The sequence below is a fragment of the Nicotiana tabacum genome, chromosome 18 (assembly GCF_000715075.1).
Source record: "Nicotiana tabacum cultivar K326 chromosome 18, ASM71507v2, whole genome shotgun sequence".
In the NCBI taxonomy this organism is placed as follows: Eukaryota; Viridiplantae; Streptophyta; class Magnoliopsida; order Solanales; family Solanaceae; genus Nicotiana; species Nicotiana tabacum.
The window spans coordinates 108,993,997-109,057,325 of record NC_134097.1 but is presented as its reverse complement, the minus strand read 5'-3'; the positions used below and the strand labels follow the sequence as shown (position 1 = coordinate 109,057,325).

General features: G+C 38.7%; 4 protein-coding genes across 5 annotated transcripts; 1 reads left to right on the top strand and 3 right to left on the bottom strand.

The window, feature by feature from the left end:
- The first annotated feature begins 12,922 nt into the window (after positions 1–12,922).
- Positions 12,923–14,100, top strand: LOC142172628 (uncharacterized). The gene is made up of 2 exons (XM_075236292.1): positions 12,923–13,555; positions 13,828–14,100. Exons 1-2 carry the CDS (start codon positions 12,923–12,925, stop codon positions 14,098–14,100), a joined length of 906 nt encoding a protein of 301 aa, XP_075092393.1.
- A 1,242-nt stretch (positions 14,101–15,342) lies between these two features.
- On the bottom strand, positions 15,343–18,262 carry LOC142172819 (putative ubiquitin-like-specific protease 1B). 2 transcript variants are annotated; one of them, XM_075236500.1, is made up of 6 exons: positions 18,043–18,262; positions 17,777–17,959; positions 17,568–17,711; positions 16,416–17,483; positions 15,793–16,304; positions 15,343–15,710 (listed from the first exon to the last, which is right to left on the bottom strand). In XM_075236500.1, exons 1-4 carry the CDS (start codon positions 18,251–18,253, stop codon positions 17,257–17,259), a joined length of 765 nt encoding a protein of 254 aa, XP_075092601.1. In that variant the 5' UTR covers positions 18,254–18,262; the 3' UTR covers positions 15,343–15,710; positions 15,793–16,304; positions 16,416–17,256. The 2 variants fall into 2 exon arrangements, with proteins under 2 accessions (XP_075092601.1, XP_075092600.1); XM_075236499.1 differs by lacking the exons at positions 17,568–17,711; positions 17,777–17,959; positions 18,043–18,262 and having other exon boundaries at positions 16,416–17,226.
- A 655-nt stretch (positions 18,263–18,917) lies between these two features.
- LOC142172627 (uncharacterized) lies at positions 18,918–20,196 on the bottom strand. Its single transcript, XM_075236291.1, has 3 exons — positions 19,321–20,196; positions 19,088–19,237; positions 18,918–18,995 (listed from the first exon to the last, which is right to left on the bottom strand). The coding sequence occupies exons 1-3, from the start codon at positions 20,194–20,196 to the stop codon at positions 18,918–18,920; spliced, it is 1,104 nt and encodes a 367-aa protein (XP_075092392.1).
- A 1,279-nt stretch (positions 20,197–21,475) lies between these two features.
- On the bottom strand, positions 21,476–30,393 carry LOC107778766 (uncharacterized). Its single transcript, XM_016599068.2, has 3 exons — positions 30,069–30,393; positions 23,819–24,146; positions 21,476–21,954 (listed from the first exon to the last, which is right to left on the bottom strand). Exons 1-3 carry the CDS (start codon positions 30,217–30,219, stop codon positions 21,750–21,752), a joined length of 684 nt encoding a protein of 227 aa, XP_016454554.1. The 5' UTR covers positions 30,220–30,393; the 3' UTR covers positions 21,476–21,749.
- Between the last annotated feature and the right edge of the window lie 32,936 nt (positions 30,394–63,329).

The window sequence follows — 63,329 nt, the reverse complement described above, 5'->3', positions numbered from 1 at the left end:
GGATTTGACGGTGGAAGCAGAGATTCATTTGGCGACATAGTATTGGAACTAACTATAGGGCCAGTTGAATTCACCATGGAATTTCAAGTGTTGGACATGACTGTTTCTTACAACTTGTTGTTGGGTCGACCATGGATCCATGCTGCTAAAGCAGTCCCGTCAACACTACATCAGGCTGTCAAGTTTGAATGGGATCATCAAGAAGTAGTCGTGTATGGAGAAGAAAGTTTAAATGCTCACAACAGCACCATTGTACCGGTCGAGAGAACAGAAATTGACCAAGGACCATGGGTATACCAAGTGTCCGACACGGTGTCGGTAGAGAAAATTCCAGAGGGGAAACACCTTTCGAATCCAAAGATATCCTCTGCATCAGTCATGGTAGCTTATGAAATGCTGAAGAATGGCTTTATACCCGGCAAAGGTCTGGGCTTATCTCTGCAAGGAATTGTACAACCAGTATCTCTCCCCGAGAACTGGGGAACATTCGGTTTAGGGTTCACACCTACCGCCAATGACGTGATAAGGGCCAGGAAGTTGAAACACCAAGCATGGTTTCTTCCAAAACCAGTACCACAGCTGTCGAAGTCTTTTGTCAAGACCGGTGCTAAAAATCGCCCGATAACAACAATTCCTAAATCCCAGGTCAATCCTGAGGAAGAATTAATTGAAAGGTTCGAGAAATTGTTTAGTGATGTGAATATGTTGGAAGGCGGAGAAGGGTGTAGCAACGCAGAAGTTCAATTCGTTGGACCAGAAACAAAGCTCAATAATTGGAAAGCCACTCCTCTCCCAATTCGAAAGGAGTCTTGGTAGTTTATTTTGATTTTCTTTCAGTTTGTTTGGGTTATTTCAAGGTTGTAATCCCAAAGTTTATCTTACAGTTTGTTTGAAGTGTTCTAACCTTGTTATCTTTCATCATCCAATAAAAAGCAGTTTCCTTTTTATTATCGTTCCTGATAGTTTTCTTTTCTTTTTCTTCTTTCCTATACAGTTCCTTTTACGCTGGCTCTAGTGATATGGCATGCATGAGGAATCCTCAGCCCAGTCTTAAAAATCAATCTGGTTCCGAAATAATAATTCAAGAAATATATTGTGATTATGAATCAGAATATGATGAAGATGAGGTTTTTGAAGAGATTAGTAAAGAGTTAATTCACTTTGAGGAAAAAATCAAACCTAACTTGAGTGATACCGAGGACATCAATATAGGGGACACGAGTAATATCCGAGAAACTAAAATAAGTGTCCATCTGGAGCCAAAGATCCGAGAGGAGTTAATTAAAGCACTCATAGAATTCAAAGATGTTTTTGCATGGTCGTATGACGACATGCCGGGCTTGAGCACTGATTTAGTGGTCCACAAATTGCCCACCGATCCAACAGTGCCTCCTGTCAAGCAGAGGTTGAGAAAATTCAAGCCTGAGATGAGTATGAGAATTAAGGAAGAAATCACCAAACAATTGGAAGCAAAGGTCATTCGAGTCACTCGATATCCTGTTTGGTTGGCTAATATCGTTCCTGTACCAAAGAAAGACGGCAAAATTAGAGTATGCGTCGACTATCACAATCTCAACAAAGCAAGTCCAAAGGATAATTTCCCATTACCCAATATCCATATTTTGATCGACAATTGTGCCAAGCATGATATAGGGTCTTTCGTGGATTGTTATGCCGGATATCATCAAATTCTAATGGATGAAGAAGATGCAGAAAAGACGGCATTCATCACACCATGGGGAACTTATTGCTACCGGGTAATGCCATTCGGTTTAAAAAACGCCGGAGCAACCTATATGAGAGCAATGACCACAGTGTTTCATGATATGATACACAAGGAGATTGAGGTATACGTGGACGATGTGATCATAAAATCAAAGCATCAGGCCGACCACGTTGAGAATTTGAGGAAGTTCTTCTTAAGACTTCGCAGGTACAACCTCAAGCTTAACCCTGCCAAGTGCGCATTTGGAGTTCCATCCGGAAAGTTGCTGGGATTCATAGTCAGTCGACGAGGCATTGAGCTAGATCCGTCAAAGATCAAATCCATCCAAGAACTGCCACCCCCAAGAAACAAAACTGAAGTAATGAGTTTGTTGGGAAGGTTAAATTATATCAGCAGGTTTATTGCTCAGCTCACAACAACCTGCGAGCCAATTTTCAAATTGTTAAAAAAGGATGCTGCAGTCAAATGGACCGATGAGTGTCAGGAAGCGTTCGATAAAATAAAAGGGTACTTATCAAACCCACCCGTGTTGGTCCCCCCAGAGCCAGGAAGACCTTTGATTCTTTACTTGACGGTTTTGGAAAATTCATTTGGTTGTGTATTGGGGCAGCATGACCTCACTGGCAGAAAAGAACAGGCCATCTACTACCTTAGCAAGAAGTTCACAGCTTATGAGGTTAAGTATACTCATCTGGAAAAGACATGTTGCGCCCTAACATGGGTAGCTCAAAAATTGAAACACTATTTTTCATCCTACACTACTTACCTCATTTCTCGTTTGGATCCCTTGAAATACATTTTTCAAAAGCCTATGCCAACGGGAAGACTTGCAAAGTGGCAGATATTGCTCATGGAATTCGACATCATCTATGTGACTAGAACTGCAATGAAGGCTCAAGCACTAGCCGATCATTTAGCCGAAAACCCGGTCGATGAGGAATATGAGCCGTTGAAGACTTATTTTCCTGATGAAGAAACAATGCATATCGACGAGGTGGAACAAATCGAAAAACCTGGCTGGAAACTTTTCTTTGATGGAGCCGCCAACATGAAAGGAGTCGGAATAGGAGCTGTAATCATTTCTGAAATAGGGCATCACGATCCTGTTACGGCTCAATTGCGATTTTATTGCACCAATAATATGGCTGAATATGAAGCTTGCATTTTGGGGTTAAGGCTAGCTGCAGACATGGGTATCCAAGAAATCTTAGTCATGGGAGATTCGGATCTTTTGGTACATCAAATTCAAGGAGAATGGGAAACCCGAGACTTGAAGCTCATACCATACCGACAATGTCTACATGATCTTTGTCAGCGGTTTCAATCAGTGGAATTCCGACATATTCCAAGAATCCATAATGAGGTAGCCGATGCATTGGCTACCCTGGCATCAATGTTGCACCATCCGGACAAAGCTTATGTAGATCCGATACATATTCAAGTCCACGATCAACACGCTTATTGCAATATGGTTGAAGAAGAATTTGATGGTGAACCATGGTTCCACGACATCAAGGAGTATATCAGAATGGGAATATATCCCGCACAAGCCATAAGAGATCAAAAGAGGACCATTAGGCGATTAGCAAATGGATTCTTCTTGAGCGGAGGAGTTTTGTATAAAAGAACACCAGATCTTGGATTGTTAAGATGCATAGATGCCAGACAAGCTACAGCTGTCATGTCTGAAGTACATTCAGGAGTTTGCGGACCCCACATGAGTGGATATGTGTTGGCAAAGAAAATCCTCCGAGCTGGTTACTATTGGCTTACCATGGAGAGAGATTGTATCAGTTTTGTACGCAAGTGTCATCAATGCCAAATACACGGAGATTTGATTCATTCTCCACCATCCGAGTTGCACACAATGTCGACACCATGGCCTTTCGTTGCTTGGGGCATGGATGTGATTGGTCCAATTGAGCCGGCAGCATCCAATGGACACAGATTCATTCTGGTAGCTATTGATTATTTTACCAAATGGGTTGAGGCCAAGACATTCAAATCAGTAACCAAGAAAGTTGTGGTCGATTTTGTCCACTCAAATATCATATGTCGATTCGGAATCCCGAAGGTGATCATCACAGATAACGGTGCTAATCTCAACAGCAACTTAATGAAAGAAGTATGTCAACAGTTTAAGATTACACATCGTAACTCTACCCCATATCGGCCCAAGGCGAATGGAGCAGTAGAAGAAGCCAACAAAAACATAAAGAAGATACTTCGGAAAATGGTAGAAGGTTCAAAACAATGGCATGAAAAATTACCATTTGCATTATTGGGATACCGCACTACTGTTCGCACTTCAGTAGCAGCAACTCCTTATTTGTTGGTATACGGCACTGAAGCAGTAATTCCTGCAGAAATTGAGATTCCTTCCCTTCGGATCATCGCCGAAGCAAAGATTGATGATGATGAATGGGTCAAAACCCGTCTAGAACAGTTAAACTTGATTGACGAAAAACGATTGACCGCAGTATGCCATGGTCAATTATATCAAAGAAGAATAGAAAGAGCATACAACAAAAAGGTGCGTCCCCGGAAGTTTGAAGTAGGTCAGCATGTGCTGAAGCGTATTCTTCCACATCAGGTTGAAGCAAGAGGCAAATTTGCTCCGAATTGGCAAGGACCATTCATTGTGACCAGAGTATTATCGAATGGTGCACTATGTTTAACAGATATTGAAGGCAAATGCATAGATATGGCGATCAATTCTGACGCGGTAAAGAGATATTATGCATAACTTTTTGAATGTTTGTATTTAGCACTATTTCGAAGATTGAAATGACAAAGGCAATTTATTCTGCTATCCAAACACTATACCATTTGCTTCCCCTTTGAGCCATACTTGTTTCTTTCCTACCCTCTCTTGGAATCAATAAAAAAAAATGATCAAAATCTTCACTATTATGTAGTGAACTACGTTTGACCTGATTCCTCAAAGAAGGATACGTAGGCGCCTCACGGCTCGGTCATAGGGTGCACAACATGCACAATGTGCACGGAAAAGAAATATTAAGAGACCCCAATCAAGAAACTGGGGCAGGAATTGTATTGGAAATAAGAAAAGATTCCAAGAGTTGTAATTTTAAACCCATACCAAAGCTATTTAGCTTTTAATACCTTTTCCATTCCTAACCTTAATACCAAAAAGACCTTTCGATCAATCTTAGAAAAATGCTGAGGCAAGCAAATGAAGTGGTTCATAACACTCTGGTACAAACAAGGAAAGAAAGTAAAATGAGAGAGTCTTATAGGTGAAAACCCACACGGGCACCATAAGGCGACGGAGGTTGAGAGAAAAGTAAAATGAGAGAGTCTTATAGGTAAAAACCCACACAGGCACCATAAGGCGAAAAGGAAGTGAAGAAGTAAAAAACGAGGAAAATTTATCGGTGAAAACTCCTTGAGACAATTGAGAGGAGATGGATTAAAAGACTGGGTTGATTAATCCGAAATGCATACCCTGATCATTGGTGCCAGTAATTCCAATCAGATAAGTCCTTTATTCCTTTTCCAACAGTCATCCAAAAAATTGGATTTTTCTTTTCATTCTATAATTGTCGAAATCAGCGTATTTCGTTACTAATAATCTTACTTTCTCCAAGCTTTGAGATAAGTTTTATTCCAAACAAATAAGAAGGAATTTCAAGGTATACTACCAAGATTCAAGATTACAAAATACAGCCACGAAAGGTGGGAGATAAAATACGGGTGTAAGAAAGATGAAATCAAAAGTGGATCAGCAAAGTCAGAAGAGGCACATGATTACAGTTGAAAGGTTTTGAAGGAAAACACACAGAGGGGAATCCTATAGTCAAGGATCAATTACAAAGACAAAACAGTCTTTTCAATCATTCCAAGGCAATAAAGAGAGACGAAGAGAAACATCACCATCTGCAAGAATACCACAGCCAACCACCCTGCTTTAAACTAACGAAGTTTTCTTTGATTTAAAACAGGGGCAAAAACAATATTTGTGTCAGGAAATACCTGGTAAAGAAAAAGAAGAAGTCAGGCGTCCACCTGGAAAATGAGGATGAGAAAAAGAAGAAGTCAGGCGTCCACCTGGAGAATGAGGATGAGAATTAAAAGAAGTCAGGCATCCACCTGGAGAATGAGGATGAGAATTAACGAAGTCAGGCGTCCACCTGGAGAATGAGGATGAGAAAAGAAGAAATCAGGCGTCCACCTGGAGAATGAGGATGAGAATTAAAGAAGTCAGGCGTCCACCTGGAGAATGAGGATGAGAAAAGAAGAAGTCAGGCGTCCACCTGGAGAATGAGGATGAGAATTAAAGAAGTCAGGCGTCCACCTGGAGAATGAGGATGAGAATTAAAAGAAGTCAGGCGTCCACCTGGAGAATGAGGATGAGAATTAAAGAAGTCAGGCGTCCACCTGGAGAATGAGGATGAAAGAATTAAAGAAGTCAGGCGTCCACCTGGAAAATGAGGATGAAGAAAGAAAAGAAGCAGTCGAGGCACCCACCTGAAGAACGAGGAAATGCAATTGAAGTGTTGAAATCAAAAGCCCGCTCATATGAAAAAGGAGCACACTTAGAATCAATAAAACAGAGGAGTCCAACAAGATCCCCAACAAGAAACAACAAGAGTTCCAAAAGGAATACGGAATAAGACCAATGCCCAAGAGTCACCAAGATATCAAGACAACAAGAAACGCGAGAGCATGATCTAGATAAGATTTTATAATTCATGTACCATAGTCTAGTTTAATTTTGTATTTCCTTTACAGTAAGGTGTAATAAGGAGGTCAGCAAGCAGTAAAAACAGCACGAAGCAGCAGTAACATCACAGTCCCACGGTAGTCCCAGCTACCAAAACTTCCCGAACTACATTGACCTGATTCCTGTTTAGCCCAGGATATGTAGGAAACCTTTGAAGCAAAGGTTCGGTCAAATCTTTTTCAAAAATAAAAAAATAAAAAAAAATGCTTCACACTGAGTACTCGAATGGGCAAAAATCGCTCGCTTTATCTTTGCACGAAAACCCTTCGTGTCTTCGGGCAAAGAGGGGCAGCTGTAAGCACGTGATTTTTGCCCTATATGAGAATTACTCCCCAAAAAATTCAAAAAATAAAATAATTTTTCTTGGTGTGCAATTTTTGTGATATTTTGTGTAACTATTTGTATGTTTGTCTATACATGTTTATTTGTTAAATTAATAAAAAAATACAAAAATAGGCATCTTTTGCATTTTTAGCATTTAATGTCCAAATGAACAATTTTATGCTTAATTATTACTTAATTGTGCGTTAATTGTTATTGGAAGTTAATTTGCGCTTTTATAACTTAATTTAGTTCTTAATAATAATTTAAGTACTTTTATAATTTAGTTTTAGAAAAATAAAAGAAGAAAAGAGAACAAAAATACAAAGAAAAATCGGATTGGGCCACTTCTTCAATTTCAAACCACAGGCCCAAATAATTGCCCAACTTTCCCCATGACCCGGTCCGTTTCAAACCAGGTCGACCCGGTCCGCTCCATTAACCCAACACCCCATCTTCATTTTTGTCCAACACAAAACAAAACCAAAAAAATAAAAAATAAAAGGTGAATTATCACTATTAATAGTTTTATTTTTTGTTTTTTTTATATATAAAAAAATCCGAAAATATTTTATTTTATTTTTTTATTTTTATTATTTTTTTAAAAAAAACATATATAATAATTTCGGGAATGATTTTTTTTTTAAAAAAAGTAAAAGAATGTAGAAAATTTAAAAAAAATAAAAAGTTTTAAAAAAAAATTTAAAAGTAAAAGAAGGTTGGAATTAAAAAATAAATATAAAGGTATCTGAAAATTTAAAAAAATTTAAAGTAATTGAAAGTAGCATTTTTAAAAGAAAAAGAAAAGATAGTGGTTTGTTTTTTAAAGAAAAGTTAAATAAAGTGAGATTCTCTTTTAAAAAAAAAATAAAAAGTGGGATTTTAAATAAGATAAAGTAATTAAAGTTGGAATTTTAAAAATAAAAGTAAATAAAGGTGGGATTTCTTTTTCTAAAAAAATAAAAGCAATTTGTAAGTGGGATTTCTTTTAATTAAAATAATAATAAAATAATAAAAAAATAAATCTGAAAATTTCGAAAATTTTGCTATAAATAGAAGAGAAAATTTAGGATGAAGGGTGGAAAAAAGAGAGGAAAAACTAGATAGAGAGAAGAAAAAAAGAGGGGGCGGAGTGAGAAGTATACACCCGATATACATTCTGGATACACTGAATATACAGGGACAGAATTCATTTTGGAGAGTTTTGAAGTTGAAAAGAATAGTTACTGTTTCATTGCCTCGCTTAAGATCTGAAATAGTCAGAACCTTCCTGCCTTTTACTTCTTCTCTATACTTGGAGTCGTTTATAGTCTCCTGGGTTTACTACTATTCCTACTGTTACTGGTCTATTCCTGTGTTGCTGGACTGTCGTTGTTGTGCTACATTGTTACTACTGTTGCTGCTTCTCAGCTTCATCTTCTCTTGTTTTCCAATACCAGGTACATGTCTTTTAAATTTTAAGTTGGAAAGAGATTCAACATGACTCATCAATGAAGTTTGAATTGAAATTCTGTTTTCTATTTGTCCAAGTTCATCAATTTAAATTTCATTTTTGTTTTATGTTAGTTAATTAGTAGTGAATTCAATTTGATAGCTATGAGCTAATTGTCTTACTTTGAAAGTTCGTATAAAGATTTGTAATAATATTAGCTCATTATCTCATTAGTTTAATCATATTAAATTGTCAAAGTAGGGAATATGGCATGAATGTTGGTCATTATTTAATTTTGTTGTTAGTTAAGTAAGAAGTGATGTAGAAGTGCCAAGAAAATTACAGTAGTGATATTTATTGTTAAATAAGGTTAAGATGGTGTTGTTGGTATATTTTTATAAGATAATAAATGTGTGTATAAACGTTGGCGAAAGGTGATATGATGTAGCTTGTTACAATGTTAAAATGTTATGAATGTTTACGATATACAGTTAAGTTGCATGTAAGGTAATTTTATTGAATTAACTTGTATAATAATTCCTTTCTTATAAACTCGATACCTATCTACCTTCATAAGACAAATTGATCAAATAATTAGGCTTATTAGATTAAAAGCGAGTATATGAGAATGAAACGAGATGTATAAGTACCAATTGCAACACTTGATATCAATGGTAATTAGAAATAGAATTTGCATTAAGTAAATCATGAAATTTTTTTTGGAAAATATTTCCTTCCTTTATGAATCATTCATTTTCAGTTTTATATGCAATTTATTCTTTGATATATATATATATATATATATATATATGTCATATTTGTTTTTATTCTTTGATATATATATATGTCATATTTGTTTTTTGTTAAATAATATTAATCATATTTTTATTCTGTCCTTTGAAATTGAATAGTTGGAATGAATATAACTTATATTCGGAAAATATAATCAACGGTCAACATTTAATAAATTGTAAATTCTTTTCAAAGAATTTAAGGGCACCTTAAATGGGAATTTATCATGATTTTCACATAAAAATGTATAGATATAATAAACAATTTGTGGAAAATCCCTAATATCATTACGAATATTTTGCACAATTAGGGATACGTTCGCGTACCCTGATTATATTTTTAAAAGCAAAAATTCGGATTATGCGTACGCGCAATTTCGAACGAATATTTAATAAAAGAATTTTTCCAAAAGGCGTTAAATCAATTTCATAAAAACCCGAGATGTACGGTTCATTATTCAAGAAAAACAAATATTCTTGATCCAACACAATTTCGAAAAATGATTGCTTAATAAATATATTATAAAAAGTTATTGTGTACACGTACGCGTGACACAAGTCCGCAATTTTTTTTAACACGAATATACGTACGCGTAATTCGATTCAAAGAAGGGTCATCAATAAGCGGTAGTAAAAACATGTAACATCAATGTATTTAATAAAATCAAGGTAATTAAGCCAATAATAAAAACAGTTAAGCGACCGTGCTAGAACCACGGAATCCGGAAATGCCTAACACCTTCTTCCGGATTAACAGAATTCCTTACTCAGGATTTCTGGTTCGCAGAATAATAAACAGAGTCATATTCTCCTCGATTCAGGGATTATAATTGGTGACTTGGGACGCCTTAAAATTCCCAGGTGGCGACTCTAAAACAAATAAACAAATCCCGTTTCGACTGTCCTTCAATTGGAGAAAACTCCCCACGCGCCCTGCGGGCGCGGCGAAAAGGAGGTGCGACAATGAGGTCCTTAAGTTATAGTCTCATGTTAAAAACTTAAGGACTATTTGTCCTTAACTTTGAATTTTAAGTTCAAACGTTAAGGACATGAGGTCCTTAAGTTATAGTCCCATATTAAAAACGTAATGACTGTCTGTCCTTAACTTTGAATTTCAAGTTCAAAAGTTAAGGACATGAGGTCCTTAAGTTATAGTCCCATGTTAAAAACTTAAGGACTGTCTATCCTTTACTTTGAATTTCAAGTTCAAAAGTTAATGATATGAGGTCCTTAAGTTATAGTCCCATGTTAAAAACTTGAGGACTGTTTGTCATTAACTACAGGAGTCCTTAAGTTATAGTCCCATGTTAAAAACTTGAGGACTGTTTGTCCTTAACTTTAAATTTTAAGTTCAAACGTTAAGGACATGAGGTCCTTAAGTTATAGTCCCATGTTAAAAACTTGAGGACTGTCTGTCCTTAACTTTGAATTTTAAGTTCAAACGTTAAGGACATAGGTCCTTAAGTTATAGTCCCATGTTAAAAACTTGAGGACTGTTTGTCATTAACTACAGGAGTCCTTAAGTTTGAAATACAAGTTAAAAACTTAAGGACATGAGGTCCTTAAGTTATAGTCCCATGTTCAAAACTTAAGGACTGTCGGTCCTTAACTTTGAATTTCAAGTTCAAAAGTTAAGGACATTTGGTCATTAACTTTGAATTTGAAGTTCACTTACACTTAGTCATGAACAAATATTAACAAACTCAATGGACAAATCAACAGTTGAGAGAAACAACGAAATAAATAACAAAATGCCTTGACATAACTTTTGAAGTTGTAATTTTGCATAGCTGTTACAAAAAATCACGCTATGCCAACAAAACAAAATATAAGTGCTTTTTCAGCAATTTACAGAATATTTCAGAACTAACCTAAACTGGCATAATTCAGATGTCACCTTTACAGCAATTTTATACAAAAATAACACCACAATTTCTTTACAACTCCTTTGGACAGAATGTTTCATTTTCACTACCATAATCATCACCAACATTTTCTGGTGGAGTATCATAACCAGAATTTCTTTTCCATTCACCATGTGCCCAAAGATTTGCAGCAAGTTCTTTTCGAAAGTCTTTTATGTCTTCGGGTTGGAATTGCTGCACGTCCTTTCCAATCATCAGCAACTCGGCAAATTTGATCAGGAATGCACCACAATCAATCCTAAGAGAAATGTAAAATATGCAGTGAATTAAACAATAAATCTTAAGTACATATAAATAATATAACAAATAATAACACGTACGATCCAGTTTGGTGTGGTGATCTTTGCCACTGTATATCAAATTTGTTGAAGACATTCCCAAAAGACTTGTGATTTTTGTCAAACTGTGAGAACTTTAGCAAATGGGGGATCATGCGTGCATACATTTGCATGTAGTTCATTCCTGCTTCATATGGCTCACTGTATATGGAATCATATACATCAATCTTTTTTTAATTCAAGTCCAATACTCCCAACAAAAAGTGTGTCACAACTTCATCATCTTCTGAAGGAAGCCGACATGGAAAAAAGATTTTGTCAACCTCAGTCCATGCAATTCCACATCTACGGCTGTCCCCCCACACATATGGTGTCAGAAATAACTGATTATCACCAGCACACCAAAACTCATCACTAGCATCTTCACTGAAATCTTTATACACAAGTGCCATATAATTATCAAAAAGAACATCAGTAGTTGTGCATCGAAAAGGATGATCACGAGGGTGGTAGCATTCCTTCTTTCTCAGATAATAGAGAGCAATGTCAATATGCTTCATAAAAAGGCAAAAAATAAAACAAATCAATAACAAATCAGTCATAAAATAATGAAAAAATGATAAATTAATAATAGAAAAAATAAATGCCTTGTGAATTATCTAACCTTATCATCAAGAACAAATTTGCTATCTGAAAGCTCAAGGAAAAACATTTTGCTACTGATTTTTTGATGATACAATTTGTTTGGTTTTTTCCTCAAACTATTATCATCAGCATATAAATCAATTTGTCCCCTGAAAATTTTGAAAATGTCAAGTTAGAATTTTGAAAACTTTAATCTATAACTTAAGTACCAAGTGTCCTTAGCTTTTGAATTTGATACTCAAACTTTAGGACTGCATGTCCTTAGCTTATGAATTTTGAATTCAAACTTAAGGACAAGAAGTCCTTAAGTTTTAAACTTGAATCTATAAGTTAAGAACAGTTAGTCCTAAAATTAGTCTTACAATCACAGAAGTTAAGGATGTAGTGAAACACATTAAGAGACTTACTCTTTTTTGCGACCTCTCCTTTTCTCCTTGCCCAACCACATAATGAATTTCTTCACTAATTTTTCATCTTCTTTGGCATAATGAAAAATACACCTACGAGTATAGGTTGATTTTATCCAACCTGAACTCTTCAGAGTATTTTGATTGTATGCCTTGGAACTTACTTCTTTTCCTTCCTTATCAAAAGGAGATTTCAACTGCCAGCTTAACTTCTTGTTCCTTTTACCTCGACCAAGTTCTTCTTCAATATTTCCTTCACCCTCCATAGTCAAAGTCGCATCAATGTCCATTAGCTTACTTGGAGGAGTAGGAGTAAGAAGAGAAAATGATGGACCATCATAACCAATACTGTCTCTCTTTCTTTTCCTTGTATATTGGTTAAGATTGTCATCATTGGTGTCCTCTTTGTTTTCCTCTGCTGGCGACACTATATATATATACGTATTCATATTAGTTTTCTGCAACAGGTCAAATGAAGAGACAAAATTTCAATTGTACATATAATAATTAGGGCACAATCAGTACATGTCTTCTCCACAGTACCTTCTTGTGTTTTTTCAAGAGACAACTTAGCTAAAATATTGAATCATTGTAGACCAGTGATTGCTATTGATGCGACTTTTTTGAAGTCAAAATATCGTGGTGTTTTAATGATTTCAGTTTCAAAAGATGCAAATAACCAAATTTTCCCATTAGCCTTTGGAATAGCAGAATCTGAAAACAACAATTCCTATGAGTGGTACTTTAGTCAGCTTCGCAATGCAATTGGGAGCCGTGAGAATTTGATTTTTTTATCAGACAGGCATCAAGCTATTGCAAATGGAATTGTAAAGGTATATCCTGAAAGCCATCATGGGATTTGCATCTATCATTTGGAGCAGAACCTAAAGCGAAGAAAGGTGAAAAATGAGGTCATAAAACTTTTCCAAAGTGCTGCAGGAGTATACAAGCGTAAAGAATTTGACATATACATGTCAGATATTGCAAATGTAGATAAGAAAACTTATTACTACTTGATGGAAGAACCACCGGAAAGATGGGCACATTCTTGTAGTCCACAACGAAGATATGACATGCTCACAACAAACATAGTTGAGTCGATGAATTCAGTCCTATTAGAAGCAAGGGAGCTGCCTATACTAAGAATGATGGATTTCATTCAAGTGAAGCTACAACATTGGTTTTATGAAAGAAGAAATAAAGCAGAAGGAACATTTTATGATGTTTCTTGTTGGGTAGAGGAGGAATTGAAGAACAGAATAGATTTAGCATTTACTTTGAACGTAAGTATTATGTTTTATGTTTATAGTATGATTTTGACATTTTTTTACATAATGTACTCACTTATAATTTTTCAACATTGAAGGTCTTCCCTGTTGATTCATGGCGTTCTAGAGTTGAAGAAGAAGGAATAACTTTCTTGGTGGACTTAAACAAAAGAACATGTGATTGTTTTAAATTTCAACTTGATGAATTACCATGCATACATGCAATTGCGGCTATCGAAAAGAGAAACATCAAGAAGTCTGACTTTTGTTCGCACTGGTACTTAAAGGAATCTTGGCTGAAAACATATGAAAGACAAATACATCCTGTAGGACATACTGATTCATGGATTGTACCAGAGAGTGTTAAGTCACAAATTGTTAAACCTCCAGATTTCAAAGTGCCACCAGGTAGAAGGCAAAAGAAAAGGCATATTCCTGCTACCGAGCCATCAAAAATAACATTCAAATGTGGTCGTTGCAGAAGAATTGGTCATAATAGAACAGTTTGTATATATTCTCCGGCACTCCATCCATTTTCAAGAAAACATAGAGAAGAGTAGAAATATACACTTATGTTTATCGACTCTTTTACGTTTTTGCTATAGATTGTATTCATTATTATTCTAATTTGAGCGGATGCCTAGATTTTCAATATTTATATCTTGTTACGTTCTTTTAATTTATTTTGAGTTCAACAATTAAAAGTTATTAACAGGAGTCAGTAAGTTCAACTTGCAATTTTGAAAATGTAATGACTGTCTGTCCTTAACTTTGAATTTCAAGTTAAAAAGTTAAGGACATGAGGTCCTTAAGTTATAGTCTCATGTTAAAAACTTAAGGACTGTCTGTCCTTAACTTTGAATTTTAAGTTCAAACGATAAGGACATGAGGTCCTTAAGTTATAGTCCCATATTAAAAACGTAATGACTGTCTGTCCTTAACTTTGAATTTCAAGTTCAAAAGTTAAGGATATGAGGTCCTTAAGTTATAGTCCCATGTTAAAAACTTAAGGACTGTCTATCTTTAACTTTGAATTTCAAGTTCAAAAGTTAAGGATATGAGGTCCTTAAGTTATAGTCCCATGTTAAAAACTTGAGGACTGTTTGTCCTTAACTTTAAATTTTAAGTTCAAACGTTAAGGACATGAGGTCCTTAAGTTATAGTCCCATGTTAAAAACTTGAGGACTGTCTGTCCTTAACTTTGAATTTTAAGTTCAAACGTTAAGGACATAGGTCCTTAAGTTATAGTCCCATGTTAAAAACTTGAGGACTGTTTGTCATTAACTACAGGAGTCCTTAAGTTTGAAATACAAGTTAAAAACTTAAGGACTGTCTGTCCTTAACTTTAAATTTTAAGTTCAAACGTTAAGGACATGAGGTCCTTAAGTTATAGTCCCATGTTAAAAACTTGAGGACTGTCTGTCCTTAACTTTGAATTTTAAGTTCAAACGTTAAGGACATAGGTCCTTAAGTTATAGTCCCATGTTAAAAACTTGAGGACTGTTTGTCATTAACTACAGGAGTCCTTAAGTTTGAAATACAAGTTAAAAACTTAAGGACATGAGGTCCTTAAGTTATAGTCCCATGTTCAAAACTTAAGGACTGTCGGTCCTTAACTTTGAATTTCAAGTTCAAAAGTTAAGGATATTTGGTCTTTAACTTTGAATTTGAAGTTCACTTACACTTAGTCATGAACAAATACTAACAAACTCAATGTACAAATCAACAGTTGAGAGAAACAACGAAATAAATAACAAAATGCCTTGACATAACTTTTGAAATTGTAATTTTGCATAGCTGTTACAAAAAATTACGCTATGCCAACAAAACAAAATATAAGTGCATTTTCACAAATTTACATAATACTTCAGAACTATCCTAAACTGGCATAATTCAGATGTCACCTTTACAACAATTTTATACAAAAATAACACCACAATTTCTTTACAACTCTTTTGGACAGAATGTTTCATTTTCACTCCCATAATCATCACCAACATTTTCTGGTGGAGTATCATAACCAGAATTTCTTTTCCATTCACCATGTGCCCAAAGATTTGCAGCAAGTTCTTTTCGAAAGTCTTTTATGTCTTCGGGTTGGAATTGCTGCACGTCCTTTCCAATCATCAGCAACTCGGCAAATTTGATCAGGAATGCACCACAATCAGTCCTAAGAGAAATGTAATATATGCAGTGAATTAAACAATAAATCTTAAGTACATATAAATAATATAACAAATAATAACACGTACGATCCAGTTTGGTGTGGTGATCTTTGCCACTGTATATCAAATTTGTTGAAGACATTCCCAAAAGACTTGTGATTTTTGTCAAACTGTGAGAACTTTAGCAAATGGGGGATCATGCGTGCATACATTTGCATGTAGTTCATTCCTGCTTCATATGGCTCACTGTATATGGAATCATATACATCAATCTTTTTTTGATTCAAGTCCAATACTCCCAACAAAAAGTGTGTCACAGCTTCATCATCTTCTGAAGGAAGCCGACATGGAAAAAAGATTTTGTCAACCTCAGTCCATGCAATTCCACATCTACGGCTGTCCCCCCACACATATGGTGTCAGAAATAACTGATTATCACCAGCACACCAAAACTCATCACTAGCATCTTCACTGAAATCTTTATACACAAGTGCCATATAATTATCAAAAAGAACATCAGTAGTTGTGCATCGAAAATGATGATCGCGAGGGTGGTAGCATTCCTTCTTTCTCAGATAATAGAGAGCAATGTCAATATGCTTCATAAAAAGGCAAAAAATAAAATAAATCAATAACAAATCAGTCATAAAATAATGAAAAAAATTATAAATTAATAATAGAAAAAATAAATGCCTTGTGAATTATCTAACCTTATCATCAAGAACAAATTTGCTATCTGAAAGCTCAAGGAAAAACATTTTGCTACTGATTTTTTGATGATACAATTTGTATGGTTTTTTCCTCAAACTATTATCATCAGCATATAAATCAATTTGTCCCCTGAAAATTTTGAAAATGTCAAGTTAGAATTTTGAAAACTTTAATCTATAACTTAAGGACCAAGTGTCCTTAGCTTTTGAATTTGATACTCAAACTTAAGGACTGCATGTCCTTAGCTTATGAATTTTGAATTCAAACTTAAGGACAAGAAGTCCTTAAGTTTTTTACTTGAATCTATAAGTTAAGGACAGTTAGTCCTAAAATTAGTCTTACAATCGCAGAAGTTAAGGATGTAGTGAAACACATTAAGAGACTTACTCTTTTTTGCGACCTCTCCTATTCTCCTTGCCCAACCACACAATGAATTTCTTCACTAATTTTTCATCTTCTTTGGCATAATGAAAAATACACCTACGAGTATAGGTTGATTTTATCCAACCTGAACTCTTCAGAGTATTTTGATTGTCTGCCTTGGAACTTACTGCTTTTCCTTCCTTATCAAAAGGAGATTTCAACTGCCAGCTTAACTTCTTGTTCCTTTTACCTCGACCAAGTTCTTCTTCAACATTTCCTTCACCCTCCATAGTCAAAGTCGCATCAATGTCCATTAGCTTACTTGGAGGAGTAGGAGTAAGAAGAGAAAATGACGGACCATCATAACCAATACTGTCTCTCTTTCTTTTCCTTCTATATTAGTTAATATTGTCATCATTGGTGTCCTCTTTGTTTTCCTCTGCTGGCGACACTATATATATATATATATATACATATTCATATTAGTTTTCTGCAACGGGTCAAATGAAGAGACAAAATTTCAATTGTACATATAATAATTAGGGCACAATCAGTACCTGTCTTCTCCACAGTACCTTCTTGTGTTTTTTCAAGAGACAACTCAGCTAAAATATTGCGTGCAGCGTTTTCTTTTTCTTGCAATTCCACATTTTCTTTATCTTGCAGTTGTTCACCATGATCTTTAGATGCTTGGTTACAAGATTCTGCAAAAATATTTACAACAGCTAACATGTTAATAATCTTTAATTAAAACAAACATATATAAAATTAAAAAAGCACTGCCTAACCATTTTCAATATCCAAGATCATTCCAGCTACGTCATCATCATCACATATTGCATCTATAGATTTGGAACCAATCTCACTTCTGCCTATGTCTTGAGATTGTAGTCCAGTTTTCTCTTGATACTGCACTCCAGCTTCTTTGCTTGCTGCTTCAAAAGATACAATATATAATAAAATAAAGATACAATATATAATGCAAATTTTATCTAACCTTGACTGGCACAAGTTTGAACTCCAAATTTTTCTTTGTATGACAGCGGTGTAGAGAGATCATACGTTCCTTCTAAGCATTTGCATACAATCTCGCTGACACTTATCCCCAATGGACTTGTTAAATCCTCCTGTGATTGCAATCCACAAACTCTACAAATTTTCTCCGGCACTCCACAAACTTCTGCATGCACATGCATAGTTTATATGTATTAATCTATTGAATATACATTTCAACGAAAATAAAAATCAAAATCTATAACTAACCTTTCCCAATATCAGTAACATTTTCAGTTTCATCATATAGATGTGCATCTCTAAATTCTCTTTCATACTGACCCTCTGCATGCACATCCATATAATCACGTTCAACACCACCTGCATCTTGGTTGAATATGCCAGTACGCTCAGTAGCACGACAATGATCATCAACTCCATATTTTCTAATTGGAACACTAGATTCTCTATCTGTGTTCATCTGATCAGCTTTCCTAAACATGTTCATCAAAGTATCAAGCTTTGATCCTAGAGTTTTCTTTAAATCCTGAGAAAGCAACTAAGTTACAAAGAGAAGGACATGTTTAAAACTTAAGGACAGACAGTCCTTAAGTTTGTCTTAAAGTTCAAAACTTAAGGAAATGCAATCCTTAAGTTTGAACTCCAAGTTCAAAAGTTAAGGACAAGAAGTCCTTAACTTTGAATTCCAAGTTCAAAACTTAAGGACATGATGTCCTTAAGTTTCATTTCAAAGTTCAAAAGTAAGGACATGCAGTCCTTAAGTTTGAACTTAAAGTTCAAAACTTAAGGAAATGCAATCCTTAAGTTTGAACTCCAAGTTCAAAAGTTAAGGACAAGAAGTCCTTAACTTTGAATTCCAAGTTCAAAACTTAAGGACATGATGTCCTTAAGTTTCATTTCAAAGTTCAAAAGTAAGGACATGCAGTCCTTAAGTTTGAACTTAAAGTTCAAAACTTAAGGAAATGCAATCCTTAAGTTTGAACTAGGCAATCCTTAAGTTTGAACTCCAAGTTCAAAAGTTAAGGACAAGAAGTCCTTATCTTTCAATTCCAAGTTCAAAATTTAAGGACACAAAATCCTAAAGTTGAACTAACTGAAATTACCTTGATTTCGTTCTCAATCGTTTATTCTGATACAGCAATTTTCTGATTAACTCTGGTAACTTCTGCTTGCAAATCCTTCTTAAAACTCTCTGATAATCTCTGAATCAAAAAACATAATATAAAAAAAGGTGTTCGTAAGCAAGAAATAATCAAATAAAAAACTAATACTATTCAAAGGCAGAAACACATACTCTAACAATTTCCTTAAGTACGCCTTCGTCAAATTGTGTGGAAGAAGACCTTGAGCCTTGATCTTGTGAAACTGGCTCCTCCACACAAAGAGGCTGTGTATCTTCTTCTTCCACGGGAATAAAGGGTGACACCTCAATCAACTTAAACACCTATTATATAAGAAAAACTAAACATAAGTATACATAACTAAAACAAATAAACAAAAAAAGAGATAGTAATTACATTAACTTACTTTTTTATTATGGAAATATTTTCTACAAAGAGCATCAAATTGTGGAGACTTCATTTCAGAATAACATAACATTCGAGGATAACCAACTTCTTTGAAGTTCACAAATTGTTTCTCTTGGAAAATAGGAAGTGCTTCCATAATCCAGACACAAAACGCAAAAGGAAAGCCAACTAAAGTGTAGCTATCAATATCTTTTTCTTTCTCTTTCTCCTTCTGAACATCATTCTCATTTGATTTCAAGCAACTCTTCAATGATTTTAATAGCGTCTCATAAGCAAGAGAGCCCCAGTTGAAGGAAGCGCAAAGTGCATCATCGTCAACAATTTTCATTATTTGCTCCGACACATTCCTATTTTTCCTCTTGCCCATCAAAACCGACTCAACAAAATAGAGTGTTGCCAACTTCAAAGCATCATCATCACTGCCAGCAAATGATGAAGTTGTACCATGTGGGCGACTAGAAATAAAACTATACAAATCAGCCAACTCAATTTTGTCCTTTCCAGGGAAATAGACTCTTAAAAGCCTATTCTCTTTCTCATTTAAACCTTTCATGTCAAGCGACGAATAAGACTTCAAACCAGTAATAATATGGAATGCATCACGAGTAAACTTAATATCGCGGTCAAATACCTTGAAGGTCATCGAATCAGGTTCATTACTAACAATTTCAGAAAGCAAGACACAGTGCATAAGTTTACCCGAGAACTTCACACTTTGTAATCTGAAGAAGTTGCCAAAAATGCTTTCCCTCAATTTCTTCCATTGGCTATTCGACAGAAAACTTTTAATTGTTTCCTTATATTGAAAATCTCCTTTCCAATATACCAGAAAATTAAGCCAATCGTCAAAATCAAACAAATGATCGCCTTCCATTATAACACTAGAAAAGAAGGAAAAACAAACAAAGATTAGGACTTAACTTAAAATTTCAAGTTTAAAAGTTAAGCAAATACAATCCTTAACTTTAAATTTTAAGTGCAAACGTTAAAGAAATACAGTCCTTAACTTATACTTTCAACTTCCAAAGTTAAGGACACTTAGTCCTTAACTTCAAGTTTCATGTGCAAAAGTTAAGGACAATAAGTCCTTAACTTTAAATTGTAAATGCAAAGGTTAAGGAAATACAGTCCTTAACTTATACTTTCAACATCCAAAGTTAAGGACACTTAGTCCTTAACTTCAAGTTTCATGTGCAAAAGTTAAGGACAATCAGTCCTTAACTTTAAATTGTAAGTGCATAGGTTAAGGAAATACAATCCTTAACATATACTTTCAACATCCAAAGTTAAGGACATTTTGTCCTTAACTTCAAGTTTCATGTGCAAAAGTTAAGGACAATCAGTCCTTAACTTTGAATTCCAACTACAAAATTTAATGTCGTTTCTTCCTTAAATTTAATAAACACAGTTAACTGAAAATTCATAATCACAGTAAGCTTATGAATTTCTACAACTATTTTTATGAAATATACCTACATAATCAAATATATTGAATCAACCACAAACACATTTCAAATTTCACACACTAAAAATTTATCAAAAACAGAATCACACAAAATATACAACACTGAATCAACATATAATGCTAATTTTTGAAATTTCACACATACTTCACACGGCATTGAACCAACTTACAAATAAAGAAAAACGAAGATGACGGAGAAGATGACGGAGAAGATGAAGATGAAGATGACGGAAGATGAAGGAGCAGAAGTTTAACTGAGATTGCAATTTGAATACGAGGAAGATGAAGAAACACAGAACTCTGAACGAATGAAATAAGGGTTCTCGTCGATTTTGGGATTATATAAGAAATAGAGAGGGTAATTGTGTCTTTTCCCCCTTAGTAGTGGCTATTTTTGATAAGCATTTTAAATAGTGGATAAAAATTAAATACACCCTTATTTAGTGGCTACTACACGCCATTTTCACTGAATCTTTCTTATAAATGCAGCAGAAACTCAGTAAATTGTGCCTCTATTTTCTATCTTCATTTGTATTTCTCTCCTTCATTATTAATCCTTCATTTGCTAATTGCTAAAATAATCTGTTTGTTCCATTCTGATAGAGGAAAAGGTGGTCACATGGGAAAATTATCAAATGTGTCCCTATTTTAACCGCTAGATCAAAAAATAAATTGAGAAAATAAAAAAAGAGATCTGGAAAACTAATAAATAAAGTAAATGCCATACATGCCACACGCTGGTTCCTCCTATTCAGTGTAGCATGACCTGTTCTTAGAGGAAACTAGTCGGTCTACTGAAGATTGTTGAGCATAATATAATAGTCATAAAGTTGAGCAACCATTAATTACAGAATTGGAAGGAAAAAAAAAGAGTGATTTTACATTGCTTTTCTTAATTTGAGGTAAATATCCACTAAAATTCTAAGCTTCACAGAACAGATCTGTTGGCTGAAGACCGATCCTTATAGCACAATGAGTTTTCTGTGCACATGACCTCCTGCCGAACCTACTTCTCCATCGTGATCGTGAAATATAAGGGTCAAAATACCAACCAAACTTAGCACTGAACCGACGAGGAGCTTGTCATAGCGTTCCACCCAGTGAAACTTGAGTTGACTTGCACCGTAAAATGATAGAGCCACCAGTGAGGTCATCACAGTTATGGTGCTGCAAGTGAAGTATCAACTTAGTGTTGACCATTCAGGATATTTGGATAAATCAAAAGAACTCCCCAATGGGATGGTAGTCGGTGAATCTAATGACAGTTAAATGGGCGCAATTGAACTACAGATAAACTAAAATCTCCCTCTCCTAAGAAAAACTTAGATATGTAGTAGTCGGTGAATCTAATGACAGTTAAATGGGCGCAATTGAACTACAGATAAACTAAAATCTCCCTCTCCTAAGAAAAACTTAGATATCAACAAATTCAACCAGCGTGAACGGGCTTTCATTGTAAGAAAGGGAAAATTTAGAAGTATACTGTATATTAAGTTATCAACCACCGGAGGTACTAAATTTCAAGATTACATCCTGGAGCAGTAGTTCCATAACTAAAATTCTCGCGGAGGTATTTTCTGAAAGTTTAGCAATTTGCAGCAGAATGGTCCAAACGGATTTTGGATGAAGGTTGAAGGAATGAAAAACAAAAACACTAGCATCCTCGTAATTAAGGTGAAGCACAGCTCCCCTCATGACAAGGAACAACATCCCGTCACCACTTCTCACAGTCCACAAAACATCAAGCACTAGTGTTTTTGCCTCCGTTGGGATTTGAACCTAAGACCTCATGGTTCTCAACCCACTTCATTGACCACTAGGCCACACCCTTGGGTGCCGGCATGCCCTGAAATAAGTTTATAGAGCCCCAATACTTACATAGTGACTTCAGTATAATACAAAAGCCACGGGAATTAAAATGGACCAGGCGTCTCTAAAACTTATCTTATTTCAAGAAGGTAGATGGATCAGTTTGTTAAAGCTTTTAAAAATCCTAAGTTGTTGAAGGCATGTTCTTTTTATTTTTTTCACCTTTGGGTAATGAGCACAAGCAAAATATCCTCTTTGAATTCTTTTGATAAAGTATCTTCTCTGAATTCATGACAGAGGGAACCCCATGATCGACCGAAGCGAGGGTGGGATAGATAAAGGATCAAGCTAAAGGGACATATCACCATCTAAACCCACTAATTCCTCCCACCCCCTTATTCCATATCCTTTTCTCTAAAAAGATCAAGTTATTTTGCTTCTATTCTTTCTCCAGAGTAACCTTACATTTTCTCAATAAGTACTTTTTATTCATAACCATGGTGTTCGGGCCAATTTGCGTGCCTTGGCTAATTCCACGGAGCACTTGCTACCTCTCACTAGCACAAGTGTTGGGTAACTCCGTCCATCAAGGCTTGGCCAGATGGAAAGAAATCACCTAGTGTTTTTGCCTCCGTTGGGATTTGAACTTGAGACCTCATGGTTCTCATTCTACCTCATTGACCACTAGGTCACACCCTTGGATATAGACGTGCACTGAAATACGTTTCTAGAACACAATACTTACATGGTGACTTCAGTAAAATACAAAAGCCACAGAAATTAAAATGGGCCAGATGTCTCTAAAACTTTCTCATCATAAGAGGTAGATAGTTCAGTTCATAAAGCCTTTAAAAATCCTAAGTTGTTGACGGCATGTTCTTTTTATCTTTTTCACCTTTGTGTAATGAGCACAAGCAAAATATCTTCTCTGAATTCTCTTGATAAAGTATCTTCTCTGAATTCTTGATAGAGGGATACCCCATGATCGACCGAAGCGAGGGTGGGATAGATAAAGGATCAAGCTAAAGGGACATACCACCATCTAAACCCACTCTTTCCTCCCACCCCCTTATTCCATATCCTTTTTTCTAATAAGATCAAGTTATTTTGATTCTATTCTTTCTCCAGAGTAACATTACATTTTCTCAAAAGAAAAAGCAACAAAAAGAGTATGTAATCCACTTATATACAAAGTATAGTAGAAATTTAGAAACAATAATACCTGAATAACAGAACTATGATCGCAAGCACCATCATGGATTTTGAGTTTCCAACAGCAAGAAAAACGGGGAGAGTGGTTGCACAAGGAGACAACGCAGGAACAAGGATAAGCCCTGCTACGGCCATTTTCTCCATAGGTTGATTGTGTGAGTGGCAGTGACCACCCTTTCCGCGAAGAAACAAGATAACATAACTACCACCAAGAACTATAAGCAAAAGGGAAGCCAGTTTGTGCACTGTTTCCTCGCCAGCAATTGTGTTTGTTATCGTTACTGCCGTTATGCCAAGAATTGAAGTGGATATTACATGTAATACTGCTCCAAATGCAGCTGTGCACAAGAGCAGTCAAATTAGTATCACATGCATGAATCTAAATAAAGGTACTTTAACCGAAATTTTAGTGCTTTTGAGGTACTCCCTCCATCGCCAAGAGTACTTGATTTAGTGTCCAATTGACTAATCTTGTGTTGCTTTCTGATAATAATACTGTCTCTTTTTTTTCAAAAACTTGTATATTTGAAATACATAAAAGTAGTACCAATCCAAATTTCAGAAGTTAAAACTTTCAAGAAAATATTTGAAAAGTTTGTGTCCAAAGAAGACGTTGCTTTACTTTCGAAATACTAATTAGTTCAAATAATCAAACCGCCAAGACGAAAGGAGTATAAAACTCTTGAATTATTCCAAATTTTTAGTATTAGAGAAAAATGCACTTTGGGTGGTGAAACTCAAATTTATTATCTTCATAAATTCAATCAATTCAAATAAAATTAGACAATGATCTAAAGCAGTGTTCCTCGAATACGGGTGTGGACACCCAATATAGGTGTGGATCTAGAAGTCAAATTCGTCAGTACCTAAATCTTAGGGTTCAAGGATATGGATAGGAATATGGATACGAGTGTTAAGATACAACCAATAAATGTGTATTATGACATATATAAGTATATATTTTGACAATTAACTGAAGTTATTAAGTTAAAACTAGTATAAGTAAATTCTCTCTAAACACTTATTTTATTCATAAGTTATCTCGTACAATAGCAAAGTGTTCTAGTACTTTAAACAACAACAACAACAACCCAGTGAAATCCCACTAGTGGGGTCTGGGGAGGGTAGTGTGTACGCAGACCTTACCCCTACCCCCGAAGGAGTAGAGAGGCTGTTTCCGAAAGACCCTCGGCTCAAAAAGACAAAAAGACAAAAAGACAAAAGAAGACAATATTAGTAACACCACAGAAATAATATGGAAGAATATATATATATATGAAAAATAAGAACAACATGAAATCAAGAAGAATGATACAAAGCAAAAACAAAATAATGTCCCTACCAAACTAGTTCCACAAAGTTATGGCATAAGACAAGACTCAACTACCTCTTAGCCTACAACCCTAATACTCGACCTCCACATGTTCCTATCGAGTGCCATGTCCTCAGAAATATGAAGCATCGTCATATCCTGCCTAATCACCTCCCCCCAATACTTCTTAGGCCGCCCTCTACCTCTTCTCAGGCCCTCCGCAACCAGCCGTTCGCAGCTCCTTACCGGAGCATCTAGGCTTCTCCGCTAAACGTGCCCGAACCACCTGAGCCTTGCTTCCCGCATCTTGTCATCAATGGGAGCCACACACAGCTTCTCCCGAATAACATCATTCCTAATCTTATCCATCCTACTATGTCCACACATCCACCTCAACATCCTCATTTCTGCTACCTTCATCTTCTGGATATGTGATTTCTTAACTGGCCAACACTCACCCCCATACATCATGGCCGGCCTAACCACCGCTTTATAGAACTTACCTTTGAGTATCAGTGGCACTCTCTTGTCACACAATACTCCAGATGCTAACCTCCATTTCATCCATCCTACCCCGATACGGTGTGTAACATCCTCGTCGATCTCCCCTCTCCCTTGGATAACCGACCCAAGGTACTTGAAGCTGTCTCTACTCAGGATGACCTGTGATTCAAGCCTCACATCCACGCCCACTTCCCTCTGCTCAGCGCTGAACTTACACTCCAAGTATTCCGTCTTTGACCTGCTAAGCTTGAAACCCTTAGATTCAAGAGCTTGTCTTCAAACCTCCAGCCTCTCGTTAACACCGGTTCGCGACTCATCAATCAGAACTATGTCATCGGCGAATAGCATGCACCATGTCACATCCCCTTGAATGTGATGTGTCAACGCGTCCATCACCAGGGCGAATAGGAACGGACTGAGCGCAAAACCTTGGTGTAACCCCATAACAACCGGAAAATCCTCAGAGTCGCCTCCTACTGTCCTAACCCGAGTCTTTGCCCCATCGTACATGTCCTTAATCGCCAAAATGTAGGGAAACGACACGCCTTTTGCCTTCAAGCTTCTCCAGAGAACTTCTCTAGGAACCTTGTCATACGCTTTTTCTAGGTCAATAAACACCATGTGCAGATCTTTCTTTCTATCTCTGTAGTGTTCTAGTACTTTATGTGTGACATAAACACAAAGTTAAACCAAAAACCAAATCAAACTATACTTCTTGGCCATAGGTGCAGTCAGAGCACCCAAGTCAGGTTGACCAAATCCAATGCAGATCAAACACCCACACGCAAATCATGTTGGATCAACACAGGTGCAACAAGGATCTTGAAGGATCTGAGCAACATAGTCTAAAAGTATGTTCACACTTGAACCTAGACTTATGTGTAATTACTAAACAATAAAATATTAGATTATAAATTTTGGAGGAAACTAACAACTACCTGAAAGGAGGAGGATAAAAAGGAGGAAATGTTATATAATACTTCACAGGCATTAGGCTTTAGCGGCAAATTTTTAGCAGTCAAGTCATGCATCTTTCTCGGAGTTGCACTAAGCGATGCTCAGAAAGTATTTCTTTGAATTAGGTCTCATCATTGCTATAAGTAGCGGAATTACACGCTTACTACAATTCATAAAGTCTAGGGTCAAATAGTCGAATAATTACAGTTGTAGCAGAATTGGTGAATAATGAAATCTTCTGCATCAAAACCAGATCCATCGAAAGTAGCACAACGCAAATTTAGGGATGGCAGTGGAGCGGGGCGGGCATAGCAAATTTGAAAACAGCCCCGCCTAGCAGCCACAAAACCCACTCCACCCACCCCGCATAAGTTTTATTTTTCTTTTTTCTTTCATTTTCTTATTTAACTAAGACAAATAAGTTAAACAATTTGTTATTCTGTAAAATAGAGAGGTTATTAATTACATTACTAATATACTAATAAAACTGAAGCATGATTGCAAAATATATTCTGAGCCTCATATTCGTTATTCTGCACCTACTAATATTCTGTAGTTGCAAAATATATACTAATATTAGTATAAAAGAAAAACAAACCAACGACTTTGTTAGGCCATGAATTAATCAATTCAATTGTCACAATCTAGAAAAAAATCGTCATACACTGAATTAGTATAATTGGGTCTTGCAAAAATGAGTTGATAATCCCACCAAATAACACAAAAAATAGAAACAAAGAAAACAGTTTTCAACCCACAAACCGCACTACACTGCTTGAAATTTTTCCAAAAAGGCAGTCAACCCGTCCCGCCCCATTGCCATCCCTAAAGGCAGTAGCTCTGTCTTTCTCACGCAGCTTAGTATTTTTTATGACGGTGATCTCCAACCCAGCTTGCACGCACCTTGACCATTTCATCGGGCACCTGCTACCTCTCAATGGCACAAGTATTGGGTAACTCTTCCCACCAATACTTAGGCGGATGGGAAGAAATCACCTAGTGTTTTTTGCCTCCTCTAGGATTTGAACCTGAGACCTCATGGTTCTCCACCCACTTCATTGACCATTAGACCACACCCTTGAGTGCTCATACATCTCAGTATTGTTAGCACGAATTTAAGTGCAAAAAGGAGAAATGCGCCAATATTTACTCTACTGTATCTTCAACCATTAGGGGCTGCAAGCATCTAGTTGTCAAAACACAAATGTATCGTGATCTAATATTACTATTCAGTATAAACTCAAAATTCTAATAATGCTTATCAGCAAATTGTTACTCAAAATTCTAATAATGCTTATCAGAAAATTGTTACTCCTGTTGATCTGCCTATGTCACAAGGTCCATGAAGATGTAAACCAAGATTAATAGGGCAAAAGATTGACTCAAAAGCAGATCTCTACATCAGATGGAGCTCGGATTGACGAATACACACACACACAAACAGAGTGTTCCTTGGTTAAATGAGAAGGGACGATTGATCATTTAGAAAGATCATGTGAAGCTTAAGACATGATTTTAATTGTCCCACGTAATGCTTTCAACCTAAGAAGCAGCTTAACTCACAAGTAATTAGGAGTACCAAACAACAATGCAAGAAAAACTTCCAATCTAACTTGCAAAAGATCAAGAAAAGCTGCAGGCGCACCTGCTCTAAGGCAACATGATATTGGAGAAAATTTTCAAAACCCAATCCCTTATGTTTATAAGGCACAGCCATCCTCGATTGAAGTTATATACTTATAGTTCTACAAAAGAGGTAAAATTGACAGTACTCTATTCTTGAGGGAAAAAGGTAAGGATCTTCTTGTGGTACAAATATATTAACTACTTTCACCTTTATAAGAAAAGTAAATTTAGCAAAGGAGAGAACTTTATGTGAACATGATAGGGAACATACTAGTATCAAATTCCTGTGGAAAATATAGAAAGCAGGATAGGATATTTGAGTAATGCTTCACTCAGTCGGCACATTGATTTATCTTGAGAAAAGGACCTAGCAGTCATGTTACCCAGAAAAACTGGAAAATATCATCTGATTTCTCCTTTTTCAATGACCATAACTGTTGAATAACAGGTAAACTGTCAAATTTCTCGTTAAATCGACACTACATCATGGGAAAGCTGAAGCTCCATGTGAATGACTCTTCTTTTTGTTAAGTGAATCTACTATCTAAATATCTTGATTCTTACGCATGTCCAAGTCTTAGGAAAGAATCACAATTAAATTTCAAACGCCCCTCCTCCTTTCATTGATGCTACTGGAAAGTACATAGTTTGAAGATTAGACTTCATTTATTCAAATATCAGCATTTTTAAGCAAAAAGAAGGTATATTCTCCATTAGTGAGCCCTCTTTTAACTCTGCCTTCCACCAACAATCTGCTCAAATCATTAATTTTTGCAACAATTTAAGGTGAATAACTTCAAAGCTGCATGACATGGAACAAACACTAAAAGCATATCCCTCTTCTACCTTAGGCAAGAGCCCATCTGCAGAACGTGTAGAAGATGATACTGATATGAGAGGTTTTTCTATGACTACCTTCGGCTAAATATTCCCATTTGGAATATGTTATCTCCACATAATACTCTTCATTTTCATGATAATCCTCTACTTGTGAAACCTCTTTTACTTAGCCCCAAAGGGATCATCTCTAAAAATATCAGATTTAATCCTTTAGTTATACAAAATAAGTTAAGGAGCTTAAATAACTTTCCCGTCCAAAGTTTATAAGCTGGTCAAACTAGCTAATAAACACTTTTTGCCTTATTTATGTGTTTGGCAAACACCAAAACTGCTTGTACACATAAAAACTAAAATAAAAAGTTCTTATCAACAACTTTTTACCAAACACGCTTACTTTTTTTTTAAGTTTCACCACTTCTATCTAAACATGTAAGTGCCTATTTAAAAAATCAGATTCAACACCTTAAAAAGTATTTTTCAGCACTTTATACTTATCAGCTACCTTAAAAGTGTTTTGCTTATCTAAACAAAATAAGCTCCAATGCTTGATGTTTATCACCTACTTTTAATCAACTAACTCAAATGGGCTCCAAGATTTTCCTCGTCTGCATCCAAACTTCTGAGAACCAGGTTGTCTTTTTTAAGTTTCAATAATGAAGACAATAATGAAATCAGCTAATACAACTTATCCATATAAAAAGTCCAAATTCCTCCAGCTTGATTGCAGAAAAGTTCCAAGCTATCATGGAAGTAAGTGCAAAATGTAGTAAGGTGATGATCTCAGGTGTATCTACATTTTGTGCTTCTATAAAAAAATCCCACAAAACAAAATAAACTAAGCAAGCAATAGAAACACTCATTACAGCATCAAGATTCAAATTTCACATGTCAAAATCAAACTTTATCAATTTCCTCTTCATTTTACCACATAATTCCAAGAACCTAAATCACAAATCATCGAGATCTACAGAAGAAAGAAATATAAAACTAAAGAAGAAAGAGAGAGTAGGTAGGTACTGACTGACAAGAAGTGTACGAGAGAGAGTCCATTTCTGAGCTCTGCCAACAATGGAGAAAGGCAACCAATGCGTAGGGATGAATGAATGTAAGAGTGATACGGTGGCAATGCCTCCGATTGTGGAAAGATCTTCTGCGCTGAACCCACTTTCCATTTTACTAATTCACGACCACCCAACTCTAAATCTTGAATTATTTTGGAGATCCCAGAATGTATTTACCAGGGAGGTTGCTCTATATTACTTTTGTGTTGAAGCATTTGTTGTTCTGCTTTTGGGATTTTACTTTCCGATGAACTGTATCTTTTTCTCACTTGAAATTTTTGGGTAAATTTTACCTTTATGTTTGTATCAACTTAATATACTTTATCATTATTAAGTAATAGTTAAATGAAGTTAAAAAAATATATTAATTGACCAAGTTAAACAATCTCTCCCTGTCTCAAATTATATGTCATGGTTTCTAAAAATAATTATCTCAAATTATTTATTATTTTAAAAATTCAAGATAAAATAAATTATACTTTTTCTATTTTACCCTTAATAGTAATTATTTTCGATAAAAGAGATAGCGCATAAATAAAGAGATCATATCTTAAGACATAAATAAGGGTAAAGTAGTCTAAAATTCCTTCTAATTAATGTTTGTAAAAGAAAAACACGACAGATAATTTGAGACGGAGGGAATATAAAAGAACGTGTGACATAGGGTTGTTCATTTGGATCAGATATCCGAAATCCGAATCGATCCGTTCAATTTCGGATTTCGGATTGGATCGGATTTCGGATTGTGTTTATTAAAATTTTGGATTTCGGATCGGATTCGGATTGGTATAATTTTAATACGATCCGATCCGATCCGAAATCCGAAATTATTAGGGCATATAAATACTAAACTTTAATTTCGGACAATTAGTACTTCCTTTACATTTTCCTCCAAGTTATTACCTTTACAATTGATAGATTTATCTATATTGGCACCATAGTGCTCTCATAATTGTAGAAACGTGAATTATTTTTTACTACATTGCCTCTTTTACAAAGAAAATATACATATGAGTTTGCAACTTTGAGGCATAATAATCAGATCCGAAATTCGAAAATCCGATCCGATCCAAACTTTAAAATATGATCCGATCTGATATTAATTCGTCGAATTCAGATTGCATTTTCTAGAATCCGAAATACGAAATCCAATTCGAAATGTGCTAAATCCGATCCGATCCATGCACATCCCTAGTGTGACACGCACATATCATATTATCGTGCGAAAAAAATCAGAAATAGTCATATTTTAAAATTAGTAATTGAAAAATAGTCACATTTTCATGTAAAGGTAAAATCTGAACAAAAATATTCTTAAAATTTTGAAAAAATTCCAGCATAATATGTCGGAGTTCGAAACTTTACATATGAGATTCCAGCATAATTTGATGAAATTTCATAATATGCTAGACTTCCAACATAATATAGTGGAAGTTTATATGCATGGGCTCCATAATCCAATATATTATGCTGGAACTTTCCGTGTTTTAGAGTTTCAACATAATATGCTGGAAGTTTATATGCATGAGTTCCATAAAAAACTCCATAATATGCTCGAAGTTTATATGCATGAGTTCCATAATCCAGCATATGATGCTGGAACTAGGGCTGTGCACGGATCTGATCGGATTTAGCACATCTCGGATTTGGATTTTGATTCTAGAACATGCAATCTGAATCCGATCCGAATTATATCGGATCAGATCGAATTTTAAAGTTTGGATTGGATCGAATTTCGGATCGTATTATTATGCCTCAAAGTTGCAAACTAATATGTATAATTTCTTGGTAAAAGAGGCAATACATTAAGAAAAAATCATGTTTATGCAATTATGAGAGTACTATGGAGCCAATATAGCTAAATCTAGCAATTGTAAAGGTAATAACTTGGATGAAGATGTAAAGGAAGTACTAACTATCAGAAATTAAAGTGTAGTATTTAAACATTGCCTTATAATTTCGGATTTCGAATCGGATCAGATCGTATTAAAATATACCAATTGTAACGACCCAGCCGGTCGTTTTGAGCTTTTGCACTTCGCTCGCTAGTTCTCGGGCATGACTAGCCTCGCGTGATGTATTATGACTTATGTAAATCGTCGGTTTTGGATTTCAGGGTAATCAGAATGGATTTGGAAGAATAGTTCTCAGTTTGAAGCTTAAAATTTGAAAGGCTTGACCAAGTTTTGACTTGTTAGTATATGATCTCAGATTTGAATTTTTATGATTTGGTTAGTTCCGTTGGGTGATTTAGGACTTAGGAGCGTGATCGAAATGTATTTTGGAGGTTCGTGGAAGGTTTAGACTTGAATTGGCGAAAATGAAAAGTTGGCATTTTCCGGTTGGTAGTGGAAATTTTGATATCGGGGTCGGAATGGAATTCCGGAAATTGGAGTAGGTCCGTTGTGTCATTTATGATGTGTGTGCAAAATTTCAGGTCATTCGGATGAGGTTTGATAGACCTTTTGATCGAATTCGGAATTTGGATGTTCTTGGAATTCATAGGCTTGAATCCGATGATTATTTGATGTTTTGATGTTGTTTTGAGTGTTCCGAAGGTTGGAAAAAGTTTGAATGATGTTATGGGATATGTTGGTATGTTTGGTTAAGGTCCCGAGGGCCTCGGGTGAGTTTCGGGTGGTTAACGGACCAATTCTTGGTCTTTGAGAGTTGCAGATTTTCCTTTTGTTCTGTTGCAGAGTTTTGTTCTTCGCGTTCGCGAGAGGGCCTCGCGTTCGCGAAGGGTTGTTGAGAGGGGCAACTGGTTTGTTCTTCGCGTTCGCGATGCAAGTTCCACGTTCGCAAAGGTTCCTGAGTTAAAGCTTCGCGTCCGCGAGGAGCGTTCTGCTTCGTGTAGGGTCGGCTGATTGGTCTTCGCATTCGTGGGTGGGCCCTCGCATTCGCGAAGAAGGGAATTTTGGTCGGTGAAGCTTGGTGCTTCACGAACGCGAGTGTGCTGCTGCGTTCGCGTTGAAGGAAGTATCTGGATAGAATATTAAGTTCTAAATCGAGGGTTTAAGTGCAATATCACAGAAACCATTGGAGAGCTCAAGAGAAGGTGAAATTTGAGGTGATTTTCAGTGGAGCAATTGCGGTAAGTATTCTTCACTCATATTTGGTTTAATTCCATGCTTTAGTCTTGAATTTCATCATTTAATTTGAGAAATTATGGTGGAAATTGGGGGAAAATGGAAGAAAAATTTGAAAATTCTTTTGGGGATTTGAATGGGCAATTGAGGTCGAATTTTGATGAATTTGATATGGGTAGACTCGTGAGAGGATAAGGATTCTACTGGTGTGATTTTTATCGAATTCCGAGACGTGGGTCCGGGGGCCAGGTTTGGCCAATTTCGGGATTCTTGGTGTAAATGACTATTTTCGAGTGGGCTTTGTTCCCTTAGCATATTTTGATGGTATGAATATGTTTTTGGTTAGATTTAGAGCATTCGGAGGTCGAGTCGAGAGGTAAAGGCATCGCGAGCTAGAGTTTGGACCGGATTAAGGTAAGTAATGATTGTAAATGTTTGTCCTGAAGGTATGAAACCCTAGATTTCACATCGTTGTGCTACTTTGAGGTGACACACACGCTAGATGACGAGCGTGGGGTCATGCACCATTGGGGATTGTGACTTAGTCCATCCCATACGACTGTTAAGTCGCGTATTTGATTAAAAACTATTTGATATCATTGTATTTTGGAAAGTATTATCATGTTTTGGGCTGAATGCCATATTTGGGCCTCGTACCAACTGTTTTGGACCCTTAGGGGATTTTTACTACTATTCCTCACTATTTTGACTTTATATTTGTACTTAGTCATGCTGTATTCTACTGTTTTCATAAATCGGCCATATTTACTCCATTTTGATATTTTAAATGATATTTTGGGCTGAGCATCATGTTTTACTATCGTTCGAGTGGCTTGAGAGATTTCTGACTAAGTGAGGCCGAGGGCCTATGTTGTGAGGATATTATGGGATCGGGTTGCGCGCCGCAGCATTGTGGTACTGATTCATGATTATGAGGCCGAGGGCTGATTTGTTACACCACGAGGTGGCTTATTATGAGGCTGGGAGTCTGTTTGATTATGCCACGAGATGGCTTGTTATTGCGCTTGGGCTGTAGGAGCCCCTCCAAGAGTCTATACCCTCCAGTGAGCGTGGGTACCCAGTGTGAGTGATGTGATATAGCCCGAGGGGCTGTTGTTGATTCATATTGTTGCCCGAGGGGCGGTTCTTGATTCATGTTATGCCCGAGAGACTGATTACGAGTGATTGTGAGGTAGCCCGAGGGTCTGGTTCTGTTGATATTATGCCTGAGGTGCGGTTTATGATACATGTTTTGCCCGAGGGGCTGTTTACGTTTTCTATCATTTTTACTCATTGTTTTATCACTCGTTTGAAACTATTAAAAATTATTTTAAAAAGGTTTTACCGAAACTGAGCATGATTTACGAAGTAAATGATTTCTATATTGTGGTGGAAATGTCCTACATTTGTTGTAGCATTTTGACGTGGTTTACGTGTTTTCTTACTGCTCAGCTTTCATTTACTTTTATTACTTACTGAGTTGGCATACTCACATTACTCCCTGCACCTTGTATACAGATTCAGGTATTTCTGGACCGGGTAGCGGGTGTTGATTGCTCAGTGGCAGAGTCAATGGAGTTAGCAAGGTAGCTGCCCGACGTTCGCAGCCCTGCTCTTCTCCCTCTTGTCTTCCTTTGATTGTTTTTAGTATATTTTCAGACTCTTCGTTGTAATCAGACCTTAGTAGATGCTCGTGACTTGTAACACCCCGATGTCGGGCTTGTGTATTTATCCCGCACTGTTCATTTAGACTTACATTATAAGATATTTGATTAAGTAAAGGCTTAAAAATGACGGTTATTAATTAAATGGTTAATTCGGGAGTTGTGTCAGCTGGCCTAGTTTCACGATAGGCGCCATCACGACCGGGTCAGTTTTAGGGTCGTGACAAGTTGGTATTTGTTAGCTTATATGGGTCCACCAAATCGTAGAGTACCTGCTCCTCTACAAGTTTCTGCTGAGAGCACTTAGCAAAGCAGTAAGTAAATGAGGCAGAGGTTTTTTATGTGGAAAAATCCTGCACAAGGTGATCAAAAAACAACGACCTACACCTGTAGGCTTTTAACTTTACTAACTTATAATCTTACCTATTACAATCCACTTTACAATACTTCCTATTGCAAAGGATTTACTCAACTAACTTGTGGTATCTTTACCACAAGCCACTTTGTGACTATCCTAGTTACAAAGGCTTTTTCTAACTTGTGGTGCTATCACTACAAGCCACTTTGTAATTCTACAATTACAAAGACTTTTCTTTATGACTAAATCTAGTCACAACCTAAACTCAGCGAGTTTAAGGATTTACAAGAGGATTCCTAATTAATATACTTCTAAGTAAGTGATTTAGGAGATATAGTAAGTACAATAACAAGGTTACAACTCAACTAGGACAACAACAATCAATTTTTTAGGAATTGGTCCGTAGTGGCATTCAACCTTGTTCTTCAAGCTTGAGAGGATGATTTTTCTATTTTTGCAAAAGGCTTGAATGAGAAACAGAAACCTTCCAGTGATGTCTTTGTATAAGGCTTCATCGGGTACATCTTGATCACATCACTTGAAGTGATGTGAGTACTTTGTTTGGTTAGAGAATGAGTGGGCTGACAGTATATTGCAGTGCAGTAGAAACAGTGCCGTCAGTCACTTCAGTTCCAGCTGTGTCCAAATGACTCTGTACTGCTACATAGGAACCACAGGAGCATTAGGTCCTTGTTTGGTTCCTAGCTCCTGAATCTGTAGCAGTTCATCCTTAGTTGGGATCCGTTCTAGTTTGCAGCAATCCAAGTAGGTCAGGTTCTCTATCTGGTTCTTATCAGTAAGTTTGTTAGATCATCAAAACATAAGGTAAGGGTATTTAAGATCTATCAATTTCCCCTTTTTAATGATGACAAACTTAAACAGTTATAAGTTCAGAATTAAGGCAGCAGAGAGCAGTGTCAAAGAGTTCCCCCTAAGACGATGCCTTAATCTTTCAATTTTTCAATTCATATATAAGAACCAGTTCCCCAATATGGTTCCCCCTCAGTCCAATACTTCCCCCCCTTTTGGCATCATTAAAAAGAATAAAAGCACAAAGAAGTCCAGCCAAGTTAACTCATGCCACATATGTGCACACTAGTATGAGGAAAAATAGAACACAAAGAGAAAGTACTAGACAAAAGTCTTAGGAGGAAAACTTAGGGGGCACTAGGAGGAAAAGGCTTGGAAGCTGCAGCAAGTGTCTAGAGAACAAGGTCTATTTGGGCATTTCCGGACTTTTTCTCATTGAGAAGTTCAGCCTTCAGGTTCTCAACTTGTGCCCTGAGGTCAGCATTTTCTTGGGTCAAACGGATCAGCTCATCATTCAAAATGGGAATCGCTAGGGCTTGCTAGCCTTCCAGGATAGCATTCTTGGCCTTCAATCGACGTATTTCCTCAGCTGCACTGTTTTGGGCATTGATGAGCTGAGACACAGTTGAAGTGCTTCCTACACCCCCATATTTCTCAATACACTCGCACTCTTCCAAGGTTGTCTGTGAGAATGTCTGCTTACGGGTCCCTGCTTTACCTGTTCCCAGTGGAACCTTAAAGTATTTTAACACTTGTGTGAGCAAGAATCCATAGGGAAACCCGTGATTGCCATCCTTGAAATCAGCCATATTCGGCATGTGCTCAATCATTATGGCAAGCAAACTCACAGGGTTGAAACTGTCCAATTGCTCTATTAAGAATAGATCAGATTTGGAAGTGACAGATCGTCTTTCTGCTCGAGGCAACAGAACTTTGTTAACCAGCTCAAACAACAACTAGTAAACAGGAAGTAGTACTTTCTTATGGACCTGGTCCCCATTTTGATTAGAATTATCTTTTACGACTGCATTGCAGAAGTTGTATTGACAGACATCTCGTACACTAGACACCCCAACTATAGGAACCTGCAGAATTTCCCCAAGCAATTTCACGTCAAAAACAATATCCACCCTATTGAATAAGGCACACACATGGTCAGCATCAACTGGAAAGAGACTTGCGAAGAAACTCTTGACCTCCTCCTCATACACTTTAGGAGCGTCAATATAGAATAGATGCATCCATTGCTGAAACTCCACCATTTCTAGAAGCTGACATATTCCTACCATCTTAGAGATTGTTGGGTCAAACATACAACCTAGCAAAACCTTTTGATGTGTTAGTCGCTCAGAGCCAAGGCAGACGTCACTTCTGGCTTTCTTCCTAGAACTGGGTTCTTCAACTGTTTCAAACTTGCGTTTCCTATGCTTTTCTCCACTAACTTTACCTTTCCCCTTGGACTTGACAAGAATATCTTCAACACTCCCTCCCTCCTTTGTCTTGGAATTGGAAGTAGATCCTTTTTCCATGGAAACAGACTCAGACTTTTTCGAGGACCGCCATACAAGGGAACCAGGTTCCTCAGGAGTTCCTTCCTCCACCACAACTACATGGATAACTTCATCACTCATAGGGACACTATACTTTACCAACTTTCTCCTTTTCTTCTTACTAATTTTCTTGCTCTTTTGGAGTGCAGAATCATAGGCTACTATGACTTGACGCCTGGTAGTAGGCCGTTTGCTTTCAGACTTAGGGGTGGTGACAACCCTGCGCTTACTTATGAATGCATCTAGGGCCACGTTGTCTAGGTCTTTTTCATCACTAGATCGCATTGCTGGTGCTTGAATTTTTAGGGGCACAACATCGGTTGCAGGTACAGCAGTATCTTGGGGATGAGAGTCCTGGCCTGGGTCCTCCGGAGAGGGATCAGGTTCCTCATATGATACCCCAGTAGTGTATATTGTTGCACCCCCTTCAACAACAAGAAAGGCCCCTTCTACCCACACGCTTTATGACTCTTTTCTCTGAGAAATAACTTCATGCAATATTCCATACGTGGATACGACAAAGACAGTCTTTTCTTCTTCAACAGGTACTTCCACAACCATGGAGTCGACGACAACGATGGCAGAGCCTTTTGTGAAGTCAGTATTTTCACCTTGTTTTCCATTTAGGGTTTGATTGGTATGTGCAGCAGACAATGGAGAGGACAGAACAGTAGTTTCAGGGGTTTCTGAGTTGGGAAGAGGTTGGGAAACTAGGGAAGGTGTGATTGTAGCAGTATGAGTGATAAAGGGTGACACAGACTCAGTGAAGGAGAGAGGTTCCATAGATAGGTCGGAAGTGTTCTCAGCCATTGGAAGAGGTGGTGTGATGATCCTTCCTTTTAGGTTAATCTAGAATAGAGCTTATGGGTAGGAAGAGTAGAAGAGAGGGTTTTTTAAAATGGAGAGGATAATTATGAAGGGAGAAGAATAGGCATCAGTTCTGAAACGGCGGTTAGGCATGGAGAGTGACATTTCAGAAGGAGATGGAACGTTTTGAATTGAAGGGACGTGACAGCTGATCTCGTCCTACTCACACTACTAATTATGTAGCGAGAGAGGGTCAGAGCAGCTTTTACCTGATTTTGGGTCGGGCAGAGAGCTAGAATTGGAGTAGTGTATCTATTTAGCTTAGGATTGCGTAGAGTTCCAAATTACACTTATCATCATTTTTGGGGTTTTCTTTATAATTCTACTTTTAACAAACTAAAAATTGTAAATTAAGCTAAGAGTTAAATGCTACGGGTTGTTCAAATAGTTTAAAGGGCACTAGGGTAGTGACATCCGCCTAGGTGGTCAATTGACGGGTACTTGAGTCTAAGGCACAATTGACATGATTGGGGAGTATGATATAACCATTGCACTACTTTACCCACTCTACACCTCTCGGTGGTTCAAGTGATTTTGCCCAATTGACTTTCTCAAAACCAACTGCGTATGCAAATTTGCACAAGCAACTTAGGGTTCAAGTCGGGTATTACTCTCTCGAGGTTTAACCCTTTAATTGGGGCTATCAATCTCTTGAGTACGCCCCAATTCCTTGTTGGATCAATTTATGAGACTTAGGCTCTCTTTCTCAAGAAGAGCCCTAGCCAACTAAACACAAACTAGTGTTTGCAACTACTAATTCAGCAATTAACCATGAAATTGACCCAAATATCAAACACCCATAATCAATCTAGCCCTAAAATACAAGACCCATCAATTACCCACATTAGGGTTGAGCCACAACCCTAGTTATGGGGTCTAGCTACTCATATTCAAAGAAAAAAAACAAGAAATAGATGAAGATTAACACATATTAATTAATTGCTAAGCTAAATACAAAGATTCAATGATGAAATGTAGTTAAAGTTTCCCAAAATGACTAAGAAAAGTCGACCCATGAGCCAGCTATGCTATTACAATATCTGATGACCTAAAAATGGAAAAAGGATCTATTTATGCTAAGCTAAAAATCTGGACAAAAATGCCCCTGCGAGGTTAGTACGGACCGCACAGAATGGACTGCGGCCTCACTAGGACTCTTGGCTCCAAAATCCAGCTCTCTGAACTCAAGCTCCGCGGACCACACAGAATGGATTGCGGCCGCGGTGAATTCTAGTGCGGTCCGCACAAAATGGACTGCGGACCGCATTGGCTTGAAAGCTCCAAACTACAACTTCTCTGAATCTTGGCTCTGCGGACCGCACAGAATGGTAGTGCAGCCGCATAGACTCTAGTGCGGACCGCACTATATCTAGTACGGCTGCATTGCCTTTTAGCCTAAATACCTGCTCTTTGAGCCTCCTAATGTAGACTGCACAAAGTGGTGTGCGGTCGCACTGGACCTATTTTGCCTAAGCTTGTCTTGTCTTTTGTACTTGTGCAAATTTCACTCCTTTTGAGCTGATCTTTGACATCTTGTCACTTTGTTGATCAAACCTGCAATCAAGCACAACTTATGAGCCTTTTGTGACTATTTTATATTAGTTTCTAATCAAAGCATGAGCAAGAGGGAGTATAAAATGCGTCAAAATCCTTAGTTATCAACTCCCCCAAACTTAAGCTTTTGTTTGTCCTCAATCAAACAAAATAAGACCCACCCCTTAAGGGAAAATCCAAGAAATTTTTAGCTGTCCTAAAACAACCTCAACTAGCATCAATTGGGACTAACAATTGCCCTCAATACAAATGAATCATTAACAACATTTACCCTTTGAAACACCATGGATTAAGTGCAACACAAGAGCATCAAGAATTGACTCAACACATCAAAGAACTCTTTCAATTGCTTTGGTCATTTTGGAACCCAAACTCACACATCCTCAACTCTCCCTAAGCAAACCTCACCTTTAGAATTAGTGGCACGCAAAACGAGGTTAATGAAAATTCACTCATCGCTCTCAAGAAAAAGTCACAAGTCCGACTCTAAGTACCATATGCTTGCCCCTTATGTGAGTATCCACTAATGTAAGCTTCATTCAACTAAAGATCATATAGGACTTTTGTGGAGACATTGTGAAGACTTTTGGTTCAGGGTAGGAAATATTTTAGTCTAAGTAGGCTCCATCTTCACTTAAACACTTCTTTTGATTCATTGGGCATATATTCACTTGACTCTTTGAGTCATTTCACTTATTTCTAAGGGGTTAGAGAGACATACTGTCACTCTTTCTTAGGCATTTCAAACCTTTTCTCTTTTTTTTTTTTAACTTTCCACACCTTTCATTCTTTGCTTTTCTTGAATCCCTTTTTATTCTTTTTTACATTGAACATTCTTTTTGTCTTTTTGCTTTTCTTTCTTTTTCATTGCCTTTCCTTTTCTTCATTTTTGTGCCTTTTTACCACTTTGTTACAATCCTCGTCTCTCCCCCCAAACTTATAATTTTGCCATGTGCTAAAGGAAAGATTGGGTGCCAATAGAGGGTATCTTTTAGAACGGGTATAGGCTTGTATCATGGTTCTTGAAAGAAAAAGGTCTAAGGCTCAAAAGGGTTAACCAGGGATCTTATCATTGGTAGGCTATGGAATTGTTCAAACTATAATTTGGATCAAAGAGAGCCTATTATCATGTCTCAAGTCAAAATTCACTTATGATTTCACCTCAACAAACATTCAGGACAAGTTCTAGACCAATGGCTCGGGACTTAGACTTGCAATTGCAATTACTCACCACAGAAGCTAAGGGATTGCTAAAGACATAGAGTCGGGGGCCCACAACAACCTTAGATACGATTTGAGCACACAATGGTCCCGAAAAATCACTTGATGATTATCGGTCAACACAAGAGTCTCAAGGTCATGATTTTCACCATCCTAAACACAACAATTTGTTTTTGACCATGAGATCAAAGGCAAATGTGCTAGGCCCAAGTGAAGCTTTGCTTGAGGCACCCTTAACTACTAACTATTAAAAACAATAAGAAAAACGAACTCAAACCCTTAAGAAGGTTGTCACGCCATCCATCATTGGGAAGAGCCACCCGGTTCACACAACACTCCACCTTTGGAAAGAACCGTGACATTAAGAAAACCAAAGGCTTATTACAAATTTCAAAAACAAAAAGTTACGAATCACAAATAAGAAGCTAAAAACGAAAAATTTTGCGGAAAATAGAATGAATATATACAAGAGGGTATTTGAATATACAATGGATGGGATGAATATATACAATGTGATATAATCTTTATATACAGACCCAAAGTGAAATAAAAATACGATAAATGTAAAGAAATATCATAATTATATACAGACCAAAGATGAAAAATCAAGAAAGCATAAAAAGTGTTAAATATATACAATCATCCAAAATGTAGGGTCTACCCCCTCAAATGAAAGTTGGCATTGTCCCCCAATGCCAACTAGTCTAAATAAATCACCAAAAATGTAAGAGGAAAAAGGATGTAGAAGACTCCCTATGGCCCGTCTGTCTGCATAGGCTCATGTGTGGTCCCTGGGTCCTCTCTGTGCTCGGAGACCTCCCCTGTGGCCTGCTGCTCTGCTATTGGGACCTAGGCCTGGACCTGGACAGGCTCTATAGGTAGTGCACCCTGTGACTGATCGGAAGAGGTCTCCTATAGGTCAGCCAGCTGGATGACTGCATTATCAGCTCGAGGGATCATCCTATTCCTCTTGGGAGGCCTCTGTGGCTGCTCCGGTTCTGGATGAACTACTGGTGCTGGGTCCTGGAGCAGTAAATCTAAAGGCAGGTGATCCGCCTTCAGTCTGTCTACATCTACTCTCAGCTCCTTCACGGACTCTTTGGAGGCCCGTGTCTTCCGCAGCTTCTTGTGCTCCCGAGCAAGCTCCTTGAGAGCCTTGCTATGTGAATCAACTACCTTTGAGAGCACTGCCTGAGTGTTGAGGATCTTCTTTTGGTTGTCAAGTATATCCTTGAGAGCATCCTCTATCGACTATGGAACCTATGCTGGCGGAGGTGCCGACTGAGCCTCTACCACAGTGGTGAGTGTGGACAACTTGGATGAGGCAATATGCATCCAATTATTTATGCTAAGAAGTGCCTGGCTCAGTCGGTGAGTAGTAATAGGATGGGCCTGGGAAGATGGAATCTTCGGGCCTGCTGAGGCGGATGGACCAGCAGGAGTGGCTGTAGATGTGGAAGGACCGAGAGGGATATCTGTGGGAATAGAGGTAGGCTCAGCAAGAGCCACTACCACAACTGGCTCTTTAGACTGGCCAGTTGGAGCAGTAGTTGTACCTTTGAAGTTCTTGCTTTTGGGGTTGTTATCCCCCTGCATGTTATACCAGGAGAAAGGGACCTTCGCCTTGACTCTGATATCGAAGGGCCTCTTTTCCACCTTCAAGTCCCAGAAGTACATTGTGAGGAAACTGGGGAAGGGATAGTTCTGGTCATGCTCTGCACCCACGATAGTAATGATTTTGGACATCACATTCCCCATGTTGATGGTGTACCCTGCCATGATATAAGCCACTAACATAGCCCGGTGGAGAGGTATGGTGTTGTCATGAGTGGTAGGGTCCAACCGGCTGCAAACAAAAGTCTCCCACCCCCGTGCCTCAAATTTCAAATTCCATCTCAGAATCCGGACTCCAGCAATCAACCAGTCGGGGTGGTACCTGGGATTGCCAGGTACTGTGCTAACCAGGGACGAACCTCCTCGCCCATTTCCATCTTTTCCATGTACAGGTCTCGTCCTCCTCATTAAAGCCCAGGTACTCATTTATTGACTTCCTATCAAACAACACCTTTAAGTTCCAAACCTTGGTCACTTTGGAGCCCTTTTTGATGTGGGCTACATTGCAGTAGAATTCTTTGACCAAGTGTTCGTTGGCGTCGATACAGTGATGCATAAAATGCTCCCATCCAACTCTCGTCCTAAACTGCCTCCTCACGTTGGGGTTGTGAGGTAGCAAGTCTCTATCTATGAAGCTCATCTGCGGAATCAACTTTCTCACTGTCCACCACTCCCCAAAATTTATGGTACGCCACCTCACTCACAAATCTGTCCTCCCAAGCCTCAGGCTTTCTAGTTCTAGCAACGTTTCCCACCTGAGGCTCACCTCCTTTTGCTACTTCCTCATCTCCCTCTACTTCCTCCCCACCTCCTACTGCATCCTCTCCGGATAATGAAGCTATGGGAGAGGTGAAGTATTCCCTACTACCTGCTACTGATCCCTCAGACGACTCAGAAGAAATGTTCACTGATGCTTGGGCAGCGGGGGAAGTGGGAGGAGTGTCTCTCAATCTGTGCCTCTCCAGATAAAGGATGTATTTGAGATTGAATCCGAAGAGATCTCCCAATAGGGCTCGTACTCACTCCCCGACATGTCAATGGCTCTGTCAACAGCTTTTATGGCCTTCCTCGTGTTTTTGATGTTTTTCCTAGCTTGGGGAGTGAGTTTAACCATTTTCTGTTTCTCACCCCGGGAAGATTCACCTCTACCAGGTTGTTTGGATCCTTTGCCTCGTTGTTTAACCATTGTATGCAAACACAATCAAGTGAACTTGTTAGTATCAGTAGCCTCAGTTAAAAACATTATTGCAGAACAAAATCAAAATGTTGCAGACATGTTGCAGAAAACAGCCCAGTGCAGGCCGCATAAAATGTAGTGCGGCTGCACAGGGGTCAGTGCGGACCGCACAAAATGGCCATGCGGTCCGAATAGGGATAGGGATCAGACTACCCATCCTCTGTATCTAGGCAGTGCGGACCGCACAAAATAGTAGTGCGGCCGCACAGGGGCCAGTGCGGTCCGCACAAAATGTAGTGCGGCCGCAATGACCAAAGTTCAGCTTCCCAGAAGTTCATCAGTGCGGTCCGCACAAAATGGTAGTGGGGACCGCACAGGGGCACCACGGACCACACAGAATCGACTGCGGTTCACACTGAGTGCCCAGTCTTGGCACTAAGTTAGGGTTCATGAATTTTCAATTTTAAGGTCAATTTTGCACCTAATTAATGTCCTTGTATGTCACCCCAATGTATTCAACTAAGTAATTCAATCATGAATCAAACTTTTAACTAACCTAACCTAAATAATTGCAGAATCTACGAGAAGCATAGAGAGGGAAGTAAGAAAAGCACAAACTGAAAGAATTTAACAGAAGAAAACAATTAAAAGGAATGAAATGGTACCAGATATGAGATGTAATGAAGAATAACGAGTCCAACAATTAATTACGAGTAAAGAAGGTGATGAACAGTGTTATAGAGGATCTGAGAGTCAATAGTGCGAAAAGGGTAAAAGAAGGGCCTCAGGCCCTATTTATAGAAAATGACCTGAGGCCCAGTCTCACCAACTAGTGTGGACCGCACAAAATGGACCGCGGTCTGCACTACACTGCTTGCTTCAAGTTCACACAGGCCACCCACTGCAGTCCGCACAAAATGGACTGCGGCCATAGTGGTCCACTACAGACCGCACAAAATGTAGTGCGGCCGCAGTGGAAACTTCAGAGAGGTTATCATTTTACCCTTCACTAGTGCGGTCCGCACAGAATGTAGTGCGGCCGTATTGGCAACTTCAAAAACCTGGCACTTTTTCCACTTTGTCTTGCACTGCATCAATACAACCCTGTAACATCTCATAACTAGTTAGCCCAAAAATCTATCCTACACTATAATGAAAATTAAAATAAAACAAGAAGAAAAACACATGGGTTGCCTCCCAAGAAGCTCCTAATTTAACGTCGCGGCACGACGCAGGTTACCATCACATCATTTGATATGAAAAAGTGCCACCACGTGGCTGTCATCAATTTTTTTCAAGATAATGCTTGACCCGGTGCCCATTAACTCTGAAAACTTCACCATTTTTGTTCTTTAAATCAAGAGCACCAAACATGGTCACACACACCACTTCAAAAGGTCCACTCCATTTTGATTTGAGCTTTCCCGAAAACAGAGGTAACCGGGAGTTGAACAAGAGACCAAATCACCTACTTTGAATTCCTTTCCACGAGCATATTTATCATGAAGGTACTTCATCTTGTCCTTATACAAGGATGAACTGGAGTAAGCATGGAATCAGAATTCATCAAGTTCATTGAGCTGCTCCACACGAAGATTGGCTGTAACATCCCACTCAAGATTAAGCTTCCTCAAAGCCCATATGTCCTTGTGCTCTAACTCAATTGGTAGATGGCAAGCTTTCCCAAACACCAACTAGTACAGAGACATACCAATCGGAGTCTTGTAAGCAGTCATATAAGCCCATAGAACGTTATCCAACTTCTTCAACCAATCGGTCCTATTTGCATTGACCGTCTTTGACAATATACTTTTGATTTCCCTGTTGGAGACTTCCACTTGACCACTTGCTTGAGGATGATAGGGGGTAGAAACTTTGTGATTGACACCGTACTTAGAAAGCAACATATCAAAATCTCTATTGCAAAAATGAGACCCCCCATCACTTATGATTGCATGAGGAGTACCAAACCTTGCAAAAATGTTGTCCTTGAGAAATGCAACAACACTCCGGGCCTCATTGTTGGGCAAAGCCACGGCTTTAACCCACTTTGAAACATAGTCCACCGCCACAAGGATGTAAGTATTCCCACAAGAGCTAACAAATGGGCCCATGAACTCAATGCCCCATACATCAAAAATATCAACCTCAAAGATGGTATTGAGAGGCATCTCATCTTTCTTCGAAATTCCACCCGCTCTTTGGCACTCGTCGCATCTCTTCACAAAGTCACCCGCATCTTTGAACAAAGTTAGCCAATAAAACCCACAACTAAGAACTTAGAAGCCGTCCTCACCCCGCTATGATGACCACCATAGGGAGAGGAATGACAAGCCTCCAAAATACTCAATTGCTCTTCCTCTGGGACACACCTTCGGATCACACCATCCGTGCAAATCTTGAACAAGTACGGCTCATCCCAATAGAAATCCAAAATATCCCGCTTGAGCTTCTTCCTTTGGTTAGAAGAGAGCTCACACGGGATTATACCAGTCACAAGGAAATTAGCAACATCGGCAAACCATAGCATATCATTCATCAACACCGAAAGGAGTTGTTCGTCGGGAAATGAATCATTGATCTCTAGGCCATCACGAGGCCTCCCCTCCTCCTCCAAGCGGGACAAGTGGTCCGCCACTTGGTTCTCACTACCCTTCCAGTCCACAATCTCCAAATCAAACTCTTGAAGTAACAAGACCCATCGCATCAGTGTAGCTTTGGAGTGCTTCTTCGCCATCAAGTACCGGAGAGAAGCATGGTCGGTATGAATAATAACCTTAGCACCCATAAGATAGGGCCGGAATTTTTCCATAGCAAACACAATAGCCAAAAGTTCCTTCTCGGTCACCATGTAGTTCACTTAAGCATCATTCATTGTCTTGCTCGCATAGTATACCGGATGAAACATTTTGTTCACTCGTTGACTCAAAGCTGCCCCAACCGCAACATCGCTAGTATCACACATGAGCTCAAAGAGCAAGCTCCAATTAGGTACGGTAATGATAGGAGTGGTGGTCAACTTATGCTCGAGAAGTTCAAAGGCTTGCATACACTTGTCATCAAACACGAACTTAGCATCTTTTTCCAACAACTTGCACAAGGGGTTCAATACCTTCGAAAAGTATTTGATAAATCTCCGGTAGAACCCTGCATGCCCAAGAAAACTTCGGACTCCCTTGAAGGATGTAGGGGGATGGAGCCTTGAAATCACATATATCTTGCTTTATCCACCTCAATGCCATGCTTCGAAATTTTATGCCCGAGAACGATTCCTTCTTCCATTATAAAGTGGCATTTCTCCTAATTAAGGACAAGATTGGTTTCTTCACAACGAGCCAACACCCTATCAAGATTCTTCAAGCATTCATCAAATGAGTCTCCCACAAGACTAAAATCGTCTATGAACACCTCCAAAATGTCTTCCACCATATCGGTGAAAATGGCTATCATGCACCGCTGAAATGTAGCCGGTGCATTACACAACCCAAAAGGCATCCTAGAGAAAGCAAATGTGTCGTACGGACAAGTGAATGTGGTCTTTTCCTGATCTTTTGGAGCAATCAAGATTTGGTTGTACCTAGAATACCCATCCAAGAAGCAATAGAAGGCATGCCCAGCAAGTCGGTCTAGCATCTGATCCAAAAATGGCAAAGAAAAGTGATCCTTGCGGGTCACTTTATTCAACTTGCGGTAGTCCATGCATACCCTCCAACTAGTGACTGTTCTTGTAGGAATCAACTCATTTTGAGAATTTGTAACCACGGTCATGCCACCCTTCTTTGGTACACATTGCACCAGCGAAGTCCAAGAGCTATCAGAGATGGGGTACACAACCCCGACATCACCCCACTTGATCACCTCCTTTTTCGTAACCTCTTGCATTGCCTCATTTAGCCTCCTTTGGTGCTCCAAGGACGGCTTTGCATCATCTTCCAGAATAATCTCGTGCATATAGAATGCGGGGTTTATTCCCCGAATATCGGCTAAAGTCCATCCAATTACCTTCTTCCGCTTTTGAAGCACCGCCAATGTGGCCTCAACCTGCATGTTAGTAAGGCAAGAAGAAATAATAACTGGCAAAGTAGAATTTGAGCCTAAGAACTCATACCTGAGGTGTGGAGGAAGTGGTTTCAACTCCAACACCGGAGGCTCCTCAATTGAAGGTTTGGTTGGTGGAGTCTTTTTATTCTCGAGATCCAAAGACAATTTCCAAGGTTCATAAGAATAAGAACCCATTCAATGTAAAGCATTCATGCAATCCACTCGGATTGCATCCTTATTGACATCAAGATTCAACAAAACGGCCTCTAATGGGTCCTCTACATTGATCATAGCACCGGTGTCATCAATTATCACTGCTGTGACGAAGTCAACAAAAGAGCACACCTCGGTACTGTTGGGCTGCTTCATAGACTTGCACACATGAAAGACAACCTTTTCATCTCCCACTCGAAAGGTGAGTTCCCCTGCTTCCACATCTACCAATGCCTTCCCCGTAGCTAGGAAAGGTATACCCAATATGATAGGAACCTCATAGTCCACCTCGCAATCCAAGATCACAAAGTCAGTTGGCAAGATAAATTTGTCCACTTGGACAAGCACATCATCAATAATACCCAAGGGTCTCTTCATCGATCTATCCGCCATTTGTAACCTCATGGAAGTCGGCCTAGGTTGCCCGATACCCAAAGTTTTGAAAACTGAGTAGGGCATCAAATTGATACTAGCTCCCAAATCACATAGAGCCTTGGCAAAATCCGCACTCCCAATGGTGCAAGGAATGGTGAAAGCACCGGGATCTTCAAGCTTCGGGGCCATTGAATGCACTATAGCACTAACTTGGTGAGTCATCTTTATAGTTTCACAATCCATAGAACACTTCTTTGTGACCAAGTCTTTTATGAATTTTGCTAGCCCGGCATTTGTTCAAGTGCCTCCACCAAAGGCACATTAATAGATAAGCTCTTCATCATGTCAATGAACTTTTTAAACTGATTATCATTCTTCTGCTTCGCGAGCCTTTGAGGATAAGGTGGAGGTGGCCTTGGCAAAGGAGCCTTGGCTTTTGGCACAACCGACTCCGGCATGTCAATTATGTGTTCCCTAAACGGGTTCACATCATTTTGAGTTTCCACCTCGACTTCTTGAATATCAATCCTCATTTCATTGTTCACATTTTCCTTAACCTCATCTTCAACTACCTAAGGGACTTCGTTATCTTGCAACTCAACATCATCATCCACGACTTGCTTTTGCTTAGAGGCATTCACATAATCGCCTCTCCCACTTCCTATTGTAACCACCATAACATGATTGTTCCCACCCTTCGGTTTCACTCCCGTATCACTTGGTAGATCACCCTTCGGGCGAGTATTCAATGACTGAGAGATTTGGCCTAATTGTACCTCCAAGTTTCAGATAGAGGTATTGTGAGAAGCTAACTGTGCATCAGAATCCTCATTCTTCTTCATTATCTGCTCGAACATCTCTTCAATTCTACCTATATCACTGCCCGAATAACTAGGACCTTGAAATGGAAATGGGGGTGGATTGTTCGGTTGTTGGTACATTGGGGGACTTTGAAAGCCTTGCCCCCGGATTCCTTGGTTTCCATTGTTCCATCCTCCTTGATTATTGTTGTCACCCTAATTGTTGTTATTACCATTCCAATTCTCTTGGTTGCCTTGATTGTTGTTCTGATTGCCCCAGTTGCCACTGTTTTGTTGTTGATTGCCCCAATTGCCTTGAGGTCTCCACTGTTGTTGGTTGGAAGAGTTGCCCCGTTGGCCTTGATAGTTGTTTACATATTGAACCTCTTCACTTTGGTCATCATAACCATCATTTTGAAACCCATCACATCCATCATCAAATTGCTCAGGATTCTCTTGATTTTTTACCTTCTTTGCCTTCTCTTGTTGATAAGCATATTAACACCCTCCATGACATTCACTTGGCGAGGATTTTGAACTTATTGCAACTGTGCCTTAGCCAATTGATTCATAGTAGTTGTCAACTCTGCTATAGCTTGCCCATGGTCATGTAATTCCTTGTGCAAATGAATAACCGTAGGGTCACCTTGAGGCACATTGGCTCTACTTTGCCATGCAGAAGAAATGTTAGCCATCTCATCAAGTACATCACATGCCTCATCATACAACAACTTCATAAAGTTGCCCCGGCAAGTTGGTTCACTATGCATTGATTTGTTGTATTGATGCCCCGGTAGAAAGTTTGTTGGATCATAGCCTCGGTCATATCATTATTGGGGCATTCTTTCACCATCATTCTATACCTCTCCCAAATCTCATGCAAAGGTTCCATGGGCTCTTGCTTGAAAGCCAATATCTCATCACACAATGCCGACATATGGCCCGGCGAGAAAAATTTAGCAATGAACTTATCCGCCAACTCATCCCAAGTTGTGATGGAATGGTTGGGGAGTCTCTCTAGCCAATCCAATGCCTTCCCCTGAAATGAGAATGGGAAAAGCCTCAACCTAAGAGCATCCTCGGACACATTCATCTGCTTGCTCCCCCAACATGTATCCACAAACCTCTTGAGATGTTTGTAGGAATTTTGATCCGCAGCGCTCGTGAAATACCCACGCTGCTCAAGTAAGGTCAAACACGTTGGTTATTTGAAAATTGCCTACCCGGATTCGATGTGGGACAATAGTGCTCGCATAGCCCTGGTTCGGAAGCACTCTGGGAGCCACTCTTGGAGGTGGCGGAGGAAGGTCTGGAATATCACCATTTGGATTAGAATTGGCCTTGCGGCCTCTACGTTGTCCTTGAGGTACAAGAGGCACCTCATCTTCCCCGACATCATCTACCTCCTCCCCCGCAATCACGTTTCTGAAAGGGTAATTACCGTTGTTCGCTGCCATTTTAGTACCTGAGTAGTGACACAAACAAGTAAGTAACAAAGAAGGAAAGAAGAAAAATACACAAAATAACTAAATATGTAGCCAAAACCATTAGCGGTCCTATCAACGGTGCCAAAAAGTGATCTCGGCCTACTCCGCACTACTAATTATGTAGCGAGAGAGGGTCGGAGCAACGTTTACCCAATTTTGGGTCGGGATCGATTTCCATAGAGAGCTAGAAATGGAGTGGTGTATCTATTTAGCTTAAGATTGGGTAGAGTTACAAATTACACTTCTCATCATTTTTGGTTTTTTTTTTGTAATTCTACTTTTAACAGACTACAAATTGTAAATTAAGCTAAGAGTTAAATGCTACGGGTTGTTCAAATAGTTTAAAAGGCACTAGGGTAGTGACATCCGCCTAGGTGGTCAATTGACAGGTACTTGAGTCTAAGGCACAATTGGCATGATTGGGGAGTATGATATAACCGTTGCACTACTTTACCCAGTCTACACCTCTCGGTGGTTCAAGTGATTTTACCCAATTGACTTTCTCAAAACCAACTGGGTATGCAAATTTGCACAAGCAACTTAGGGTTCAAGTCGGGTATTACTCTCTCGAGGTTTAACCATTTAATTAGGGCTATCAATCTCTTGAGTACGCCCCAATTCCTTGTTGGATCAATTTCGGAGACTTAGGCTCTCTTTCTCAAGAAGAGCCCTAGTCAACTAAACACAAACTAGTGTTTGCAACCACTAATTCAGCAATTAACCATGAAATTGACCCAAATATCAAACACCCATAATCAATTTAGCCCTAAAATACAAGACCCATCAATTACCCACACTAGGGTTGAGCCACAACCCTAGCTATGGGGTCTAGCTACTCATATTCAAAGAAGAAAAACAAGAAATAGATAAAGATAAACACATATTAATTAACGGCTAAGCTAAATACAAAGATTCAATGAAGAAATGTAGTTAAAGTTGCCCAAAATGACTAAGAAAAGTCGACCCACGAGCGCAGCAATGCTATTACAATATCTGATGAACTAAAAATGGAAAAAGGATCTATTTATACTAAGCTGAAAAATCTGGACAAAAATGCCCTTGCAGGGTTAGTGCAGACCACACAGAATGGATTGCGGCCGCACTACGACTCTTGGCTCCAAAATCCAGCTCTCTAAACTCAGGCTTCGTGGACTGCACAGAATAGACTGCGGTCGCAGTGACTTCTAGTGCGGTTTGCACAAAATGGACTACGGACCGGATTGGCTTGAAATCTCCAAACTGCAACTTCTCTGAATCTTGGCTCTGCGGACCGCACAGAATGGTAGTGCGGCCGCATGGACTCCAGTGCGGACCGCACTAAATCTAGTGTGGCCGCATTGCCTTTTAGCCTGAATACCTGCTCTCTGAACCTCTTAGTGCGGACCGCACAAAGTGGTGTGCGACCGCACTGGACCTATTTTGCCTGAGCTTGTCTTGTCTTTGGTACTTGTACAAGTTTCACTCCTTTTGAGATGATCTTTGACATCTTGTCACCTTGTTGATCAAACCTGCAATCAAGCACAACTTATGAGCCTTTTGGGACTATTTTATATGAGTTTCTAATCAAAATATGAGCAAGAAGGAGTATAAAATACGTCTAAATCCCTAGTTATCAACAGTCAGATCTGAAAAGTTGATGACACGGTAATTGTATTTTGTGCCTTTTAAGACGTGTATTAAAGGATGTACAGAACTACTAATCTTTAGTACAAGAACCTGGTTCTTTGAAAAACATTTTCTTCAAGCCCCCCCTTTTTTTGAAAAGGATTAATCCTCTTTTATTAGTCATGTACTGCATCTACTGCTTCTATGCTCATCATGCGTGTTTACCTGCAACGGTATTGAAGTGAGTTAGACAGGGCCAAAAAATGCTTTGAACCTATTATTTCTTAATAATTCGAGTCAACTCAAAAAGGAATCAGGTTCTTAATTTGGCCTCAACAGTCCCAACTTTACTCTATTTCTTTCAAACTGTTCCCTACTTAGTGCCTTGGTAAAAATGTCTGCAATTTGATCTTCGGTGCTGCAGAACTTCAAGCATATCAACCCTTTCTCTACATTATCTCTTAGAAAATGATGCCTCACATCAATATATTTGGTCCTTTTATGTTAAACTGGATTCTTTGCCATGTTGAGTGCACTGGTGTTGTCACATAGGAGGGGCTTATGAGCCTTAGACGGTGTGGTTTTATGCTTGGGTCTCGTGTGGTGAGTCTAGGTTGAGGAATTGCGGTATTATGGCAAGGAAAAGTATCAATTTGAAGGTAATTTAGATGGAACTTGGATAAATAGGATAGCTTGGTAGTAGGCCGGATCGACATGGTAAGGATATGATTAGTTCTTTGTGTGCTTACGAGGTAATGATTTTCTACAGGTGTTTCGCGGCAATGCTCTTAGGTTTTGATGGCTTGCGTAGCTTGGTTGAGTTAGAAGAAGGCAGTCCTGATGGTTTGGTTTGGTGCAAAGGGGATTCGGAGAGATCTTGATGGTTTCTACCACTGTTAGAGATGTATATTTTCTACTGGCGTGAGGAGCATGTGATGAATAATGATTTTCTTCTATATGGGATCAAATGGAAAGTTCTCGGCTAGTTGAGTACGTAATTGCTTGTGCTCTAAATGGATATGAAGTTCTTATGTTTATCCTAGTAGGGTATAGTATATGCGGTATGTTGTGTAGCATTAAGATTTGTATGTGTAAGGTCACGATTCGGTTCTGAAAGGAAGGTCATAAATTCTTAGACAACATGGGCAGTTTCAGATGACTAGATAAATGAGATCATTGATTGGTGTGGCTTGATGAGGGTATACATTTTAGAAAGGGCGATGTGTTTGAGTTAAGAATACTTTGTTAGTATTGCGACACTTTCTTGTTGGATTGATTGTTGATATTTGAGTTTGCTTGGTGGCACAGAAGAATTATAGGAGTACCTCTCGTGGGATGATTGGGTATTAGAGGTGTGTTGTATATTCGGACGGTAGAGTTGGGATCGGATGTGGTGATTTGCGTGCTGTATGGATTTAGAGACTAGAGTTCTCATAGACAGGTTATGTTGTGGTTGTGGGTCGCGCGTATCGGCCTGGTGTGGTGACTATCGGGGGTTTGGAGACCCGAGCGGATCCTTTATTGTTTGGTATGTTAGATTTTGGATGTGATATTGGGTATAGAGTGGTTGTCTCAGTGTCGTGTTATTCTGGACTATTGTGCTAAGACGACGACGTTGGCTATGCTGGGGATGCCACGGATTGAGTGGCAAGGTGTCACGACCCCAGTTCACCTCCGTGAACTGTTGTGACAGCACCTAGTCTCTACGACTAGGTAAGCCTAACAAATGCGAAAAATGAACTAACTTGCGGAATAAATAATCCAAAGCTAAAAACAACTGAAGGAAACAATATTTAAATGCCGCTCGGCATATATACATAACTTCTCGAAATTTGATACACTATACCAAAACCCGGAAACTCACGGATCCACAAGCTGAGAAAAACACTACATAGCTCTAATCTCCGGAATGTCTTACAAAACAGAAGTACAAAAAGGCTAAATACTAAAATGCAGGAATAGAAAGAGACTCCTCGGTCTGCAGACGCGGCAGATATACCTCGAAGTCTCGTAGAATCGCCTCGCCTCAAGAATGGTAAGCCTGAGTAGAGGTACCCGGATCTGCACATGAAAAACATGCGCAGAAAGGGTATGAGTACACCACAGCGGTACTCAGTAAGTGCCAAGTCTAACCTCGGTCGGGTAGTGACGAGGAAGGTCAGGGCCCTACTGAGGTTAATAAATAATAAAATTATAGAATAAAATAAGCAGTAAAATTGAGAATCTATATTAAGAATTTATACAGTATAATAAGAGTACAATAACGGAAACAGAGATAAAGGCAAACTACAAGGAAATACCACTCACAATAAGGATAATAACCAGGGATCTCTTAGTATCCTGAGGATCTTTTTGTATCCTCAATATATGCTAGGGATCTCTTGGTATCCCGAGGATCTCTTGGTATCCTCAATATACGCCAGGGATCTCTTAGTATCCCAAGGATCTCTTGGTATCCCGAGGATCTCTTAGTATCCTCAATATATGTTGGGGATCTCTTGGTATCCTCAATATATGTGCCAGGGATCTCTTGGTATCCCGCACCTCAGTCCAGATCATAAATACGTACAGGGGATCTCCCGGGATGCCGTCCCGTAGTCCCAAATTAAAACACACAGCAGCAACACAAGAATACTAAATTAAATGCTAATTTCGTACTAAGTGAACAGTCAATTCTAGCCTAACATGCTTCACGTAATGCAATTAAGGCAATTTAAGCAAATAGGCAATTAAGTCAACCAAACATGCTTTTCTAAACTAACAACAGGCTAAATTCGCAAGTAGAATAAAGCAGGAAAAAGGAACTCAGTTGAAATACTTAAAGTAAAATTGGATTTTCAACAATTAGCTCAAGTACGCGCTCGTCACGTCACGTACAAGACATTTCAATTATCATGTATATCATATCCTAAGGGGGAGGTCCCCCATACAAGGTTAGACAAGCCATTTACCTCGAACCAGCTCAAAATCAGCCTGACACCACGTCTTTGCCACGAGTACTCGACTCTAAATGACCCAAATCTATTCAATTAAATTGCATGATGTAAATAACACTTCAAGTATTGATTCTACAATTAAAGTCTAAGCTAATACGCGAAATTATGTAAAATGACCAAAACGTCCCTCGAGCCCACATCTCGGAATCGGGTGAAATTTAGATTTTTAGAAACCTCGTACTCTCACGAGTCTATTCATAACAAGAACACTGAAATCGGAGTCCAAATGACCCCTCAAATCCTCATTTAAAGGCCTCTTAAACTCAAGCCCTAATTACCCATTTTTCCCAAATTTTTCACCACTAATTAGGTCTTTAATCACATAAAAATGAGTTATGAAGTCAAGGACGTTACCTCCAAGTGATTCCCCTTTGTTTTTTTCAAAAATCTCTCTCAAAAACTTCAAACCCGGATGAAAATGCTAAAAAAATGGCTCAAATCGCAAAGGCAACTATTTATATGTTCTGCCCAGCAATTCCCGCATTTGCGGCCCTGGGACCACATCTGCAGTCCTGCTTCTGTAGAAACTACGTCGCATCTGTGACTTTCATTTAAATGCCAGATTCCGCATCTGTGGAACTCTAACCGCAGTAGTGGTTGCGCTTCTGCGAAGATTTCAGCGCATCTGTGGTTCCTGAGGAATTCCCAAATTTCACTTCTGCGGTCTCTATGCCACTTCTGCGGCTCCGCATATGCGATCCCCAAACCGCAGATGCAAAAATACCAGAAGCAGCAAAAAAATACAGCAGCTACAACATGTTCCTCAATTTCTCGTTAACCATCCGAAATAACCCCGAGGCCCCCAAGACTTCAACCAAAAGCACAAACATCACCTAATACCTTATTCAAACTTGTACCAATCCTTAAAACATCTAAACCAACATCTAAACCTCGAATTAACCAAGGATTTAAGCCTAAGAGCTCCAAATTTCCTCAAAATACGTTTTCGATCAAAAAGTCTATCTCAACACGTCCGAATGATCTGAAATTTTGCACACACGTCACATTCAACACTACGGAGCTACTCCTACCTCCAGAATTCCATTCTGACCCTCAGATCAAAATCTCACTATCGGACCGAAAACTTCAAAAATTCAACTTTCGGCATTTCAAGCCTAAATTAGCTACGGACCTCCAAAACACAATCCGAACACGCTCCTAACCCTAAAATCACTCAACGGAGCTAACAGAACCATCGGATGTCCATTTTGAGGCCGTCTCGCACTGTTCCGACTACAGCCACCTTTACAACACTTAAGCTCTCTTTTAGGGACTAAGTGTCCCAAAACTCTCCGAAACACAAAACCGAACATCCCGACAAATCAAAATAGCAGAAATAAACTTGGGAAAAGCAGTTAATAGGGGATCAGGGTGCTAATTCTTAAAACGATCGGCCAGGTCGTCACACAAGGTTCAACGAATTATGTTTCCAATAGGATGATTTCATTTTTGAAGACCCAACAGGTTGCTAGAAAGGGTTGCCTTTTCTTATTTGGCCTTCGTGATGGATGTCAGTGCAGAGACTCCTACCATTGATTCAGTTTTGGTAGTGAGGGATTTTTCGAATGTGTTTCCTACTATCGGGCATGTCGCCGGACAGTGTTGTTGATTTCGGTATTGATTTGGTGTCGGGCACCGTATCGTATGGCACCAGCGGAGTTAAAGGAGTTGAAGGAGTAGATTTGGGAACTCCTTGATAAGGGGTTCATTGGTATGCCAATATGGATGTGTGTTCTACATCGAGTTGTCTTGGTTGACTCTGAGTTGTATTGTTGAGGGAGGTGTTGATTCGATTGTTATTGGGCTCTTTAGTGATCTGGGGAGATCTATGAGTTACCTTTCCGTGTTGCGAGGCGTTAGGATTTGTTGGTTATAGGCACATGTGGTGCGGTTTTATTAGGGTCCCTCAGTGGAACTCGAGTGGGAAGAGTATTGGGTATTGCTCAACGAATAGGGTATTAGTTGTGTCCTTTCGGGTTTGTGTAATATTATGTCAATTGCTTTGCCATGGTAATGATGATTTGTTTTGGTCCTAGACATCAAATTGCGCATGGTTGTTAATTTGAGCATAGTGACTTGAGGTGTTTCATGTGGACCAGTGTTTGGATGAGGTCGCGCATTAGAGCGAAGCTATATGGAGGTATTATCTTGCGGAATAGATTCGTGTATTCTGGTTTTACGACATGTGATGGGTTCTCAGCATTGTGTTGTGGTGGTACTGGTGAGCTTGTGGCACGACTCTCTCATTTGAGTCATTTTTTCATGATTTGAGTACGTTCGGATTGTTTCTTATTGGTGTGTGGATTACACGAGTTGTGGCTTTAGATGGTATTGATGTGTCATGTCACCAAAGTAGTTGTGTTGGATTAGATGAGATCGTTGGGGTCTAGAATGAATACAAACGGATTTGGTTTCAGCATGTTGGAAGAATAGTATCGATGTTCGGATTAGAAATTTGCTATGGTCCTTGCCAAAGGAGAAGCGGCTTCACGAATGGTTGATCTGAGGAATGGTTATAGCTTTCTATGTGTTTCACTTATCATTGGCAGTATACGGAAGTGTTGGAATGAGACTTTATTGGATAAGAGGCTTATTATCGATATTCGGTTGATTTGAGCAATTACTGTGACTAGAAGTTATCGCTACGAGTGTTTGAGTTATGTGGTATATTATGTAATTGCATCTAAGGTTGCAGGTATGGTTTGTTACAGCTTGTTCGGGCTTATTCAGAGTATAAATGTGAGGTTCTAATCTTATAGATGATTTCAGAAGTGGAAATGTGGTTCTAAGGTTTATGGGCTAGGTTGGATTGCGAAATTTCAGTTACATTGTGTTATCGGACCTATATGAGATAGGGTAATGTGGGATCACCCCCGAGTATGTGCAGGGTAAGGTTACACAACGATTTGATGGTTTTCGGAACAACACTGGGCACGTTTGAGGACGAACCTATGTTTAAGTGGGGGAGGATGTAACGACTCGGCCGGTCATTTTGAGATTTTGCACTTTGCTCGCCAGTTCTCAGGCATGACTAGCGCCGTGTGATGTATTATGGCTTATGTAAATCGTCGGTTTTTGTTTTCAGGGTAATCGGAATGGATTTGGAAGAACAGTTCTCAGTTTGAAGCTTAAAATTTGAAAGGTTTGACCAAGTTTTGACTTATTAGTATATGATCTCGGATTTGAATTTTTATGAATTGGTTAGATCCGTTAGGTGATTTGGGATTAGGAGCGTAATCAAAATGTATTTTGGAGGTCCATGGAAGGTTTAGGCTTGAATTGACGAAAATGAAAATTTGGAACTTTCCGGTTGGTAATGGAAATTTTGACATCAGGGTCGGAATAGAATTCTGGAAATTGGAGTAGGTCCGTTGTTTCATTTGTGATGTGTGTGCAAAATTTCAGGTCTTTGGAATGAGGTTTGTTAGACTTTTTGATCGAATTCGGAATTTGGAAGTTTTTGGAATTTATAGGCTTGAATCCGATGATGATTTGATGTTTTGATGTTGTTTTGAGTATTCCGAAGGTTTGAACAAGTTTGAATGATGTTATGGGATATGTTGGCATGTTTGGTTGAGGTCCCGAGGGCCTCGGGTGAGTTTCGGGTGGTTAACGGACCAATTTTTGGTTTTTGAGAGTTGCGGATTTTCCTTCTATTCTGTTGTAGAGTTTTGTTCTTCGCGTTCGCGAGAGGGCCTCGTGTTCGCGGAGGGTTGTTAAGAGGGGCAGATGGTTTGTTCTTCGCGCTCGCGATGCAAGTCCCACGTTCGCAAAGGTTCCTGAGTTAAAGCTACGCGTCCGCGAGGAGCGTTCTGCGTTCGCGTAGGGTCGGCTGATTGGTCTCGAGTTCGCGGGTGAGGCCTCGCGTTCGCGAATAATGGAATTTTGGTCAGTGAAGCTTGGTGCTTCGCGAACACGAGTGTGCTTTCGTGTTCGCGATGAAGGAAGTATTTGGGCAGAATATTAAGTTCTAAATCGAGGGTTTAAGTCCAATATCACAAAAACCATTGGAGAGCTCGGGAGAAGGTGAAATTTGAAAAGATTTTCAGTGGAGCAATTGGGGTAAGTATTCTTCACTCATATTTGGTTTAATTCCATGATTTAGTTTTGAATTTCATCATTTAATTTGAGAAATTAGGGTGGAAATTGGGGGAAAATAGAAGAAAAGTTTGAGAATTCTTTTGGGGATTTGAATGGGCAATTGAGGTCGGATTTTGATGAATGTGATATGGGTAGACTTGTGAGAGGATAAGGATTCTATTAATATGATTTTTATCGAATTCCGAGATGTGGGTCCGGGGGCCGGGTTTGGCCAATTTCGGGATTCTTGGTGTAAATTGGCTATTTTCGAGTGGGCTTTGTTCCCTTAGCATGTTTTGACGGTATGAATATGTTTTTGGTTAGATTTGGAGCATTCAGAGGCCGAGTAGAGAGGCAAAGGCATCACGGGCTAGAGTTTGGACCGGATTGAGGTAAGTAATGATTGTAAATGTTTGTCCTGAGGGTATGAAACCCCGAATTTCACATCGTTGTGCTACTTTGAGGTGACACACACGCTAAATGACGAGCATGGGGTCGTGCACCATTGGGGATTGTGACTTAGTCCGTCTCGTATGACTGTTAAGTCATGTATTTGATTAAAAACTGTTTGATATCATTGTATTTTGGAAAGTATTATCATGTTTTGGGCTGAATGCCATATTTGGGCCTCGTGCCAACTGTTTTGGACCCTTAGGGGATTTTTACTACTATTTCTCACTGTTTTGACTTCATATTTGTACTCAGTCATGATGTATTCTACTGTTTTCATAACTCAGCCATATTTACTCCATTTTGATATTTTAAATGATATTTTGGGCTGAGCATCATGTTTTACTATCGCCCCAGTAGCTTGAGAGATTTCTGACTAAGTGAGGCTGAAAGCTTGTGTTGTGAGGATATTATGGGATCGGGATGCGCACTGCAGCAGTGTGGTACTGATTCATGATTATGAGGTCGAGGGACTGATTTGTTACGCCACGAGGTGGCTTGTTATGAGGACGAGAGCCTGTTTGATTATGCCACGAGATGGCTTGTTATTGCGTTTGGGCTGTAGGAGCCCTTCCAAGAGTCTATACCCCCCAGTGAGCGTGGGTACCCAGTGTGAGTGATGTGATGTAGCCCGAGGGGCTGTTGTTGATTCATATTGTTGCCCGAGGGGATATTGTTGATTTATATTGTTGGCCGAGGGGCAGTTCTTGATTCATGTTATGCCCGAGAGCTAATTACGAGTGAATGTAAGGTAGCCCGAGGGGCTGGTTCTGTTGATATTATGCCCGAGGGGCGGTTTATGATACATGTTTTGCCCGAGGGGCTGTTTACGTTTTCTATCATTTTTACTCACTATTTTATCACTTGTTTGAAACTATTAAAAATTGCTTTAAAAAGGTTTTACCAAAATTGAGCATGATTTACGAAGTAAATGATTTCTGTACTGTGGTGGAAATGTCCTACATTTGTTGTAGCGTTTTGACGTGGTTTACGTGTTTTCTTACTACTCAACTTTCATTTACTTTTATTACTTACTGAGTTGGCGTACTCACATTACTTCCAGCACCTTGTGTGTAGATTCATGTATTTTTGAACTCGGTAGCGGGTATTGATTGCTCAGTGACAGAGTCATTGAAGTAAGCAAGGTAGCTGCCCGACGTTCGCAGCCCTGCTCTTCTCCCTCTTGTCTTCCTTAGATTGTTTTTAGTATATTTTCAGACTCTTCGTTGTATTCAGACCTTAGTAAATGCTCGTGACTTGTGACACCCCAATGCCGGGCTTGTGTATTTATTTCGCACTGTTTATTTAGACTTTCATGATGAAATATTTGATTAATTAAAGACTTAAAAATGACTTTTATTGATTAATGGTTAATTTGGGAGTTGTGCCGGCTAGCCTAGTTTCACGATAGGCGCCATCACGATCGGGTCGGTTTTAGGGTCGTGATACCAATCTAAATCCGATCCAAAATTTGATCCAATCCGAAATCCGAAATTCGAAATTGAATGGATTAGTTCGAATATTGGATATCCGATCCGAATGAACCCTAGCTGGAACTTTCCGTGTTCAGTAAAATAGTGATTATTTTTTAATAACTTTACAAATACTGATCATTTTTCAATTACTAAGCCGAAAACTGGTTAGCCCCTGCTATTTTTACAATTATCATTAGTTTGATATAAATATTGGATCACATAAATTTTTATCTTTTGGTTGCCCTTATTTTTCTAGTCCGAATTGTGTGTATGGAAATTTGACTCCCCTCCTGCAACACATAAGCATACTTTATGAGGAAAGGTAGTATTAAAGTATGACTCAAGTTTCAATACTTAACACTTTTCAACAATTCCTTGACAAGCATTTACTATAGCAAAATGATTCGTACAAGCTTATATTATTCTATGATGTTATATATATATACGGTAAAAATCTTGGCAGGGAGTGCTTCCCCCCAAATGGGGCCCTACGCAGTGCGAATCTGGATATAGTCGGGCTCCAATGCGGGGTACCGGACACTGGGTGAGAAACCAAAAAAAAAAGTATACAGTAAAAATCGATCTCAAAAGATGGATGAATTAGGAAGCAACATGTGTCAATCAACAGTGATGCAACCATATTCACACCGAATACAACGTGTGACCTGATAAGAAGTAATTTAAAATATGACCATTACAGAAACGTTACAAAAGACTCTAACATTCTTTCAGCTTTTATTAGTCTTTATTAGGCTTTATTACCCATTATTATTTTTTATTACCTTCATTGTAACATTAATATTGATGATTAACAGGGCGTAATTAGTAGATCATAAACCCCATAGCTCTAATAAATAGAGGCTTTCTTTCTACTGTAAGATATCAAGAAATATTGATAACAAAAGACTAGTATTCTTTCTCTGAAGCTTTTTTTAAAGGTTGTCTTCTTGATCCTAGTGAGAACATTCTAAAGCACATGCTTGTTTTTTCTTCAATTGTCTTTATTTACTCTGTTTACACTTTGTTATTTTACTTTATCAGATCAATTTAATCCACGTGTGTATACACCATATTACAAATTCAATTGTACTATTTTTTCGATAAATAATTTGGCGCCCACTGTGGGGCTTAGACAATTGTAATATTATTTTTATGTGTTTATCTTTTACTAACATATTTTGAAGTTTTTCTATTGTAAGCATACTACAGTTATGGCACCTAATGACGTCAACTCGATCAATGTTGAAACAAACAACAACAACGAGCCCGTGGACAATCTCCATGATGGAAATCAATAAGATGGTTTAATCAGTGAAACCTGTCGGAAATAAGTCAACTCCTAATCGGGTAAAAAGAAATACTCGATGGGCAAGGAGTCCTACCCCAGATGATATGAATGATGAACTCGTTGTCGTTACTGTTAAAGTTTTGAGAGAGCAGCAAAGGAAGATCATAGATTATCTCTCAAGACAAGATTGAATAATGATTGGACTCCGACAAACATTATCGGTTGCTTCCAATAGTTCAAATGGTGGAGTTCGAGTCCTTCCTGGCGTACCAATAAGTCAAGTGGCACCAAGAATCTGTAACATCGTTACCGCGGGGAGTTCAAAACAAACAACAATCAAGCAGGTGGTGCTTATAGTGGATCTGAAAATGTTGCAAACGATTCTTTCAAACCTGAACCCAAGAGGTTTATGAGGGAAATAAATAGTTTAATGGATAAAAATGCTAAAGAATTCCATGCTCGGATAGATCAGATTCCGGAAGCACCTTCCGTTCTAAAGGGTTCGAA

Bases quoted from the DNA above. Each gene is read 5' to 3' on its own strand.
- LOC142172819 (XM_075236499.1), bottom strand. From the start codon at position 16,463: ATGTTTTTCCTTGAGCTTTCAGATAGCAAATTTGTTCTTGATGATAAG. The intron at 16,305-16,415 runs GTTAGATAATTC...CTTTTTATGAAG, and splicing joins AATTTGTTCTTGATGATAAG to CATATTGACATTGCTCTCTA. The intron at 15,711-15,792 runs GTACGTGTTATT...CATTTCTCTTAG, and splicing joins TCACCACACCAAACTGGATC to GACTGATTGTGGTGCATTCC.
- LOC142172627 (XM_075236291.1), bottom strand. From the start codon at position 20,196: ATGGAAGGCGATCATTTGTTTGATTTTGACGATTGGCTTAATTTTCTG. The intron at 19,238-19,320 runs GTAAGTTAATGT...CTTATATAATAG, and splicing joins AATATTTCCATAATAAAAAA to GTGTTTAAGTTGATTGAGGT. The intron at 18,996-19,087 runs GTATGTGTTTCT...TTTTTGATTCAG, and splicing joins TACTTAAGGAAATTGTTAGA to AGATTATCAGAGAGTTTTAA.
- LOC142172628 (XM_075236292.1), top strand. From the start codon at position 12,923: ATGATTTCAGTTTCAAAAGATGCAAATAACCAAATTTTCCCATTAGCC. The intron at 13,556-13,827 runs GTAAGTATTATG...TGGTACTTAAAG, and splicing joins ATTTAGCATTTACTTTGAAC to GAATCTTGGCTGAAAACATA.
- LOC107778766 (XM_016599068.2), bottom strand. From the start codon at position 30,219: ATGGAAAGTGGGTTCAGCGCAGAAGATCTTTCCACAATCGGAGGCATT. The intron at 24,147-30,068 runs GTCAGTACCTAC...TCTTGTGCACAG, and splicing joins CTCTCGTACACTTCTTGTCA to CTGCATTTGGAGCAGTATTA. The intron at 21,955-23,818 runs GTATTATTGTTT...CTTCACTTGCAG, and splicing joins ATCATAGTTCTGTTATTCAG to CACCATAACTGTGATGACCT.